Genomic DNA, 65780 nt, shown 5'->3' with positions numbered 1-65780 from the left:
CTGAGGAGCTGGCTTATTACACCCGCTGCAGAGCACCCCACCCTAGGGCTCTGAGCCTCAGCTCCACAGGGTTCCCTGGAAAGCTTCTAGCTCCTACACTCTCCTTTTCCTTTTGTTCCTGAATGCCAGGAATGGTAGTTACTGCCTGTGTTACCCCAGTGTTCCTTTTTTGTCCTTCAGTCATAAAATAGCTGTTTAACCAAATCCCTACATCAAGTTATCTTCAAGTAACTGGTGCAGATTCTGTTTTCTTGGTTGCATCTCGTCTGATACAGCAGATAAGACGATATTCATTTGTTTTCTTTCCTGCTGATGAATATGGTGGGCATGGCAAACCTGCTGCCCTGAAATCTTGGGTAAGTTTGATAATGTGCATGTGTGCTAAATTGCTTTAGTCGTGTCCGACTCTTTGCGACCCCATAGACTGTAGCCCACCAGGCTCCTCTGTTCATGGGATTGTTCAGGCAAGAAAACTGGAGAAGGTTGCCATGCCCTCCTCCAAGGTATCTGCCCAACCCAGGAATCGAATCCGAGTCTCTTTAAGTCTCCTGCACTGGCAGGTAGGTGGATTCTTAACTACTAATGCCACCTGGGATAATGTAGTAAAGAACAAAATGTGGAAGCAGTCAGTGGTGATACAGTGGTTGTCCCAGGCATGTTCTCATGGCCTCTCAGACCTCGGTTAAAAAAAAAAGTAGCGGGCCCATCCTCTGGCTACTTCTGAGCTGCCATGTTCTTCACTTATAAGAGGGTTGCTGAAACTATAAACTTTGGGTGCCCCTATGTGAGAACACAGGCTTTGTGGCCACATATCTTTGACTTTGAGTATATACTTTTTGGGACTTACGTGATTTCTCAAAGACAAACTGAATCAAAAAGTAACATCAGCTGATTCTGAATCATCAGTTTCAACAGTCTTTGTCCCTACATTTGTTTTTGTGGTTTTGCTTAGGCTTTTTACTTTGGGGATATGGACTTATTGGAGAAGGAAACGGCAACCCACTCCAGTACTCTTGCCTAGAAAATTTCATGGATGGAGGAGCCTGGTGGGCTACAGTCCATGGGGTCACAAAGAGTCAGACATGACTGAGCAACTTCATGACTTCACGATACTTATCATTAATATTATTTCACATTATAAATATAGGTTCTCTGATCTTTCTTGGGGATGTCTCCATGTGCCTTTTAAGAAGTCCAACAATGTTTTCTTAGATTCCTATAGCTGACTGGGAAGATCCTGTGCTGGATGGTAATGAGGAATAAAACAAAAGCTACTTTTCCAAGAATCAATTGAGAAGAGGAGACAGAGCGTCATTTTTATCACTCATCATAATAATCAAATATTGAGCAAGTGGAATATGCCTCACACCTCACACTGTGTCATGCATTCAAGCATCTTATTTAACACATATGATGAAAGGTACAGAATATAATGATGGATTAATTTTGCCTTGGGAGACAAGAGAGTTGTCAGCTACCAGGTGGGTAAGTCAATCATGACATTCTAGGCAGAGTTAGCCGGGCCAGCAGAGATGAGGAAGAATGGCATGCTGCAAGCAGAGACCAATATATTGAGGCAGGGGAGGGTAAAAGGAGGAAGAATAAGGAGACATAATGAAAACATATGAGGCCAGAAAGATAGGCCAGGATCAGATCATTGAAGAAAATGAAGTCTGGACTTTATCCTGAAGCTGAAAAGACCCATCAAAGGATTTTAGAGTATCGTGATGAACTACATAGTTTGTTTAAAAAATTACTTTGCACTTTTATATATAGAATGGATAAGCAACAAAATCCTACTGTAAAGCACAGAGAACTATATTCAGTATCCTATAATAAAGCCTAATGGAAAAGAATGTATATATGTATGTAACGGAATCACTTTGCAGTACAGCAGTAATTAACACAACATTGTCAATCAACTATCCTTCAACAAAAAATTATTTTGATAGTGGTTTGGAGGATGGAAAAGAAGGGAAAACCAGGAGACTGTGGGGGAAGAAAGTGCTCTAAGAATGAGGTAGCCGACATGGCAGTGAAGCTGAGAATGAGAACTGACCAGCTGATTTAGTAAGTCAAGTCAGTCAAGTCGCTTCAGTCGTGTCCCACTCTGTGCGACCCCATAGACGGCAGCCCGCCAGGCTCCCCCGTCCCTGGGACTCTCCAGGCAAGAACACTGGAGTGGGTTGCCATTTCCTTCTCCAATGCATGCGAGTGAAAAGTGAAAGTGAAGTCGCTCAGTCGTGTCCGACTCCCAGCAACCCCACGGACGGCAGCCCACCAGGCTCCTCCATCCATGGGATTTTCCAGGCAAGAGTGCTGGAGTGGGCTGCCATTGCCTTCTCCAGATTTAGTAAAGGAGAGCTCAGTGGTGACCTTGACAAGGTGATTAAGTCAGAGGCAAAATCCTGATGGGAAGGAAGGAATTAAGACAGAGAATACAATCATGTAAAAAATTTTCTTGTACAATGGAGCCAAAAAATGAGGCAGGAACTGGAAGGTGATGTCAGATCAAGACAGGGTAGTTTTTTGTTTTGTTTTGTTTTTTAGGGTAGGGGATACAAGATAATTAACCCAATAGACAAAGAAAAATTGATGATGGGGATGAAGAGATAATTTCCAAAGCACTGTCTTGGGGATCTAGTGGACAAAGATGGGGAATGGACTTAGAGAAGAGCATGAACGATCATTGATAGTGAGAGGATAGGAGACGGAATTGATAGGTATGGATGCTGGCAAGTGGACTGATGCTTTGTAGGAGCTTGTGGAAGTCTATTTAGTTGGATAAACAATCCTGGAGTTCCGGGAAGAAGTTTGAGCTAAAGATAGAGGCAGTAGTTAGCAGTTCATAGAGGGAAGTTAAAGGTATGAAGTAGAAAAGGATCTGCTGTAGGGGCTAAATGATAGAATAAGGAATGGAAACTAACACTGTGGCTATTGCCCATGAGTGCATTCAGAGTTCAGAGAAGTGAACAACAACAAAGGCAAGAGGTGAGAAATTTGAGTTGGAGGGGCACGAGTTAGTGAGGAATCAATCCAGGATCAGAGTGGTAGTATATGTATTAAAATGTAAAAAGAAGAATGGTCTTGGCTAAGACCAGGAAAGATAAAATGGGACAGAGTGGGAGAAGGCTCTGACTGTCTGCCTTGATTTGATATACACATGGGAAGAATTTTACTTAATTAAAAGCAAGGGTTAAGGAAAGTTTATGGTTTGCAGGACTGATGGAAGTTTAGGTTATGAGGAGTGAAATCAGAAGGGTTGATGGTGAGCCTGGTAGAGTAACAGCCTGCCACAGAATCAGGATTATGACAATAAAAATGGAGAGCAGGTTTTGTAATGGATATTGGAACTAAAGACCTGGGGAGACCCAGTGAACTCTCAGAGACATTATTCCAGGGGTCCTTCTCTACTTTAAAATTTTGTGACTTACATATTTATTAATAAAAGCATAATTATATTTATTTTAATACAGAACTTTAGATTCTAAATACCTAATGCCATAATAATTTTGAACTGTCATTCAACTTAGGTACTTGAATATTTAAGTTCAAATCTTGTTTAAACAACTTGTATCCATAATCACTTCCTACTCCTCATATATACATGAGGCAAGACATTATTAATCATACTTGGTAACAAACTATCTGAAACATGATTCTATTGACTTCAAAATAATAAAAAGTTGGTACACTTCCTGGAATTAGGGAGTGTGAAGGGAAATTTCTTTGTTTCTTTTTGATTCTATTCAGAAAGTCAGGTCAAGCGAAGCAAGAGGTACAATTTCAACTTGACATGAAAATAAGTTCCTTCTCATTATAAAGCAATTCATCTGTCTTATGTAATTCTAATACTGTCCTTGATTATTTTTTTCTGAAATGAATTTGCACCTGATTGATATTATTATTTCAGGACATAAAGTCACATGGAAACTCAGTAGGGGACCTGGGAAAATGAAGGAATATTCTGATCATGAAAAAAGGTTTTTCCAATTTAAGGGTTTACAATTGTAGAACTGAAGCAACCAAAGAAACAAAAAAGACACAAATATCCAAAACTTGCCAGTTTCCCTACATCAGATGAAGCATAAGGAAAAAGCCTCTTGAAGATTAGATTTTGAGTCATGTATAAGTACATAGGGAAGAGAGCCTCCCTTGAAAAGTGAGCAAATCCTATAAAGATGAATAAATTGTATGCCCCCAAAGCCTAGCTCTTTGGTTTCTGCACATAAACTTTACAGCATTGGCTGGGTTCCAGAGAGGCCCAGAGACTCAGCCAGCTGGGCACTCACCATCACCGACCATATTGTCATCTATCTATGTTTTACACAGTGTTCAGGTAAAGTTCCAATATTTCAGACTATTAGGCAGGCTTTCCAAGAGAAACTGGCAACTGTGGTTTCTGCCGATAGCTTCTTATAGTGCAAACATTTAGGGCCACTGGTCATAAACATTGACTTCAGTCATTAGTATGTATGCAAATGTTCTTTCCTGTTAGTTTGGGAGCTCTAACTGAGGCTTGCCTTAGACTCTGTTTTGTGTCTGTCACAGCTAACTATGGCACCCCACTCCATTACTCTTGCCTGGAAAATCCCATGGATGGAGGAGCCTGGTGGGCTGCAGTCCAGGGGGTCGCTAAGAGTCGGACACGACTGAGCGACTTCACTTTCACTTTTCACTTTCATGCATTGGAGAAGGAAATGGCAACCCACTCCAGTGTTCTTGCCTGGAGAATCCCAGGGACGGGGGACCTGAGGGGCTGCCATTTACGGGGTTGCACAGAGTCGGACACAACTGAAGTGACTTAGCAGCAGCAGCAGCAGCAGCTAACTATGTAAGTTTTCACGAATCGTTGCTGTGATAGTTCCTACTACAATGATTCCACATTGGTCCTATTAACGGAAATATTGAGCCATTTAATAAAATATTTTGATTGAAAAATTTAAATAGTTTAATAAAATATTTTATTAAAAGAAAAGAGTTCAACCCCAAACGTGTTTTGGAAGGGGGTGGACTCATCTGCTTGGCTCATTACTTCCAATTTTAGATCTGGGTGGACCTCTTAACAGTGCCAACAGTAGCATCATGAACTAGAGTCAATCCAATTATGCACTTCTTGCACAGTATCCTTTCTAAATACTGTGCTGTATAATCTATTCCTGAGATAGTATAAATAGTGGTAGCAGATAGGCAGGTCTTTAACATAAAAGCTCTTCCAGTGATACAAAGTACAATAATCTGAGTTTAACAAAGTGCACTAAATTTTATCTATGATTATATCATATTTTCTAAAATATGTGGCCATTTTGGTGCTCTTTGTCCTGAGGGTTGGTGCACTGGATACTTTTCTTGCTGCAGGGTTTGAGCATGCTGTTATATTACCAAACAGAACAGAAACACCTGTGCTAAAAGAAGCTTTGCTCCTGATGAACAAGAATATAGATGTTTTAGAGGAAGCACTTGAACTGGCAGCCAGGCAGGTATTGCCCCTGATACACTGGCTGGGATATTGGAAAGAAAATCTGAAACTTCACAAGAATGTGAGTGTTTCGAATTCAGTAGAAATTTTTTTGCTCCTACTTGTTTTGAGCAGGGCGCACATATCATTGTGACCCCAGAAGATGGAATTTATGGCTGGGTCTTCACAAGGGAGACCATTTATCCCTATCTGGAGGATATCCCAGACCCTGAAGTAAACTGGATTCCATGTAGAGACCCCAGAGGTAAAGTCATTACCTTTTGATCTTTAAACAATAAGTTGTGATATTGTAATATAGCAAATTGAGTAAGCTTGACGAGTATTGTTGCTGACACTCTGTGGCATTGGACTTTGACTTCTCTAACTCTTCGTATTGTGCACCATCTGGCATGTCTCCTGTTTGGTAAATGATTTGTGATGATGTCTGGTTGGTTATTTATGGATGAATAATATGTGTACACACAAGTTTTATAATAGATGTGATTAACTGGTGTTCAACAAAGTGAGAAAGTTGTGAAATCTAGGACTTAGGTTCTCACATGTAAGTAAGGGTCCACCCATGAATACCTGCCTCCTTTGCGGGAATGGTAAAAAGATGAATGTATTTATGTTCGAAAGGGCTTTGATATCGGCATGCAATGTCATCGGTACGGTGAGTGGAAATTGCACAGGGCTTGAACAGGAGGTGTTTTTTCTGAGACTATATCCTACCACCTCTTGGCTGAGTGATGTGGGACAGAAAACCTAAACTCCTGAAGTAAAATAGAGATAATATAATTTCCTTTCCTACTTCACTTTACAGAGTAGTTGTATGTGTTGGGAATTTCCTGGTGGTTCAATGATTAGGACTCTGAGCTTTCACTACCGAGGGCCTGATTGACGCTCTGGGACCCTCCCCAATCACTGATTGGGGAACTAAGATTCCATAAGCCATGCAGCATGGCCAAATCCCACCCCTGACCTCACCCCACCCCCACAAAATGAATGTAAAGTGAAATAATAGAATCTATAGAGTATGGTGCCCTCTTGAGTGTTAATTATTACTTAAAAAAAAAACAATTACTTTTTTTTTAAACAGAGCTGGATCTGAAATTTTGCTTTCTTGTCCTTCAAGAAAGTGTAGCAATTGTTTATAGATGTAGTTTAAGCATAACTTTCTGAAAGAAAATCTGCATAAAATATAAGAAATATTATGAAAATAAATCATTTTAGGTGTACTTACTTTTTAAAATAGATCGTACGTGATGGCAAAATCAATGCATTACAAAGTTATTTAATGTGCTACTTTTTAAATTTACAGGCATCTGCTTAAAGCTATTATCAAGTGCACAAAAAGATAAACCTCTTTAATAATTCTGACCATTTGAAATTAATTGGCAAGTCAGGTCCAATGTTGCAACATAAGAGCTCTTATATATGAGTCAGGTCTCACCCTGGGATTTTCATCTTTGGAAAAATGTTCTCAAAATGTTGCACAGTCTGTGTTTACAGTAACCACGTAATTATGACTCAATGTTTGCTTGCTTATGGGGATTTTCCCAGAGCAAGAAGGATTCATTATTTGCAATAACTCAAGAGGCTTAGACTGAAATACACTTTATTTTCCTGGGCTGACAAAACTGACTTCCCTAGGGGAAAGATGTCCTAAAGCCTGATTAATTAGTCTCTGATGAAGTATTTTAAGAAGGGAAAGTAGGTGACAGATGAAACTTTAAATTATTGAGTCTTTCAGACATTCAAATGGCAAGCTTTCAGCTCTGTGTTGTAGAAAGGAAAAATCTAGTATTTAAGAAAATGCTAATATTGGTAAAGAAAGCCACCATTTCTTCCCTAGTTACACTCATCTCTAAAAGGGATAATTTAAGTCCGTATAGTCATCCTTGTGTATTTAAATACTACTGTTTAGAATACTGACACATCTCATGCTTCCTGGAGCTTTCCCCATGGAGAACTAATAAGAAACATTAAAGTGCCCTAATTATCTAACCAAAAAAAGAAAACCAAAATAAAATATATAATAGTTTTATTAAGGCCTTCCTTAATGAATATGCACGTTGACAGTATTACTCTGTTTTTCCTGAAGGCAAGAGAAAAGAAATGGTCTGATATAATAGTTATAAATCTGTCCTTTCTATTCAAAGATTAGTTCAACATCAATTGTAGGGGAACTGAGAAACCATGAAGAGTCTGAATGGCCTCTACAAGCAATCAAGTCATCAGTGTCCCTGGGCGGTCTTATTGTTACAAAGTCCATAATGGCCATTATTTATTTATTGAGCACCTACTTGGTTCCTGAATCTGCACTTGGTATACTAAGCACATTGTCTCATTCAGTTCAAGTAGCAGGTATAACTATTACCCTTTTATTTATTCATTTTTTAAAAAATATACATTTATTTTTATTATTCTTATTTATTTGGCTGCGCCAAGTCTTACTCGCAGCACACATGATTTGCAATATTCGTTGCAGCATGTGGGATCTTTAGTTGGGACATGTGGGATCTAGTCCCCTGACCAGGGATTGAACTCCTGGGCGCCTGCATCAGCAGCACATAATCTTAGCCACTACACCACCAGGGAAGTATCTCCCACTTTAAATATGAGGAAAAGAAGGGGTCTTAAGATCTCACAATTGGTAATTAGCCTTGCTGGAATTCAAACACTCAATTTCCATTGAGTCATGCTAACAGAACGGATTCTGAGTAAATGGAAGCATCGTCTTCTACTTGAAATCTCCATGACTAGTAAATCCACCTCTTAGCACATTCTAGTTGCAGAAATTTGGATCTTATTTTCCACTGAAATCTCTCATAACTTCCTTTGGTGTCCATACTGCCTCTATAGCACGTTCAAATATGTGACTCATCTTCAAATTAGAGTCTCTTAAGTATCTGAAGCCAGCTGTAGTCTTACCTATTTACTCACCTTAACCCCTTTTTACTTCTAGGATAAACATCCCTAATCTGGAAGGTCTGGGCATTACTTTGAAAAGCAATTTCATAGTGTGCATTTATCCCGGGGTTTCACACAAGGGCCCTCTAACGTAGAAGGGAAGCTATTATGCTACCTTGACATGTAAGGACACAGACAAAAGGCTGAAATCTTTTTCTCCTTTTCTTTTCCTTCCTTTTAAAAAATATTTCTAGTACCTAAAGCTGCATTTCTGGAGGATGATCAGCCTGGGACCAACTATTTACTGCCTCCTAGTACGAACGTGGCTTGCATCATGGAAAGATTCTCTCCATTAGAAAAGCCCTTAATTTGTCTTCCTGGGAGAACCTCATAAGAAAATATGTTGCTTCTCTTCTTTCTCCTCTTCCTTTTCTACCCATTCTGTGCTTTGGTCTTGCACTGCTGTTGTGAATCTGGCAACTAGAATAGGTTAGTTTTCATTAAGAAGAAGATTGTATTGCATGTGTGTGCTCAGTCGATCAGTACTTTCTGACTCTGCAATCCCACGGGCTGTAGCCTGCCAGCTTCCTCAGTCCATGGGATTCTCCAGGTAAGAATACTGGAGTGGATTGCTATTTCCTACTCCAGGGGACTGGTTCCAAATAGGAAAAGGAGTATGTCAAGGCTGTATATTGTCACCCTGCTTATTTAACTTCTATGCAGAGTACATCATGAGAAAAGCTGGGCTGGAAGAAGCACAAGCTGGAATCAAGATTGCCAGGAGAAATATCAATAACCTCAGATATACAGATGGCACCACCCTTATGGCAGAGAGTGAAGAGGAACTAAAAAGCTTCTTGATGAAAGTGAAAGAGGAGAGTGAAAACGTTGGCTTAAAGCCTAACATTCAGAAAACGAAAATCATGGCATCTGGCCCCATCGCTTCATGGGAAATAGATGGGGAAACAGTGTCAGACTTTATTTTGGGGGCTCCAAAATCACTGCAGATGGTGATTGCAGCCATGAAATTAAAAGATGCTTACTCCTTGGAAGGAAAGTTATTTCCAACCTAGATAGCATATTCAAAAGCAGAGACATTACTTTGCCTACTAAGGTCCGTCTAGTCAAGGCTATGGTTTTTCCTGTGGTCATGTATGGATGTGAGAGTTGGACTGTGAAGAAAGCTGAGCACCGAAGAATTGATGCTTTTGAACTGTGGTGTTGGAGAAGACTCTTGAGAGTCGCTTGGACTGCAAAGAGATCCAACCAGTCCATTCTAAAGGAGATCAGTCCTGGCTGTTCATTGGAAAGACTGATGCTAAAGCTGAAACTCCAATACTTTGGCCACCTCATGCAAAGAGTTGACTCATTGGAAAAGACTCTGATGCTGGGCGGGACTGGGGGTAGGAGGAGAAGGGGATGACAGAGGATGAGATGGCTGGATGGCATCACTGACTTGATGGACACAAGTTTGAGTTAACTCTGGGAGTTGGTGATGGACAGGGAGGTCTGGCGTGCTGCGATTCATGGAGTTGCAAAGAGCTGGACAAGACTGAGCGACTGGAATGAACTGAACTGAACTCCAGGGGATATTCTGGATCCAGGGATCCAAGCTGTGTCTCCAGCATTGCAGGCAGATGCTTTATCACTGAGCCACCTGGGAAGCCATTGTATTGCGTATGAGCTTTTAAATCTTTGCTGTTGATTCTTAACCTAGAGTTGTTGTGTGTTATAATGACAGGCAAATAAAGTATCAGTTTGGATGTTCAAAAATCGCTAACACAGTGTAAGTTTAAGGCAATATCTATGGAATTAGGCTTGGCCGTACCTCTGTGCAAAAAAGACTCAGCTGTCTGGCCAAGGACAATTCCATCTACACTTTGCAAATATCAGGGACAAGAATCTGTGTAATGCCAGTGACCCTCAGTGTCCCCCTGATGGTCATTACCAAGACAACACTGATGTGGTGTTTAATTCTGAGGGCAGGCTTATGGCCCACTATCATAAGGTGAGAAATACTTGTGCCTTAGCTGATCTTGACTTATTTTTGTTTGTGTATCTATGTAGACTTGTTTGTTGAATGTTGGTGAGGGGACTGTTATAAACACCTTCCTTAATTATTACATTTAGTTGAAAAGGGGACTTAACTACTTTGACTTTTATTTAAGGGTTCTGAATTTGAATTAGTCATAAAATAGAATCTGGCAGAATATTAAAGCAGGTGTGCTAATAGCCTCATAGGATTTTAATAGTCTCTGAGAAAGGAGAAATTCTGTTTCATCACATGATTTAATACTAGAGTAAGTTTTTTGACCCAATTTGTTAGTGTTTGGTATTAAGCTTTAGTCATTCATTCCATTAGGATCTTTTTTCGATTGAAGTGATAGAAAAACCCCCAAGTGAAATTGATTTGAAACAGTAACAAAAGCAATGGAATGGCCTTGCTCAGGTACCTGAGAAAATATAAATCATAGAAAGGATAGGTCTAGTTTCTGACATGGTCTGTATCTTAAGTCCTAGAAGATGTCAGCCATCCCCACAGCTCTCTCTCTCTCTCTTTTATGGTGTGTTTTTTTATCCTCTGAGGCCATGCCATACTGCCTGCAGGATCTTACTTCTCTGACTAGGGATCGAACCTATGTCCCTTGCATTGGGAGTGTGGACCACTGGACCACCAGGGAAATTCACCCTCTAGCTCTCTTAGTTCCTTGTAAAAAAGTTCCAACTTTTTCTCAGCTGACTATCCTTTCAGAAGCCACATGGCTGCTGGTTACAAAGCGCATATCCTAATAGTGACAAAATCCAGAGGAAGACTGAATTTCTCTTTCCTAGAACCCCCACAAAAACCTTATTATTCCTTCAGTCCGCCTAGGGGCCACATGCCTCACTTGAGTCGATCTCCTGGGAATGAAGGATGGACTGCCACCTGAGCAGAGGACAGAAGAGTTTGGGAACCTCAGTGGTGGGGGTGGGATGGGGTGTGTGCATATCTGAGCACATATGCACACATCAGGCCAAATAAAAACCTGAGCAGAACATAAGGCTGCACTCTTGAGCCCAGGGTAGACAGAATTTGGGAGCAATAATCAAGCTGGAGAAAATTTTCTAATGGCTTACTAATTAACAAGGTTTAGCTATTACATTGTCCAAGTTCCAGTTTACTTCACCTCACTTACATAATCCTAGCCATACCATGGCGAGACATGACAAAGTTTAGTTTATTAACACATGTTAAACTTCACATGGGCGGTGATATTAACTTAAAGAATTGAGTGGAAAACCATCAGAAATTTGTGAGGTTTGAAATTTCAAGTGACTTTAAGACAAATATTCATCTTTTAAATATCATTTGTAGATATGATCTCATTGGTTGATTCATTGGTTGTGAGAAAAATGCAGTCTTTCGGGGGTTTTTTGTTGGTCGGACCAGTGTGGGGTGGGGTAAGACAGGGGCGGGGTTGATGGAGGCGGGGTCGATGGAGGCGGGGTCGAGAGGGGGTGAGATCTCCCAGGGGCAGGGCTGTGGGAGGAGCGAGACCTTCACTAGCAAGGTAGATTGGGGTTGTGGCCTTTAAGGTCATGGGCGGCTCTCAGAATGATGCCTGAGAGTGTGGGCTATGGACCTGGGATATCGATCGAGTCCAGGGGACAAGCTGAAGGGCCTGTAAGAAAACTCACAAGACAGTGGTACACTGGCTATAATTTACACTAATTTATGTGTAATGGTTTTAAATATGCACACTACAATACATGCAAGAAAAGATTTTGTAAATATTAATCACTTTTATTTGCCAGTTTTCTTACGAATCTTCCCCTTCTTTGCTTTTCATTAACAGTTCAATCTTTTTGCACCTGAAGTTCGCTTTGATTTTCCCAAGGATTCAGAACATGTGACTCTCAACACTCCCTTTGGGACGTTGGGCATTTTCACTTGTTTTGACACTTTCTCTCATGACCCGGCTGTGGTGGTGGTGGAAGAGTTTCAGCTTGACAGCATCCTCTACCCAAGGCCTGTACAGTACACTGCCCCTCCTCTCAGTGTGGGCCCTTCCATTCTCCCTTCCATTCAGCATGGGCCCAAGCCCTGAGAGTCAACCTGCTTGCTGCCAGTAACCACAACATCAGGTGCACCTGACCGGTTCCTCCCCTCCAGTCCTGCCCCAGAGGGCAGCCACTGTCTTGGGACACCTTCATTTTCAAGCCATGCATTTCTTTAATGATTCTTTCTTTTCCCCCTAAATTGATTAATTAAATATTTATTTATTTTTCATTGGCCTGGGTCTTCCTTGCTGTGAGCAGGCTTTCTCTAGTTGCCGCAAGCAGGGCTTACTCTTCCTTGGGGTGCACAAGCTTCTCATTGCAGTGGCTTCTCTTGTTGTGGGCCGAGTGGGCTTCAGTCGTTGTGGGACATGTGCTTAGTTGCTCTGAGGCATGTGGAACCTTCCCAGACCAGGGATCAAACCCGTGTCCCCTGCTTTGGCAAGTGGATTCTTACCCACTGTACCACCAGAAAAGTTCTTTAATGATTCTTTTATTAACTTTAATGTCACAAAATTAATAAGACTATGGGTTTCTATACCAACATTATTTAAAGAACGTTAGTCCTGGGAATAAAGAAGGAAGCAAAGAGTATATTGTCAGTTTCACATGAGGGGAAATTGGAGTTAGACAGAATTCAAGTCACATAGAAAAAGCAAAGGCAGAATTAAAGAAAGTTGCAGCCACCATCCATTAGTAATATTGAAATAAATCTTGCTGTTGGGGTGATAAAATAACTTTAGACTTAATCAGGTTTTTAGAGTTTATCCTTTAAAAATCCATGTTTAAGGGAAGGCTCCTCTCTCGATTGTTTTGTTGTTTGTTGATCCAGGTGAAGAATCTCAAACACGAATAAATTAGATAGGTTAGTGGGTACTTAAAATTGCTCTTCATGTCTGAGAAACTTTTTGGTTTATTGTCAAGTTGGCTAAAGAAAGGGGAGCTTAAGTTAAAAAAATTTTTAAAAAGTCATCCAAGCCAAATGACAGTTTCAGTGCAGGCAGACTCTTATGGAGGACACAGATTCAAATTGAACTCTGCTGCTGCTGCTGCTAAGTTACTTCAGTCGTGTCCGACTCTGTGTGACCCCATAGATGGAAGCCCAACTGGCTCCCCCGTCCCTGGGATTCTCCAGGCAAGAACACTGGAGTGGGTTGCCATTTCCTTCTCCAATGCATGAAAGTGAAAAGTAAAAGTGAGGTCGCTCAGTCGTGTCCAACTCTTCTAGACCCCATGGACTGCAGTCCACCAGGCTCCTCCATCCATGGGATTTTCCAGGCAAGAGTACTGGAGTGGGGTGCCATAGCCAAATTGAACTCAGGTCAGTGTAATAGGTATTTCCTTCCTTATCTTGAAAATGCTTATGCTTTCATAACCTTATATTTCATTTCTTATGAAATGATTCTATTAGTTTGTGACCATGCAAAATTTGAAACCAGTATTCGTGTTTCTTCATGTAATTCATAGGTAGTGAAATCTACACACCGGAGGCTGTCAAAGTGTATCACTAGAACATGGAAACAGAGACAGAGAGTGGCCAGCTGATGCTCAGAATCGGAGTCTCGACCTCAACGAGAACCCAGTTACCCTGTAGCTGCTGACTGGAGTGCTTATGCTAGGGGTGTCAAGCCATCCTCATTTGAGCAGTTGAATTTTCCAGGGATGATTTATTTTGATGAGTTCACCTTAACCAAGCTTAAGAGAAACACAGGAAATTACACAGTTTGTCAGAAAGACCTGTGCTGTCACTTAACTTACGAGATGTCTGAGAAACGAACTGATGAAGTGTATGTACTCGGTGCCTTTGACAGACAGCATGCAATAGAAGGCCAATATTACTTACAGGTAGAAACACTCAAGTATGTAAGAATGGCTTTGTTACTAGTTTGTCTTCTAGGTCATCATTGCTTTTCTTTAAGAATTGTTCTGGATTCAGTTAATTGGAATAGTGCTACATTTGTCATTGAACTTTTCTCCCTAGAATACTTTGTTTAGTCTTGGCAAGAACAGAATTAGAGCTGCAAGGTAAAAACATAAAACAGATTGATTAGTTTTCAGCAGACAGAGTTAAAGTTTAAAAAGCTACAATCCCCATAAATTTTCTTTTTCTGTTAGGTTACTTTAGGGCTGTGTTTTGCAAACTGTTTTCAACTAGAGTCCAGAGCAAGAAGTCCATTGCACATCATAACCCAGTGCCATCAAGACGTATTTCAAAGAGATACTTAGTGAAACAAACGTTTTATAAAATAATTCAAACCAAAATTAGACAGGCTATGATTATATACAACACAATCTAATTTTTAAAATTCTAGTCTACTTCATTGGAGAAGGAAATGGCAACCCACTCCAGTACTCTTGCCTGGAAAATCCCATGGACAGAGGAGCCTGGTAGGCTGCAGTCCATGGGGTCGTGAAGAGTCAGGCACGACCAAGCGACTTCACTTTCACTTTTCACTTTCATGCATGGGAGAAGGAAATAGCAACCCACTCCAGTATTCTTGCTTGGAGAATCCCAGGGACAGAGGACCCTGGTGGTCTGCCGTCTATGGGGTCACATCGAGTTGGACATGACTGAAGTGACTTAGCTGCAGTCTACTCCATTTTGCTGCATTGAAAGAAAAGGGCTAATCTTGACTCACTAAATTAATGTTAAGGTTGGCTAATAGATTATGAGCTGCAATTGGGGAAGAAAGCACTTAAGAGGCAAGCTAAAAAGTATTCTTGTATTCTTTGAAATTGTAGTTTTAGCTGTGAAAACATTTCCATGATTTCCAACCACTTCTCTTTTCTTTTCCTACCTAGGTATACACGTTACTGAAATGTCAAACCCCTTACCTGAAAACTTGTGGTGAGCCTATGGGGTCAGCTTTTACCAAGTTTGAAGATTCCCTCAATGGCACATTTGGAACAAGTTACGTTTTCCCACGATTGTTCTCAGTGGGAGTCAGCTTGGCCCTGAAAGACACTTTGAAGTAGAGGATTTTCAGGAGGATAAATTCCTTTGAACAGATGGTTCACCTAATATCAACAACTTATACAAAGGCACCATGATATGAAGACAAGTTGTAGTTCTAGACTGTCTTTAGGTTGTGATGGAGAATTTGGGGTTTTATTTTCTTACGTAAATGTGATTTTTGAGAATCAAAGGAACAGATTATGGAGGAATTAAAATTAAAATATTGTTTGCCAATGATAGCCAGCAGCTAATGTTTTCTTTATTTGCATAGATCTCCAGGGCAGTAGATTTATTTACTGCATGTTCATCCAAAGGCCTTCTGATATTACTACATACGTAGAAACAGGGAGCTTCTGATTCCAAAGTCTGTGGGCTTTTGACTACTTCATGCTGCTTTTAGAGTGACATTGTCAGAGAAGGCCTCTGGACTGGAAACCAAATCTGCACTGAAGTTAATCCTTTGCTTTCCTTGATTAGGTTTCAAGAGACGGATGTCTGCAGAGCCAAGGCAGAGCCCCTTTGCCTATCTTGGTTCTAGCCCTTTATGGAAAAGTGTTTGAGAGGGATCCTCCGTGCTTAGGGCAGGGCCCCAGGTAACTACAGTGATCCCCATTCACTGCCATCCTTTCAGGATTAGCCTGGCAAAGGGGGTGGGGTGGTAAAGAGAGAGCCCAGCCCGTAGTATCTGTTTAGAAGATGTGTCATGACTTTGCTGAAACAGCCAACTTAAGCTGATTTAAAAAGAAATGGATGAGAGCACACACTTTACATCCTCACTCTGGGAGCTGCAGGCATCTTCTCTGTGGGTGCACTTATGTGTCACTATGTCCATGCATGCTGCAACATGTAGCTATGGGAGGAGAGCCACGAAGAGTCCTTGTGTGGTCACTGCTCTAACGTGTGCAAGTACTGTATCTCTCATTTGTAAATGCACAGGGTTAGTGTGGAGAATGTGGAGGGTGTTTGGTCCTAGTCAGTTAGGATACAGAAAGCTAAAAACAATGGTATCTTTTAAAGAACTTTTTAACAGATTGAAATTGTTCCATTATCTCCTCATTCTACTTTTATGGGATATTTGTATGGAAGTTAGATACTTATGAATGGAAATTTTAAAAGAGATAAATGAATAAATGATCTACTTCAGAACATGCACTGTTTCCTTCTGAAATTATTCTCTTAGAATGTACCCAATCCTGGTTAAACCCTCTCATCCTCTGGAATTTGTTGCAGCCTGTGCTAGACAGGATCTTCCCTAGAAAAGGCCACCCTGTCACCTTTTCCCCAGTTACTTTTGGTCCCTCGACCCTGGCATCCTGAGTCCTTTTCTTGGTTGGTTACTTATTAACTCTAGGAAGAGACACACGTATGTGAGAGAAGAGGAGCTCTCTAGGATGAGTGGGAGAGGCTGAGGATCACTCCAAGTTTGGGGACACATTTCCCCTCCCCTAAAAGATATGACAACCGCTTTTCTAGGTTTTTCCCAAGTGTTTATTTTCACTTGATTTAATTCAATCCAGTTTCAGGAAGCTGAAGACATTCTAGGCAGCAGAAAATACCTTTGGCCTCTCTGTTTCCATCATACCTGGAATCTCCCTCCAGGGGCTAGGATGGAACTTGTACTCTGGACTCCTCTGTGCAGGATGTGGTCTTCTTCCCCATGATGGCCTTGTGTTGGTTCTTTCCAGGTTCTCTCTCTTCTAGACAGTTGTTTGGAGCTTGCATTAGTATTTAGTGGCCCCAGCTTCCTCACCACCCCTTACCCCTTGCATCTTATATAGCCAACCTCTGCCCCTTTTCTAGTCCCAGGAACTGCAGAATCACTGCATCCCATGGGTGTTCTCAGCTCTTACAGTGACTAAACAACCTAGTGTCCCTCTTTTTATATTCTATGTTGTTTTGGCCTTTATCTTTTAACACCCCCATGTCTTTTATTTCTTCGAGCTCTATTTTTGTCTCTCCCCCTTCTCCCTAATTCTCATTTTATTTACCATGACTCATTAATAAGGACCTTGTTAGACTCAGCCCTCACAGCTGTGTCTTCCTTATTGAAATTCTTACTTTGGAAAGTGAAGCCACTCTTCTGGCTTCAGCTAGTGTTTCTGAGGCAGCAAAGTATATAATTCATTGGAAGGAAAAAAATTTTTTTGATGAGTCAGTTCAAGTCATATAATAATGATTAGAGACTATATTTTTTTGTAAAAAAAAGGCTTATTAAGTTCTATGGTAAACATATATAGTCTTACAATATAAACAACTTTATCAATTAGATTAATGTCAATGGGAGATAGACAGTGTTCTAGCCATTAAATATTAGTATGTAGGTGCATATACTAAGAGGACTTCCCAGGTGAGGCTAGTGGTAAAGAATCTGTTTGCCAATACAAGAGACACAAGAGATGTGGGTTCAATCCTTGGGCCAGGGAGATCCCCTGGAGAAGGGAATGACAACTAACTCCAGTATTCTTGCTTGCACAATCCCGTGGAGAGAGGAGCCTAGCAGGCTACAGTCCATAGGCTCACAGAGTCCCCGCAACTGAATGATTGAGACCCATAGTAGACTTAGAAACTGTAGAGAAACAGATCTAATCTTTTATCACACACACTAGATTTCTGACTCTAATACTACTTCTGATTACCAGCTATGATTCTGACACCTGATTTTGATGTGTGAATTTCCCCCCCAACACCATCAAGAAATTTTCCAACACCAGCTGGGAGTCCAACAGTTCAAAGCAGTTCTGACCTCATCTAACTGCAGATGGCGTTGGATGCCACAAGACTGCCTTCTCCCCATGTCAGACTCTATTTGTGGACCCAGTCATCTCCTGTCCTTCTGACCAGCTGGCTATAGATTAGAAGTTTCATGGACCTTCTTCTCAGGTTTGATGAGTTTCCCAGAGTGCTCACAGAACTCAGAGGAACAGTTTACTTACTTGATTACCAGTTAATGATGTTACTCAAGAACAGCCTGATAGAGGAGGTGCAAAGGGTAAGGTACGGGAGAGGAGCTCTGAGCTTCTCTGTCCGCTGGAGCATGCGAGTCTTCCCACATGTCTTCCCATTTACAAACCAGAAAGCTCTCTGAACCTCATCATGACATAGGTATGACTGATTAAACTATTGACCATAGGTGACTGAGCGCAATTCTTAGCTCCTCTTCCCTCTCTGGAGGTCAGGGAGAATGGGACTGAAAGTTCCAAGCTTTTAAACACTTGGTTGGTTCTCCTATCAACCAGCTCTCAGCCTTAGGTATTTTCCAAAAGTCACTTTGTTAACAAAACAAAAGACATCTTTATTTTTTTAATCACAAAAAATTCTAAGGATTTCAAACGCTCTGTGGAGGAAAAAGTGTCAAGTGTTAGTCTCTCAGTCGCTTAGTCGCTTTGCAATCCCATGACCTGTAGTCTGCGACGCTCCTCTGTCTACGAGGATAAAGATCAAATATATATTTCTTATTATAAGTCATGATATTGCACATGAAACATGTGTGCATAGGTATACACCCAGGTGTTCTCAGATGCTCATCTTATCTCATCCTCAAGGTTGCCCTGTGAAATCAGCATTTTGTTGACCTCCCTTAAGTTAGCCAATCTGATCACATGGAGCACAGCCTTGTCTAACTCAATGAAACTAAGCCATGTCCGCTGGGCAACCCAAGATGGGCGGGTCATAGTGGAGAGGTCTGACAGAATGTGGTCCACTGGAGAAGGGAATGGCAAACCACTTCAGTATTCTTGCCTTGAGAACCCCATGAACAGCGTGAAAAGACAAAATGACAGGATACTGAAAGGGGAACTCCCCGAGTCGGTAGGTGCCCAATATGCTGCTGGAGACCAGTGGAGAAATAACTCTAGAAAGAACAAAGGGATGGAGCCGAAGCAAACACAATACCCAGCTGTGGATGTGACTGGTGATAGAAGCAAAGTCCGATGCTGTAAAGAGCAATATTGCATAGGAAGCTGGAATGTCAGGTCCATGTATCAACGCAAATTGGAAGTGGTCAAACAGGAGATGGCAAGAGTGAACGTCGACATTCTAGGAATCAGCGAACTAAAATGGACTGGAATGGGTGAGTTTAACTCAGATGATCATTATATCTACTACTGTGGGCAGGAATCCCTTAGAAGAAATAGAGTAGCCATCATGGTCAACAAAAGAACGCAGTACTTGGATGCAATCTCAAAAACGACAGAATGATCTCTGTTCGTTTCCATGGCAAACCATTCAATATCACAGTAATCCAAGCCTATGCCCCAACCAGTAACACTGAAGAAGCTGAAGTTGAACAGTTCTATGAAGCCCTACAAGACCTTTTAGAACTAACACCCCCAAAATATGTCCTTTCCATTATAGGGGACTGGAATGCAAAAGTAGGAAGTCAAGAAACACCTGGAGTAACAGGCAAATTTGGCCTTGGAATACTGAATGAAGCAGGGAAAAGACTAATAGAGTTTTGCCAAGAGAACACACTGGTCATAGCAAACACCCTCTTCCAACAACACAAGAGAAGACTCTACACATGGACATCACCAGATGACCAACACCAAAATCAGACTGATTATATTCTTTGCAGCCAAAGATGGAGAAGCTTTATACAATCAGCAAAAACAAGACCAGGAGCTGACTGTGGCTCAGATCATGAACTCCTTATTGCCAAATTCAGACTTAAATTGAAGAAAGTAGGGAAAGCCACTAGACCATTCAGGTATGACCTAAATCAAATCCTTTATGATTATACAGTGGAAGTGAGAAATAGATTTAAGGGACTAGATCTGATACAGTGCCTGATGAACTATGGACAGAGGTTCATGACATTGTACAGGAGACAGGGATCAAGACCATCTCCATGGAAAAGAAATGCAAAAAAGCAAAATGGCTGTCTGGGGAGGCCTTACAAATAGCTGTAAAAAGAAGAGAAGCAAAAAGCAAAGGAGAAAAGGAAAGATATCTGAAAGGAAAACATCTGAATGCAGAGTTCCAAAGAATAGCAAGGAGAGATAAGAAAGCCTTCCTCAGCAATCAATGAAAGAAATAGAGGAAAACAACAGAATGGGAAAGACTAGAGATCTCTTCAAGAAAATTAGAGATACCAAGGGAACCTTTCAAGCAAAGATGGGCTCGATAAAGGACAGAAATGGTATGATAACAGAAGCAGAAGATATTAAGAAGAGGTGGCGAGAATACACAGAAGAACTATACAAAAAAGAGCTTCATGACCCAGATAATCACGATGGTGTGATAACTCACCTAGAGGCAGACATCCTGGAATGTGAAGTCAAGTGGGCCTTAGGAAGCATCACTATGAACAAAGCTAGTGGAGGTGATGGAATTCCAGTGGAGCTATTTCAAATCCTGAAAGATGATGCTGTGAAAGTGCTGCACTCAATATGCCAGCAAATTTGGAAAACTCAGCAGTGGCCACAGGACTGGAAAGGTCAATTTTCCTTACAATCTCAAAGAAAGGCAATGCCAAAGAATAGTCAAACTACCACACAATTGCACTCATCTCACCCGCTAGTAAAGTAATGCCCCAAATTCTCCAAGCCAGGCTTCAGCAATATGTGAACTGTAAACTCCCTGATGTTCAAGCTGGTTTTAGAAAAGGCAGAGGAACCAGAGATCAAATTGCCAACATCCGCTGGATCATCAAAAAAACAAGAGAGTTCCAAAAATCATCTATTTCTGCTTTATTGACTATGCCAAAGCCTTTGACTGTGTGGATCACAATAAATGTGGAAAATTCTGAAAGAAATGGGAACACCAGACCACCTGACTTGCCTCTTGAGAAACCTGTATGGAGGTCAGGAAGCAACAGATAGAACCGGACATGGAACAAACTGGTTCCAAATAGGAAAAGGAATACGTCAAGGCTGTATATTGTCACCCTGCTTATTTAACTTCTATGCAGAGTACATCATGAGAAACGCTGGGCTGGAAGAAGCACAAGCTGGAATCAAGATTGCTGGGAGAAATATCAATAACCTCAGATATGCAGATGACACCACCCTTATGGCAGACAGTGAAGAGGAACTAAAAAGCCTTTTGATGAAAGTGAAAGAGGAGAGTGAAAAAGTTGGCTTAAAGCTCAACATTCAGAAAACGAAGATCATGGCATCCGGTCCCATCAGTTCACGGGAAATAGATGGGGAAACAGTGGAAATAGTGTCAGACTTTGTTTTGGGGGGCTCCAAAATCACTGCAGATGGTGATTGCAGCCATGAAATTAAAAGACACTTACTCTTTTGAAGGAACATTATGACCTACCTAGATAGCATATGAAAAAGCAGAGGTATTATTTTGCCAACAAAGGTCCATCTAGGCAAGGCTATGGTTTTTCCAGTGGTCATGTATGGATGTGAGAGTTGGACTGTGATGAAAGCTGAGCGCCGAAGAATTAATGCTTTTGAACTGTGGTGTTGGAGAAGACTCAAGAGTCCCTTAGATGGCAAGGAAGTCCAACCAGTCCATCCTAAAGAAGACCAGTCCTGGATGTTCATTGGAAGGACTGATGCTAAAGCTGCAACTCCTATACTTTGGCCACCTCATGCGAAGAGTTGACCCATTGGAAAAGACCCTGATGCTGGGAGGGATTGGGGGCAGGAGGAGAAGGGAACAAGAGGATGAGATGGCTGGATGGCATCACCAACTCAATCGACATGAGTTTGAGTGAACTCTGGGAGTTGGTGATGGATAGGGAGGCCTGGCGTGCTGCGATTCATGGAGTTGCAAAGAGTAGCACATGACTGAGTGACTGAACTGAACTGAACTGAACCTAAATTATCTGGATCAGCTAGATCAACTAGATTAGCTGTATCAACTGAGGAGATGGCTGATAAGGGAAATGAGCTCTCCAAGGTCCCACAGCAAGCTAGTGGCAGTGCTGGGGCAAGAATTAGTCTAATCCCTTAAACTGCCACATTCATTGTTTCCTTTGTGTACCTGTAGACACATAGGATAGGGTGGCCCCCCAGAGGAAGAGAATCAGACATGGCTTTCTTAACATGCTGCTGCTGCTGCTAAGTCACTTCAGTCGTGTCCGACTCTGTGTGACCCTGTAGATGGCAGCCCACTAGGCTCCCCCGTCCCTGGGATTCTCCAGGCAAGATCACTGAAGTGGCTTGCCATTTCCTTCTCCAATGCATGAAAGTGAAAAGTGAAAGTGAAGTCACTCAGTCGTGCCGGACTCTTACATGAAAGAAGCCAATTTAGACCTGAACCATTTTGTGCTCTAAGCCTGGCCACAATGCTTGTCTTTGCAGAATAGGTCTCCATAGAAAATGATTTTAAGGGAACAAGAAAATTAAAGTTTTTTTTTTTTTAAAGGAACCTCTGAGATCAAACCAGGAGATTGGGACTGACATATATGCACTGCAGTGTGGTGCTGCTGTAAAGCACTGGAAGCTCAGTTCAGAGCTCTGAGATGACCTAGGGGTCGGATGGGGATGGGGTGGAAGGAAGGTCCAAGAGGGAGGGGATATATGTATGCATATGGCTACTTCAATTTACTTCATTGTATAGTACAAACTAACACAACATTATAAAATGATTATATTCCAATTAAAAAAATTAAAAAGCAGATAGCTATATAGAGGCCAGAAATATGACTTGACTATGTTGGAGGCAGTATATCAGTTGTAAAGACTCCCAGTTCAATTCTGAAGGTAGATCAGTCTGAAGCACATTCTTGAGCTGTTTTGTAGGATCCAGACATCTGCTGAGGATTCACTCACTCAACCACCAGGCTGACTGGAATCTAAGAAGAGATGATGACCCTCCTGGTGCTAGTGGTAGAGAACCTACCTGCCAATGCAGGAGACAAAGAGATACGGGTTTGATCCCTGGATTGGGAAGATCCCCTGGAGAAGGAAATGGAAACCCACTCCAGTATTCTTGCCTGGAGAATCCCATGGACAGAGGAGCCTGGCAGGCTGCAGTCCAAGGGATCGCAAAGAGTCGGACATGACTGAAGTGACTTAGCACTAGCACTCCTAACTCCAGCCAACTAGAGCCTGGAGTGCCAACTTTGGCCCTAAGTCTATGCTGAATTCTTCTTTGCTCAAGGCCCTTCATGAATACCGATGTACCCTTAGTGTAAAACTTCCCCCATTTCGCAATATCCTCAGTGTTCTTACTAGTTGCAAGTAAAAAAAAAATCCTTCCTTCTGCCCTTTAGGTTGATTATATCTTCTGGCTCAACACACACCAAGAGGCAAACCCAGTTTTTAGGTAACGTTAGGGATCAGAAGATTTAACTGAGGCATCCTGAGAGAGGCTATTGGTGTCACCAGTCACAGTTTAAGCTGATGGATGGAATTCTGTTCCAAGAACAGCAATCATCCACGTAAAGATTTCCCCCAAATGGTATGTGTCACGTAGGCTGGAATTGCCAGCTTGATGTGGCAGGAAATGTGGGGAAGGGGAGGAGTGATGTAGCCCTCTGTCCATTAAATCTATTTATTTTTTGTTGTTCTTGCAATAGAATTCCATCCATCAGCTTAAATAGGGCTATTTAACAGCCCTATTAAATCTCTGTCTTGTAGTAGATTTGTATTCCTGGGCACACTTCACAAGTGTTTCTCAGCTGTTTTCTTTCCTCCTTTAGTTGGGACAGGCAGGTTAAAAAGGATTAGAGATGGGGTTTTACTGTCCCCCAGAAAGGTTCAGTTCAGTTCAGTTTAGTCGCTCAGTCGTGTCTTTGTGACCCCATGGACTGTAGCCTACCACGCTCCTCCGTCCATGGGATTTTCCAGGCAAGAGTACTGGGGTGGGTTGCCATTTCCTTCTCTAAAGGATCTTCCTGACCCAGGGATCGAACCCGGATCTCCCTCATTGTAAGCACACGCTTTACCGCCTGAGCCACCAGGGAAGTCCTTCCTTTGAAGACAAGTTTGGTCAAGAGAACAGAATGCTCTGTATTTCAAAGTAGGTGCATTTTTCCTCCTCCTATAAGAAGCAGCACAGGATGTTTTACTTCCTCATTATTCTCTCAGAGAACCTGGTTGGGCTTCTGGAGTAAAAGTGATAAAAATGTGAGGACCCTCCTAATACCGAAACCTCCTCCACACCCTGCCCCCCACCCTGTGTTTATCTTACAAGCCTGTCCAGTAATTTGGCAAACACAGCTGGAGTGATCATACCAGGACTGGCTGCCTCAGTGGACTCCTACTCCAGGCAAGCCTGTCTCTCTAACTTTGGGGGTTATGTGCTGACTTCAGTTCTCGACGTATCTAAAAAAGTTGCTGCTTTTCAGTTGTTCAGCTGTGGGGTTTTTTTTTTTTTTTTTGGTTGAGAAAATGAGAAAGAGGACTTTGAAGTTCTAGTTATATCAGACTGCAAACACAGTGGGAGACTTTTATTTAAATTTTAATTTGAATAAGATCAAAGCAGTATATTTTTTTAAATCTCTAGGTGACTCATTCCACTTTTAACTTTTCTTTCAGAGCTTCCGTTATAAATTCTTATGGAATGATTACAATCTCCTTGTAAGAAACAAATGGATAAATGGAAACCTCTATTAAAGAAAGTTGGGAGACCAGAAGGGGAAGTGCTTATGCCCCGTGACAACAGCAGAGCCATATTCAGGAAGAAGACCACTCTCTCCATTCCTGGCAAGGACTGTTTGTGGCAAGAAATCAGCCAAGGAAAAACCAGGGACTCTTTGTTAACTCTAGTCCTCTCAACTTCCTTTTTCTCTCTATAAAAACATTCTCTTTCTCTTGCCCTGCGCACCATGCTGGCAGATCCCAAATTGCGATTCTCTGCTGATCCTGAATAAACCTGTCTTTGCTGGAGAAATATCCCATAGTCTGTTTCGGGTCAACACCCTTGTGAAGTACTGAAGTACGTGTGTTTCTACCCACCTGGGAAGGGAAAGCCCAAAGGAGATCGGCAAGCAGAGGGAGCTTGTGTTTGCTACAGACTTAAGAGGACCTGGTCAACACAACCTCTTGGCTGCTTAGACAGTCACAGAATAAAGTTACGATAGTCCTGAAGTTTAAAAAAATAAAAATATATACTTTTCTGCAACCTGAACAATAAAAACACCATCCAAAGTGAAATCTAAAACTAAAATAATCATAAGCACTAATTCTGTAAACATAAAGAAAAGTTTTCTTCAATTCACAACTAAAATTTGCCTTCTAATTTCATATCAAAATTTCTAAGCTTTTTTCTATTTTATATTATTTTCCCCTCTTCTCTCTCCCTCTATCACCTTCTTATTCTCCCTCTCATTCTTTATACTCACTCTCTACAACTTGTGTGGTTTGCAGTCTTTAAGATGGTCCACAGTAATCTGTGCCTCATATATGCCCTTGGGTAAGCAAGCCCCTCCCAACAAGTATACTGACTGGGTGGTTTTTTTTTTACATTTCTTTTTAATTAGAGGATAATTGCTTTGCAATATTGTGATGGTATTTGCCATATATCAACATGAATTGACCATAGGTATACATGTGTCCCCTCCCTCTTGAATCCCCTTCCCATCTCCTACTCCATCCCACCCACCTAGCTTGTCACAGAGCACCAGCTTTGGGTTCCCTGCATCGTACTTTTAACCAATATAATACAACAAAATTGATGGGCTGTCACGTTCTAGATGACATTACTAAAGACTGCGGCTTCTATCTTGGATGGTGGGTTTTCTTGTTACCTGGGTTTGAGGGAAGCTAGTTGCCAGCATGTGAGTTTCCTTTTAGTGCGACTAGGGGCCTTCACAGCAAGAAACATGTTGGACCATAGCCAATGTGGAGCTGAGGCCTGCTTGGAGCTGTGTGAGCCTAGAACTCAGAACTGACTCTTTTCCCAGTCAAGCTTTGGTAATTGTGGGACAGAGGCACCCAGCCAAGCTGCCCTAGGTTTCCTGACCCACAGAAAATGTGAGATCATACAAGCTTGCTCTTAGAAGTCATTATTTTTGGGGGGTGATTTGTCATATAGACAATGAATATTCCGCTTTGTCCTGAGTCTTCACCATTTTGAGGAAATGAAAGTGAACAAAATATGAAATTCAAATATTCACAAGGTGATAATAACTCACAATTGAAAAGCTGTTTATTCTTCAAATTATTTACATAAACTACTAGGTGTTGAAGAAGTTCTAAGATGTATGAACTCCAGAAATTCATATGTTTAAGTGCTAACTCTCTGCACCTCAGCATGTGAGTTTATTTGGAAATATGATCATTTCAGATGTAATCAGTTAAGATGATGTCATACTGGAGTAGGATGGGCACTAAACCCATTGACTGGTGGCCTTGTAAAAAAAGGAAAAGTTTGGGGGACTCAGACGTGCCCACAGAGAGAATATCGGGTGAAGACATACAGGGAGGAGACAGCTAAATACAAGGAAAGAGGCATGAACAAGTCTGTCCCTCACAGCCCTCAGGAGGAGCCAATTTTGCTAACCCCTTCCTCTGAAACTTCTATCCCCCAGAACCGCAAGACAATACATTTCTGTTGTTTAAACCACCTAGTGCGTGGTACTTTGTTATGACAACCCTAGCAGGTGGAAAGTACACGCATTTTCTTATTTGATCCTCACAGAGCCCTGTAAGAAGGGAAGGTCATTTGTCATGTAAGATCTGTTCACATCTATATCTGCGGGGAAAAACCACAAGGCTTTCTTGAAGCTAGCTTTGTCATTTATTTTAAAGTACTAAGTTCTGGGAGCCACGTGATTCACTGTGTTCTCTCTATAAATAACAGCGCTTACTCTGCTTTTCAGCAGTCGCTGGACTTCAGCATGATTATGTCTCAGTTGCTGAACTATGTGGCCGTTTTGTTTTTCTGTGTCTCCAGAGCCAGCTCACTGGATACCTTTATTGCAGCTGTTTATGAGCACGCAGTCATATTGCCTAATGCCACCCTTGTGCCAGTGTCTCCTGAAGAGGCCTTGGCAGCAATGAACCGGAATTTGGATCTTCTGGAGGGAGCAGTGACGTCAGCATCGAAGCAGGTACCATTTCTCAAGTGTGCTTCTGGCTCCTATGTAGAGAAAGGGTGGCATCCTAGTAGACAGAATCGCTGTCAGGGTCAATTACACTTTTGAATGACATATGTCTCAGGGTAGCCAAGACCTTGTTTTGCAATCAAAGTCCTCCCTGCTCCTAGTTTTTAGGGCAAAGACACTATTACATGCTTCCCTAACAGTGAGAGCAACATTTGGAAAACACAACTTGGTTATTATTCAGTTCAGTTCAGTTCAGTTGCTCAGTCGTAAGTGACAACAAATCTTAGAGGAACTTGCTAAAATTCAACTATTTTGTTGATTTTGTTGCTCTTTTCTGTTACAGGTGGAGGGTTGGAGGATAAATGGGTCAGGAATCAATAGCTATTCTTAGAGTACTGGTGTGCTTTTGTGCTCTTAAGAGTTTGTAGGTTAGTTTGTAACACCAAAACAAACTTAAATTGCAAATTACTTACCAGTGTGTATTATACACTTCATACTAATTACGAAAGTACCTATGTTAGTGCTTAGTAAGTTCTTGAATTGAATGAAGGGTTAAGGTTGCATGTGTGGTTTGAATGAATGTGGTTGAAATAAGCTATGTGTAGAGCAGGTAAAGACAAGGGATATATAAAGTCTGATGAGAGTCATGAATGTATACATATAGCATGTATTTATCAGCATACATTCTTGTACATACAAAGATTTAAAATGTTATTAAGAATTCTGAGGGTTTTTTTTTCACCTTTAGTTCAACTGCTTCCTTAAAGGCCACACACATAGCAGCTTCCAGGGTGACTCTTCCACCAGAGTTGCCCAGGTGAGCTCAGGTTGTACCTCTAGGCCTGGCACCATTCAGATAACCATGTCAGAGCTCCTTTCTGAGAAATGGGGATTGCATTTGTAGGGTATGAGGTGGGGAAGGCTGGAGCAGAAGAGTGAGTGATAAGTATCCTGACATACTCAGGCAAGATAACTAGCCAAAGGTCAGGGAAGGGGTTTATTCAGGGAAGAGTTAGGTTTATAGTTAACAACTGCAGCAGCTGGCAAGCCTGTGAGTAGCCTGGAAAAATATTAACAGCTATGAAACGATGAAGGGATTAGGAAATGAAAGTGGTTGTGCAAAGAAAATAAATTATAAATATACAAAAAAACAGAAGAATAAGATGAAAAAAAAAAAGCAAATTTTGTTTCTCAGCCACTCAGGTCCTCTTGTAGGCTGCCTCTTTTATTGTTCACTTATTTGAACAATATATTGATTCTGCTTCATTTGTTAACAGGGTGCACATATCATTGTGACCCCAGAAGATGGCATTTATGGTTTTAACTTCACCAGGGAATCTATCTACCCATACTTGGAGGATATCCCAGACCCTCAAGTAAACTGGATCCCTTGTAATAATCCTGACAGGTAAAGAAATGTATTATGGAGAATTTAACCATGAACATGAACTTAATCTGAGAAAACTTTGTAGATCATTGTATAAGCTTCACTATCAGCTGTAGGTTTCAGGATACTTTTATAATTTTTCATCTCCTACAAAAATGTGTCTTAGGAAAGTGAATATAAAGTTAGTGCTATAAGATGACATCAGAATCTAATTCCAATGTGAATTTCCACTGCGGGAATGAATCTGGAGAGATGATAGAATAACTTACTTAAGGTCACAGGGTGTTTGGTTATAAGAAGAACCATATCCAAACTCTACTCTTCTGACTCCTTACCAGTGAGCAGAAAATTGCTTTCCTGTGTAGGTCTGTACTTTTAAAACAGTGTGAGAAAATAGTGAAACAGAGTCACATGTCAACTTAATATTAAAATTTTCCCTTTCTCATCAATAAGATAGTTGGATGACATGAATGTATATGAAATTCTTAAAGCTTAAGATGAGGACCTAGGAGGTAGATAGAGCAGAATTGTGTCAGTGGTTATTTTATTTTTTAAATTTATACGGCTATGCTGGAGCTTAGTTGCTGTATGCAGGATCAAGTTCCCTGACCAGGGATTGAACCTGGGCCCCTTGCACTGGGACCCCGGAGTCTTAACCACTGGACCACTAGGGAAGTCCCATATAAGTGGTTTAAATCAAATCTAGAATAAGAAATATGAAGTCTGATAAAAGTACACTATTACTTATGCTATGCTATGCTATGCTATGCTAAGTCACTTCAGTCATGTCCGACTCTGTGCGACCCCATAGACGGCACCCCACCAGGCTCCCCCGTCCCTGGGATTCTCCAGGCAAGAACACTGGAGTGGGTTGCCATTGCCTTCTCCAATGCATGAAAGTGAAAAATGAAAGTGAAGTCGTTCAGTCCTGTCCGACTCTTAGCGACCCCATGGACTGCAGCCTACCAGGCTCCTCTATACATTTAAGAGAATCATGTCAGTTGACTCACATTTCCAAATGCACTGTTGCTAAAATTGTAGGAATTCCTTTTTTGGAAAAGCTCTCAAAACTACACAAACTAACAACTGTGTCTGCATATAGGGAAACCTTGATTTTTGACAAAGTTCAATATTATTTACCTTAATATTAACAAACTATTTAAATTGCATTTCATCGCATCACAATTATTTCTTATTTAACCATGTCCTATGCTCAAGGTCCAGTTCTAAATGACAAGCCGTCTGTTCTCACTTCCATTAGGAATTGCCTTTCTTTTTTTCTGAATGACCTTTCCCTAGAACCAAATTTCCTAGGGCCTTCTGAGAATTCCCACCAGGGTGTTGCTTTTGTTCCATTTCAAGAAGTTTGGTAGTCTTCCTTTTTTCCCATCAACCAATGACATCTCTGTCCTTGCTTTTATTTAACACAGTTTTGGAATACCTATTATGTTCAAGCACAGTTCTGGACAGTGGAGTGAACAAAAAGAACTAAAAATCTTTGTCCTTTGGAGCTTATATTCAAGTGTGAAAAGAGCCCATTGAAAATTTTTAAAAAAGATATTTGTTTAGTTATCTATCACCTGTCAACCTATCTACACAGTATGGGGTAGAAATAAATATTATAGGAAAAAATAAAACAGGAAAGATGACTATGGTGGAAAGAATGAGGTTTAAATTTTTATATTACCAGAGGGCTTCATGGTGGTGTCTAAGCAAGACTTAAAGAAAATGAGGGAGGAAGTCATATGGGTATCTGAGAAAAGAACCTTCCAGGCCAAGGGAATTCTAAATACCAATGTTCCATGGTCAGAGGGCATGTCTGGCATATTAGGAACAGCAACAAAGTTAGTGAAATGATGTGAAGCGGGAGAAAAGTAGGAGATGGAGGCAGAAAGGCAGACAGATTGGAGGGCCCTGATGGTATAGGGTTCATGGGCCATACTAATGACTTTGGTACTTAGGTGAGAAAGTAGCCATTGGTGAGTTTTGAGCAGAGAAGTGACATGCTCTGACTTCAGTTTTATAAGGATCATTTCTGTGTCCTCATGGAGACAAGACTCCAGAAAGATCAGTAAAAATGCAGGAGATAGTTTAAAAGCTATGATGGTAAGCTAGGCAAAGAGATGCTGGTGTTTGGATGAAGATGGTAGAAGTTTGAAGAGGATTTTGAAGTGCACCAGCCCTGCTCTACCCTGTGTCTCCCACCCTGTGCATGTGGACGGCTCTGTGTAGAATGCCTTTTCCCCAGATGCCCACATATCTAGCACGGTGTTTCCTGTAGTGGTGCATGCCTCTGCATGCATCTTAAGTCACTTCAGTCATGTTCAGCTCTGTGCGACCCTATGGATTATAGTCTGCCATGCTCCTCTGTCCTTGGTATTCTCCAGGCAAGAATACTGGAGTCGGTTACCATGCCCTCCTCCAGGGGATCTTCCCAACCCAGGGATCAAACCCGTGTCTTCTGTGGCTCCCACATTGCAGGCAGAATCTTTCCAATTAGCCACTAGGGAAGCCTTTGTGTAGTGGTAGGACCCAACAAATATTTGCTGAATATTTCATCTGCACTTTTTAAAAGTTAGTAAAAGTTTTCTTCCATAACGGACAGTTTTTATTATATTTTGAGACTGAATGCTTTGTCTTAGGAAATACACTTTAATTCTTCCATTTCACCTCCCTTTCTGTTCCCAGTAGACATAGGACAGAGCTCTGCATTTATTCAGTTCATTTCAGTTGCTCAGTTGTGTAGGACTCTGCAGCCCCATGAACCGCAGCACGCCAGGCCTCCCTGTCCATCACCAACTCCTGGAGTTTATCCAAACCCATGTCCATTGAGTCGGTGATGCCATCCACCCATCTCATCCTCTGTCATCCCCTTCTCCTCCTGCCCTCAATCTTTCCCAACATCAGGGTCTTTTCAAATGAGTCAGCTCTTCGCATGAGTTGGCCAAAGTATTGGAGTTGCAACTTCAAAATCAGTCCTGCCAATGAATGCCCAGGACTGATCTCCTTTAGGATGGACTGGTTGTATCTCCTTGCAGTCCAAGGGACTCGCAAGAATCTTCTCCAGCACCACAGTTCAAAAGCATCAATTCTTCGGTGCTCAGCTTTCTTTACAATCCAACTCTCACATCCATACATGGCCATTGGAAAAACCATAGCCTTAACTAGATGGACCTTTGTTGACAAAGTAATGTCTCTGCTTTTTAATATGCTGTCTAGATTGGTCATAACTTTCCTTCCAAGGAGTAAGTGTCTTTTTATTTCATGGCTGCAATCACCATCTGCAGCGATTTTGGAGCCCCTAAAAATAAAATCTGACACTGTTTCCACTGTTTCCCCATCTGTTTCCCATGAAGTGATGGGACGGGATGCCATGATCTTCATTTTCTGAATGTTGAGCTTTAAGCCAACTTTTTCACTCTCCTCTTTCACTTTCATCAAGAGGACCTTTAGTTCTTCTTCACTTTCTGCCATAAGGATGGTGTCATCTGCATATCTGAGATTATTGATGTTTCTCCCAGCAATCTTGATTCCAGCTTGTGTTTCTTCCAGTCCAGCATTTCTCATGATGTACTCTGCACAGAAGTTAAATAAGAAGGGTGACAAAATACAGCCTTGATGTTCTCCTTTTCCTATTTGGAACCAGTCTGTGTTCCATGTCCAGTTCTAGCTGTTGCTTCCTGACCTGCATATAGGTTTCTCAAGAGGCAGGTCAGGTGGTCTGCTATGCCCATATCTTTCAGAATTGTCCACAGTTTATTGTGATCTACACATTCAAAGGCTTTGGCATAGTCAATAAAGCAGAAATAGATGTTTTTCTAGAATTCTCTTGCTTTATCGATGATCCAGCGGATGTTGGCAATTTGATCTCTGATTCCTCTGCCTTTTCTAAAACCAGCTTGAACATCTGGAAGTTCATGGTTCATGTATTACTGAAGCCTGGCTTGGAGAATTTTGAGCATTACTTTACTAGCATGTGAGATGAGTGCAATTGTGTGGTAGTTTGAACATTCTTTGGCATTGCCTTTCTTTGGATTTAGAACGAAAACTGACCTTTTCCAGTCCTGTGGCCACTGCTGAGTTTTCCAAATTTGCTGGCATATTGAGTGCAGCACTTTCACAGCGTCATCTTTCAGGATTTGAAATAGCTTAACTGGAATTCCATCACCTCCACTAGCTTTGTTCATAGTGATGCTTCCTAAGGCCCACTTGACTTCACATTCCAGGATGTCTGCCTCTAGGTGTGTGATCACACCATCGTGATTATCTGGGTCATGAATCTCTTTTTTGTACAGTCCTTCTGTGTATTCTTGCCACCTCTTCTTAATATCTTCTGCTTCTGTTAGGTCCCTACCATTTCTGTCCTTTATTGAGCCCATCTTTGCATGAAATATTCCCTTGGTATCTCTGATTTTCTTGAAGAGATCTCTAGTCTTTCCCATTCTGTTGTTTTCCTCTATTTCTTTGCATTGATCACTGAATAAGGCTTTCTTATCTCCTTGCTATTCCTTGCAACTCTGCATTCAAATGGGTATATTAAGGGCTCAGAAAATATTATGGATTAAGTGAGAAGCAGATTCAGGCTAACAGAAGCAAAAGGCATTTTTAAACTCCAAATCAAAACCTGTGGTCTAACAAAGAATTTTGGAGCCTTTCTGGGTATAGTAAAGAGTCTGAACAATTAGTCTAAATGGAAATAGGTTAGAATATATGCTACCATTTCAAAATTAATATAGACAAGAGGAAAATATGCAGTCACGGCTGTTAAAGAAATCCAGAACAGTAGGCTTCTATTTCATGTGCCTATTCTACCACTTAGAGTATTTGAAAAGATTTGAGATAAATATGTTTCGAATAGTTTAATGTCTCATATTTATATCTGTGCATTTCAGATATTAATTTAAGCAAGTGAAGGGAAATATTATTAAATGGTCATTTTATATAGATGCATTAACATAATAATTTTTAAAAGATGTTTCCTATCCTTGTTGGTTTTTTCAAGGATATGTTTTGTGGGTCATTGCTATGGTTTTGATTATATTGCCAGCAGATGGCACCAAATTTTCATTCTTCCAACAGTTAATCACAGCTTTCTCAGGTATTCTTCAATTACCTTCTATTAGCCATTTATTATTTCAGTGTTATGCCAATAAAGAATAAATATTGTTATATGTCTGAGGTCTTACTGTTCAAAATTGTGTTCTAATTGCTTTACTGGGACAACTACTGGTAACATGATAAGGAATAAAGAAATCAAGCATTAACAAGTATTTCAATATTTCTGGCTTTCCATATAGGCTGGCACTGTTCTAGTCCAACCCTTATTGCTTCTAAACTGAGCTACGATAACAGCTTCCTAATGATTCCCCATATTTATACTCTGATATTCTAGTACACTCTATGCTCCGATGCCCTAGTAATCTCGAAGAAAATTCATATCATGTGACTTCTGTTCTCAAAACATTTAATAGTACCTCTTTGTTACATTTGGAAACGATTTAACCTCTTGTGCAGAGCTCTTCTCCTATGACCCAAAATGCATCTCTAAAATTCCCTTTTTTCCCCCGAAAGATGCTGTTGCTCCAGAGAGAGTGGCTAGTTTCCCGAACAAGATTTCCCTTTTCTACTGCCAAGGCTTTTTTCCCACTTAAAAAAAAAGTGAGGTAAAATACACATTACATAAAATTTACCATCTTAGCCATCCTTAAATGTAGTCAGTGGTATTAAGTGCATACACGTTGTTGTGCAGCCATCATGTCCTCCTTCTCCAGAGCTCTTTTCATCAAGCAAAACTCAAACTCCATACCCATTAAACAGGCAGGCACTCTTCTTGTGCAACACATACGCTGAAACTGGAGCAAGACAGAGAAGATTAGCATTGCCCCCCGTCCAGGGATGGCATGAAAATCCCTGAAGTGTTCCATATTTTTGGAAATGGAAGGGGGGACTTTATAACCGATACCACAGAAATACAAGGGATCATAAGAACAATTATATGTAACAAACTGGACAACTTGGAAGAAACGGATGAAGTCCTAGAATTAGGTAGAAAGATAGGATTTCCAGTGCCTTCTTCCCATAATCATCTTACTTCCAAGATGTTGTTCTTTCATTCAGAATACTTTTTAGTGCCATTTTTCTTTCAGGCATGGGTTCAGCAAACAGGAGGTATGGGTCTTTGTCCCATAATATCTATGAGATGTGATATACATTATGAAGTGAAAGTCATTCAGTCGTGTCTGACTCTTTGCGACACTATGGACTGTAGTCCGCCAGGCTTCTCTGTCCATAGACTTCTCCTGGCAAGAACACTGGAGTGGCTAGCCATTCACTTCTTCAGGGGATCTTCCCAACCCAGCTCCCCAGCATTGCAGGTGCATTCTTTACCAGCTGTGTGACCAGGGAAGCCTAAGAGGAGCATATAAATAAATATATTAATTATAGATGATGATAAATGCTATGAAAAAAATGCATAGCCCAGAATCTCATCATAGAATAGTTTTCTACAAATTGCCACAAACATGTACTTCCTCTGAAGTTTCTTGTTTGAATCTTTCCCTTCTATCTATGCTATTTAGAATTTATTTTTGTGTTTACATATTATTCAAGAAACTATCATTCTGAATTTTATTAAAAGCTAAGCTTTATGTTTTTTTCCTCTTCTAATGAATATATAACAGATTTGGTCGCACCCCAGTGCAACAAAGACTCAGCTGTCTGGCCAAGGACAACTCCATCTACATTGTGGCAAATATCGGGGACAAGAAGTCATGCAATGCCAGTGACCCTCAGTGTCCCCCTGACGGTCGTTACCAATACAATACTGATGTGGTGTTTGATTCTAAGGGAAAACTGGTGGCACGCTACCATAAGGTAGAATTTATTTGCAAATAATTCAATTACTGAATGCTCAACAAAATAAAGTGAACAAGAAGGGAAACAATCATTATTGCTGATAATAAGCTTATTTTAAAAACAGTATAAACAAAGTATAGAAAGTAATGATTATTTGTGATAAGGTCTTAGAAAAAGGATATTTCCTGTACATTTAGGAACACAGGAGTGTGTCATTAGAAGTGTGTGGGAGTCAGTAGGAGTGACCTGCCTTGAAATAAAATGTTGCCTTTTGGACTTTGTCTTTTTTTTTAATGATGGATGGTCATTTTCCTTTTCTAAAAAACATTCAATTATTCATTTTTGACTGCACTGGGTCTTCGTTGCTGCATGTGGGGTTTTTCTAGTTATGGTGAGCGGAGGTTTCTCCTTGTTGCAGTGTGCAGGCTTCTGATTGCAGTGGCTTCTGTTGCAGAGCATGGGCTTTAGAGCACTGGCTCTGTAGCTGTGGTGCATGGACTTGGTTGCCCTGTGGCATGTGGAATCTTCCTGGACCAGGGATTGAAACAATAGAGAAGCCCCGCATTTTGTACTTTTAATGACATGACCTGGAAAAGGGTAAAACTAGAATGAAAAACTTACCAGTCTTGTTTTCAAAGAGAAAAGGAGCAAAGCTCTTTGTCTGCAGAAAATTGTTGTGTTCTTGGCAAATAGAAGCTATCTATCATTTCTCTTTTATGTCTTGTATAATAATATTCAAGAAGTTGTTAATAGATAAGGATTTCCTTATACATATCTATCAAATGTGGAACCTGAGCCAAAGGCTCCTATCAGCATAGACATCTCTAATTCTCTAACGTTCTTTCCCTATGGAGACAGTGGTCATAGAGGAGGTTGGCACAGTTTAATAAATGTGAGCTTGAACTTTTTTAGATGCCGTGACATCTGGGTCAACTTCTTTAAAGAGATTTCCCCCCATCATCTTCTGTTTATTTCAGCAAAATCTTTTCTTGAATGAAGATCAATTCAATGCACCCAAGGAACCCGAGATTGTGACTTTCAACACCACCTTTGGAAAGTTTGGCATTTTCACGTGCTTTGATATTCTCTTCCATGATCCTGCTGTGACCCTGGTGAGAGATTCCAGTGTGGACACCGTACTCTTCCCAACAGCTTGGATGAATGTTTTGCCACATTTGTCAGCTATTGAATTCCACTCAGCTTGGGCTATGGGCATGAGAGTCAACTTCCTAGCATCCAATCTACATTACCCCTTGAAGAAAATGACAGGTAATGTGTAGTCTTTAAGATTTTGATGTAATTGAAAAGGAAAAAAAAAATATGTTTTCTAGCTAACGTGTACTCCTTAACAAAATTCCTCCAACTGTTAATGTTTGCATATCTAGCTGGTGACATGCTGTACAATCAATCTCAACCCAAACTGTTTCATAAACTGGTTTAATTTTATTTAACTTAAATATACACTCTTTCTTTTTTTCAAAATTCACCACTTCTTACATGAAATTCTCTTCTTGGCTTCTTCATATCATACTTTACTGGATTTCACCTCATCTGTCTGACTTCATCAGCATATTTTCCTGAAATTAATGAAAGATACAGCTTAGAAGAAGTAAAATGTTCATGTGAGTTTAGCATATAGCACCCATGCAACTCCTTTTGGTTTTACTGTTTTAAATGCCATTTCCAGGGAGTGGCATCTATGCACCTGCTTCTCCACGAGCATTTCATTATGATATGAAGACAGAGGAGGGAAAACTTCTCCTTGCACAACTGGACTCCCACCCACACCCCACACCGGTGGTGAATTGGACTTCCTATGCCAGTGGTGTAGAAGCCCACTCAATGGGAAACCAGGAATTTACAGGCACCATCTTTTTTGATAAATTCACCTTCTTGGAGCTCAAAGCAATTGGAGGAAATTACACAGTTTGTCAGAGAGATCTCTGCTGTCATCTAAGTTACAAGATGTCTGAGAAAAGATCAGATGAAGTTTATGCCCTGGGAGCATTTGATGGACTACATACTGTTGAAGGAAGATATTATTTACAGGTAATGATTGTTTCGGTGGCAAGGGAATTACTGGATAAAACACAGGACACCCAGTTAAGTATGAATTTCAAAAAACAATGGATTACTTTTATTATGAGTATGTCCTACTTTGGTGTTTATGTGTATACTAAAAAATTTGGCTGTTTACTTTAAAGTTCCCTTTAGTTGGGTATCCTTAATTTTTATTTGCTAAAACTTTCGATCTTAGATGTCAATCCAATGCTTGCTCATTTTGTCAAGCATTTCTTGAATGCCCAACACATACCGGATATATATTCAGCACTAATGAGATGAAGATGAGTAAGTATGGACTCTCCTCTTTAGGAATTTAGTAGCAGAGTGAGAGAGATGACCATAGTTTCAGTATAGGTTGGCATGTGATTGAACAAAGAAGGCACATTTTGCTGTAAGAATACTAAAGAGCTACATTTAGTCTAATTTGGAGATCCAGGAAAGTTTCTGAAGACATGATGCTTGAGTTTATGCTATTTTATCCAGGTGAAAAAAAGTGGGAGGGAATTCAAGATAGGGTGAAGAGCCTGAGCAAGGCGGTGGATGTGTCAAAAAGCAGAGTATACAGAAATGAGCAAACAGTTGAGTCACTAAAGTGTTAGCATAAGAAGCAAGGATGGATGGAAGATGAGCATAGAGCCAGGATCACACCCTGCAGGACCTTACCTGTCATTCCTAAGATGTGGACTTTGTTCTATCAGTGATGGTTTCTGCCAGAAGGTGTTCAGCAAGGGAATGATGCTGTCACGACTGTTTATGAGTACATCGTTTTGGTTGCACTGTGGGTCATGAAACGCAGGGCAAAACGACTAGTTGTATTATTAAAATAGTCCTACTAGGCTTCAACCAAGGTTATGTTCATATGAATAAAATCAGGATGTGGAGTCAAGAAATATTTAGAAAACTAATCTTAGGAGCTGATTTGAGATGGAACAGGAAAACAGAATGAAGGGTCTAGAATGTACCAGGTTTCTGGCAAGAATGGCTGGATGAATGGGATGCTTTGATGGATCAGGATTTGAGAGGAGGAGTAAATTGGATGGTAGTGGGAGAGATGGTAAATTCAGCTTTGGATGTGTGGGCTTTTCATTACTTTGGGGACATTCAGTTGTATCCAATAAGTTATTGAATGTAATATGACACTTAAGGGAGATATTAGATTTAGAAATAGTTTTGAGAATTAGCAGGAAAAAAGTTGTGATAAACCCACAAGAAAGAGTGAATTGCAAAAACTGACTAATGGTAAAGAATAGTGAGCTAAAGGTGAAATCTTTTGAAGCTCCTGTGTTTGGGCAGGAAATAAACAGAAGAACAGGAACTTGCAATTACGATTGAGAAATAAAGGAGCATTTAAAGAGAACTCTTATCACAGGTAAGGTAAGTAGGGACTCTCAGAAGGAGGAAATTGAAGTATATTTGTGCAATAGGTTTACCATTATTGCCTGAATAATATATAATTTTGTTGGAATCTCCTGGGCTCAGAATGATAGAGTGAAAGACAGATTATAGTGAGTTGAAAAGTGAGAGGTAAGTGAGGATATTCAAAGAATGAGTGAATATTTTCTTCTTCAAAAAGTGTATCTGATTCAGGAAGAAAGGAAACAAGATAGGAGCTAGACAAAGCCTCATGGTAATGCTGTTTCTGTTTTTCCAATAGATGAAAGAAACTTGATTATCTTTATAGACCTAAGAGAAAGAGCAACAAAAAAGGAAAGGATGAAAATATGGGAGGATCAATATTCCTTCTCAGAGCTCTGAGGTGCTAGAAGAAAGGGGGAAAAATGCTATCAAGAACACAGGTAGAAAAAGTCCAATGATTGGAAACTAGTTTAAAAAATTATGTTGTAGAAGAGTATCTATTGCCACATGAATATTACCATATATTCCATGGCATATTGACATATATTGCATTATATTCTTGGTACATATGTATGGTATCTTATTGTCATATTGCTTTTTAAAATAAAAAATTGATATATTATTTTTTATTATTTGTGATCTATTTTTAAGTTTAAAGAAATGATTATAAAACAAGATAGCATTCTTTCGATTCTTCCTCTCTTTTCCCTGCTTCCCTCTCAGTCTTATCGGCCTCTCTGCCTGCCCCAGAGTCTTGACTCCACTTGAGGGGATCAGCCATAGGTCTCTTCTTAGTGTTGGGAGGTTGCTTAGTGCTCCAAGTAAAACCAAGAAGTTCTGTGTTATTATTGCTGAACAGTGATCCTTCAGCTAAGCCACTGGTGCCAGACAGGTTTTTAAATTTAAAATTCTAAATTTAGAAAATTTCTTCACATGTATGATGACTTTTTTTTCTTTCTTTCTTTTTAACTGAAACTGTTTGAAAACTTTGAGCATGTGGTTGATACTTGCCAACTTTAAGCTTCATGGGGGGGACAGTCTAGCTGGGCTTTTTACTAGAAGAATCCCTGAAGCAAGTGTCTTTAGAGACTTCCTTTGGGGATGATTCAGTTTCCCATATTTCAAAATTTTCCTAATCCTTTACTGAACAAGTTTGCTTAATTTAGCAAATAAAAATACAGGGTGCCCCAATAAATTCAAAATTCAGATAAACACAGATTAAAAAAAATATGTCCAGGTAATAGTTGGGGACATATTTATACTAAGAACTGGTTTTGGTATTTTTAGTTTACCTAAACTTCAGATTTAACTGGGACTCCTGTCCTGTAATTTACTAGGAAACCCTATCCCTGAAGGAAAAAATGCCTTTTTAACAGAATGTAGAGAGTCAGGAGCTGACTCATTGTAAAAGTCCCTGAAGCTGGGAAAGATTGAGGGCAGAAGGAGAGGAAGGTGTCAGAGGATGAGATGGCTAGATGGCATCACCAATGCAATGGACCTGAACTTGGGCAAACTTCAGAAGATGGGGAGGGACAGAGAGATCTGCCATGCTGCAGCCCATGGGGTCACAAAGAGTTGAGAATGAGTGGGTGACTGAACAAGAAGAGAATCAAGTTGGGGAAAAGCAGGGTAGAAGGGCATGGTATCACTATTCAGCATGACTCATTCAAAACATCCCCTTACTAAGTCTTCCAAAGTCTCCATCTAAACATTGTCTGCTTTACCCTCTCTGGTAATAAAGGTTCCATCTTTTACTGGAACTGGAGAAGGGTAGTTGCCCATCCATGTCTGGAGACTCATCATTGAGGCACTCTTAACAACTTCCTACAAGTTTTCCTTTCATTAAGCACCCCAACATACTCTCAGGTACTGAGGTACCTACTGCTCCCGGGGATGGAATCTTTTGAGTATTCTGCAGTGTGAAAGCAAAAATGAAAGTCACTCAGTCACATCCAACTCTTTGTGACCTCATGGGTTGTAGCCCACCAGGCTTCTCTGTCCATGGAATTATCCAGGCAAGAATACTGGAGTGGGTAACTATTCCCTTCTCCAAGGCATCTTCCTGACCCAGGGATCCAACTGTACTGCAGGCAGACTCTTTACTATCTGAGCCACCAGGAAGCCTATTCTGCAATGTAGACAGGTTGCTTCTAGGCTTTCTTCATGCTAATCAGGAGACTCCATTTCGATACCTAGGTTGGGAAGATCCCCTGGAGAAGGGTATGGCAACCCACTCCAATATTCTTGCCTGGGAAATCCCATGCACAGAAGAGACTGGCAGGCTACAGTCCATGGGATTGCAGAAGAGTTGGACACAACTTAGTGACAAACCTTCCAAATATTCCTTTGTATATATATACCACATCTTTTTATCCAATAGTCTATTAATAGGCATGTGAGTTGCTTCCTCAGTTACCATTTTGTGTCAATACCTAAACTTCTAAACTTTTGTTATAGTCTGTCTTCCTCCTGTTCTCCTAATCTTATGGGTCCATGTCCTCCACAATAATAATAATAACAATGTTTGTTTTAGTAGGATTGCAAGGGAACAAAATAGAAGTATATATTCACCTTTATGTGAAAGTTATTTGTATCCCATCTTGACCCATTTGCTCAAAAACACTTGCTCTCCAACTTCAAATATGGAAGGAGGAAGACCAGTTAAGGGCCATTGCTTTAATCAGGCAATAAATGAAGGTAGCTTGGAGTAAAATTTTGAAGATGCAGTATAGATGGAGATAAATGAAGAAGGTTCTTCCTTTTTGGGGCTTTGCACCCACATGGTGAGATGATTCACACACTTAGATTTACATGCAGATAGCTTTATAATATAGTGCAGTATAGTGTAACTAAGTAGGATAACGAAAGCGCTTTCAGCCCTTGCTCAGGTGTAGGGTATGTGATTCCTCCAGCTCATGAATTGTCTCTAGATCAACTCTAGGGTTCTCTACAACTTTAAAGTTCCTTCATTGTTAGAAATAGGTGATAAGATAGAAATTAAACTAATGTCTAAATTTTTTCAAAATAATTGAACACTCTTGATTACTAAAAGTGTGGCTAACTTGAAAACAATAAGGCATAATTGTTCATGGCTATAAACCAAAGACCTATTATTTCTTTATGTGGTTTAATCTTTTTACAGTGAATTGCAGAAATAGATGTAAGAGATGCAGGTTTGATCCCTGGGTTAGGAAGATCCCCTGGAGGAGGGCACAGCAATCCACTCCAGTATTCTTGCCTGAAAAATCCCATGGACAGAGGAGCCTGGTGGGCTTATGGTCCATAGGGTCACAAAGAGTTGGACACAACTGAAGTGACTTGCCATGTACACAGAAAGCACTAGGGCCTGAAGTCCTTTTTTTTTTTTTTTTTTTGCTAATTGCAGTAGTATCCAGCAACGAAGCAGATTAGTCTAATGAGGAAGCAATATTATAACAAACATTATAAACAAAAGGACATAGGCATTTTTTTCTAGATCAAGAGAGTGTTTCAGTTGGCTTTCCTAAGACTTAACTGCTTTTAAACTTACTATTCTCTTATTCTGTTCCTAGATTTGTACTCTGCTGAAGTGTAAAACAACAGACTTACACACTTGTGGTGACTCAGTTGAGACTGCTTCCACCAGGTTTGAAATGTTCTCCCTCAGTGGCACGTTCGGAACACAGTATGTCTTCCCAGAGGTGTTGCTGAGTGAAATTCAGCTTGCACCTGGAGAATTTCAGGTACAAATCTTTGCTTAATATTGATTAATCATTTTATGTAAGAAGAGGCATCTTTTGAAAAGAAAACCTGCCCAAGTGCTTGCTAATATCATGAAAATCTTCATTTGGAGAGAGTAAAATTGGACTTAGGGCTCATCAAGGACATGGAGCTCATGGAATCTCTTGTCTAAAGAACATTTAGAGCAGCAGTCCCTAGTCTTTTTGGCACCAGGGACTGGTTGGAGAAGACTCTTGAGAGTCCCTTGGACTGCAAGGAGATCCAACCAGTCTATCCTAAAGGAAATCAGTCCTGACTATTCATTGGAAGGACTGATGTTGAAGCTGAAACTCCAATACTTTGGCCACCTGATGCGAAGAGCTGACTCATTTGAAAAGACCCTGATGCTGGGAAAGATTGAGGGCAGGAGGAGAAGGGGACCACAGAGGATGAGATGGTTGGATGGCATAACTGACTCGATGGACATGGGTTTGGGTGGACTCCGGGAGTTGGTTATGGAGAGGGAGGCCTGGCGTGTTGCGATTCATGGGGTCGCAAGGAGTCGGACATGACTGAGTGAGTGAACTGAACCTAACTGAACTGGTTTCATGGAAAACAATTTTTCCACAGACCATCGGGGGAGTAGGGAGAATGGTTTTGGGATGCGACTGAACAACAACAAAAAAGCACAAGACACTTACTATGCACTTTATTTCTTTTATTATGACATCATTTCCACGTCAGGTCATCAGGCATTAGATCCTGGAGGTTGGGGACCCCTATTTTAGAGAACAACTAGTGTAAAGAAATATATTTTGCTGTGGGGACTTCAGGGAGTGGGCTGGACGGTTTAAGGTCTGTCGAGTAGAAAGAAGACTAGAGAAGAGTGGCAGGACCAGTCGTACCAGAGGAAGCCTCCTTGTTTAGGGGAGGGATGGCCTAGGACAGTTGAAAAGAATTCTTTTCATGGTGTGTTCGAAGGCCCTGGGTGACCATCCAGAAAAGGAAAGAAAGAAAAGCTGAAAGAGAATTGGATAGTGGCCGAACTGGCAAGAAGCAAGCCTTTTAAAAAGCATATGCCAGAAATAATTTCTTCCTGCACAAGTGTTCTGTTCAGCCACATTCTCCCACTGACTTTACCTGCAGGTGCCACTCTTACTGCCCTTTCTTGGTCCAAACAGTTACCATGGGGAGTTGAGGACAGTGAGCAGATAGGGAGGCTGTGATGAGTGAGTATGAGGGATGATAGAAGCTCAGCTCAACGCCCCCTTAGTCAAGCCCTCCTGATCCTTTGAAGGAGTCTTTCTTGCCTGAGAGAACAAGAGTTCTCTCATATATTCTCAAATCAATTGTTTTGTGTTTATTAACTCATGGGATGCTTTCTCAGATGAGTAAATTATAAGATGTAGAATACAGACATTTCAGTAAGTACCAATTCGATAGCTCCAGTTTTTCTCTATACCCTTTCAAGTATTTCAGATGGAGTAGAATATGGCCATTATTTTCAATGTTTCTTCATCCAGTTGTACCGAATTTTAAGAGTGTGTTGTGAGGTTGTACAACTGAAAGTTATTCTCGGTCAGCTTCCCTGTGTTTTAATTAGGTATCAAGTGACGGACGCTTGTTCAGCCTGAAGCCAACATCTGGACCTGTTTTGACAGTGACTCTCTTTGGAAGGTTATATGAGAAAGATAGTGCGCCAAATGCTTTATCAGACCTCACGACACAAGCGTTAAGGGTAATGTTCATAGGTATAATACCTATTGTGTACTCATTAGATTGCTAGAATATTTAAACTTTCTATTTTTACTTTGGATAATTTTAAAAATAACGAATATGAAAAGAAGAATGCACCTGGGATTTTGATAATGGTGCTCATGATCATTCATATCAATGAATTGCTAATACATTTTTTTCTCTGGTTTAGAAACACAAACACACACACACATGCCAGACAATATAAAGTAGATAAAGTGATAAAATCTTGAAAAAGAACAACAGTTATACCCATCTGTTAGGTTTTTTTTTTTTTTTTTTTTTTTAGCGAGAATTAAATAAGTTACTACAGTTAAAGTGCTTAGACAACTTCTCAGCTCATGGTAAGTATTGTATATATGTTAACTTTTACAATGATATGGGACTATCACAGGAAAACCAATTGTGATGTATTTATTACTAAACTCCTATCATCCCTGATTGTTTAAAGTGCATATATTCTCTAATAGTTCAACTACTCTGTATATTTTGATTAGAAGGTCAGTAAACTCAAAAGCCAATTGGATATGGCTTGATAACTAGCACTAATGTATCCCAGAGAGCAGCTGAGCTTACATCTAGAAATCTACTTGAGAGCCTGAAAATTTCTTATGTGCTTTTCAGTGGTGATTGACTGCCTATTTAGAGCTTTGCCTGTCTTGTCAACCTGTAAGCAAATCAAAGGGTGACTATAAAGTAGATGTTTATCAAATCTGGCTTCTTAATGGCCTGTGAACTAAGAAAGGTTTTCAGGTTTATGAAGATTTGAAAAAGAAAATTAAAAGAAGACTAACATTTTGTGACACATGAAAATCATTTGAAATTCAAATTTCAGTCTCCATACCTAAAGTGTTATTGAAGAAAGCCATGTTCATTTGTTCAGTACTGTTGGTGCTTTTCATGCTGCAGTTGTGGAATTGAGTAGTTGTGATGGAGACTGTTTAGACTACATGGCCAAAGTAACTGAAAGTATTTACTACCTTTACAGAGAAACATTGCTATCTCCTGCTCTAAAGTATTAAAGAACAATGCATCTTAATATTGAAAACAGTAAGGGCAAATTATCCTTGAGTCTCTTTCTTATTCTTCCACCCAAAGAGAAATAAAGTATTTTCATTTGCTTTCTGTTATATTAACATCACAAAAAGATTACCTTGATTAACTTATGACCAAATATGTCTAATAGGCTAATACCCCAAACAAGTGAATATAATTTTATAAACATGATTAATATTCAATCATTCTAAGATACCACATCACAGTCTTTTGTTGCATTTGTTATTTACTGACATTTCTGAAAGAAATAATATTTTTTATTTTATTTTTTATTAAACAATTTTAACGAAAGTATAGTTTTTAGTTTCTAGTTATTAAATTTTCCTGGAGATCATTTAAGAACTGCTCATATTAATATACCGTCTGATATTTTTTCCTGTGACAAATTTGTTACATTGTCTTAAAATGATTTTATTTTTAATTAAACATTGCAGCAGTGAATTTACTCTAAAAAATAGCATTTACTACATTCATACTCAGCTCTGGGTATTTTCACTCTGGATTTCTTTAATGCATGTAGATTTTTTAAATGATAGTTTTGATGTGCTTTTTAACTGTAATTTTTATTTCTTTTGCTTAAAGTATTTGTGATGCTCACTTGATACCAACAGTTCAATCCAAAGACAGAAGCATGAAAAGTAAATAAGGTCTAACGTGAAACAATGCTGAATGGGAAGGAGGAAAGAAAAAAGCAGAGGAGGAAAACCCCGAGGATTCTCCATAATTTAATAAAAATATGGCACTTTCCTTAAAAACTAAAAATGAAGGCTCTTAAAATGGATGATAATGCAAAAGACACGTGTTCATTCATACATTTGCATGCACACACACACAGATATACCCCAATGACTATACACAGAGGCCCTAGCACTTATGAAGGGGCACCTAGTTGGACACAGGTGCAGATTAAAATGTGAGTCGGTGTTGTTTGTGCTTCTAGAAAAGTGCTTATGGGAGAAAGGTTTGTTTGGGTATGGTGATCTCAAATGGGAAACACTATGTGTCTCTTCAAAAGCCAACAATCAAAAATGCTATCCTACAGGAAAATAAGCCTGCTTACACTTGGAGGTCTGAGTTCTCCTGCTCCACGGTCTCACGTTCCTTCAGCCTCCAGGCACGGCAGGAGCACTTGGCTGCTGTATGTACTTTCTAGTCATAGTTCAGAACTTGGTAAATTTCAATGACCAGGGTTAGAGACTTCGTGAGCTTTCCTAACAATGGACTGTGGTTTTGGCTTAATCTTAGAAAACTTAGATTTCCTACAGTCAAACATTTCCTGCGCATGGATGCTGGAGAAAGCAAGGGCTCCTTGACCTGGTTCATACCCCGTGGGGACATGAATGGTGTTAGGGCCAATGGGACTCCGTGTCTGGTGGTGTGCTGACAACAGTTGACCCAGTCTGATGGGATTCTTCATGCAGGTTTGAGACAGGATGCTGGGTGAATAGACCCAGATGCCAGGACCAGGATCTGGGCCAGTTAAGCAGCTAGCTATAGCTCTGGATGTGAAAGCTATGATCATGAAGACACATATTAACTGCTGTAGAACACTGACTGGAGGAGCCAATGGACTGTCACTCTCTTCATCCAACTGTTTGTCTTTTTCTTTATTCCTTACTAAATATGTCTTTGTGATTCAATGGCTTCAACCTGCTTCAGTGGCTTATTTAATAGAGACTTAATGAAGCCAGTGGAGTTGGGAGAGAGTGATTACTCTGGGCTTAAGGTAGGGACATTTTCTCCACCTCAATTCATTTTTTTTTTTTTCATAAAAAATCCCCCAAACTGTCAAAATGTGCCATAGTAATTTCTTTCTTCCTTTTCTAAAAGTATTCACTTTCAAGTTGGTGGAGAAGATACTGGAGGGAAAAAGTTCCTTAGATCTAGGAATATATCTGTATAAAATTAAAAGAAATAAAAACATAAACAAAACAGAACTTCTAGATTGCAAGAGTAGTCAGTCCTTGGAGAGGGTTCAAAATACCTGTGGTCTGCTCACTGTGATAAGAATATTCCCACGTTGTCTTGATCTCTGGTCTCCCAAAAAATTCAAAGTTGCAAAAAGGGAAAAAATAAACAAATGCAAAATAAAAGTGCCCCAGCAAGAATGCATGGCCCCTCACCCTTATTTTCTGGAGCCAGGGAATATCCCACCCCTCACACTCTCAAAGGATAGTCACTATATTCCAGCCCTTATCAGCTCTTTAGCATCCATCCCATTGGGACATCCATGTGTAGTAGAATCTACAAGAGCTGTGTTTATTTTTAAAATATTTCAACTGTATTTTATTATTGCTGAGGATGGAACAACGACGACAATAATAATGAACGTTTTCAAGCATGAACTGTTAAAAGATAAACTGAGGCATGTTAAACATTCTAAGAGTTAATTTGAGCAAAAATGAGTTTGAATAGGGCAGCACCAAACCAAAAATGGTTAGGAGAGGTCCTCTGATGGGAGTTAGGGACAAGACTTTTATAGCAAAGATGGAGATCCAAAGCAATAAATTATTTGATTGGCAATAGCTTAAGTAACTGGCTTATTTGGGAAACCCTAGTGGACTGTTTGTAATTGGTTGAGGTGGCCGAGAGGAGCAACCCCACGTCCAAGGGGCAGTGGCTACATGGGCGCAGGAGGGCTGAGTGGAGCTACTCCATGTCCAAGATCAGGAGGGGTGGCCATGAGGAGATACCCCTCATCCAAGGTAAGGAGCAGCACCTGCGCTTTTGCTGGAGCAGCTGTGAAGAGATACCCCAGGTCCAAGGTAAGAGAAACCGAAGTAAGACGGTGGGTGTTACGAGAGGGCATCAGAGAGCAGACACACTGAAACCATAATCACAGAAAACTAGCCAATCTGATCACATGGACCACAGCCTTGTCTAACTCAATGAAACTAAGCCATGCCATGTGGGGCCACCCAAGATGGGAGGGTCATGGTGGAGAGGTCTGACAGAATGTGGTCCACTGGAGAAGGGAATGGTAAACCACTTCAGTATTCTTGCCTTGAGAACCCCATGAACAGTATGAAAAGGCAAAAAAAAAAATGGGATACTGAAAGGGGAACTCCCCGGGTCGGTAGGTGCCCAATATGCTACAGATCAGTGGGGAAATAACTCCAGAAAGAATGAAGGGATGGAGCCAAAGCAAAAACAACACCCAGTTGTGGATGTGACTGGTGATAGAAGCAAGGTCTGATGTTGTAAAGAGCAATAATGCATAGGAACCTGGAATGTTAGGTCCATCAATCAAGGCAAATTGGGAGTGGTCAAACAGGAGATGGCAAGAGTGACTGTCGACATTCTAGGAATCAGCAAACTAAAATGGACTGGAATGGGTGAGTTTAACTCAGATGACCATTATATCTACTGCTGTGGGCAGGAATCCCTTAGAAGAAATGGAGTAGCCATCATGGTCAACAAATGAGTCCAAAATGCAGTACTTGGATGCAATCTCAAAAATGACACAATGGTCTCTGTTCATTTCCAAGGCAAGCCATTCAATAGCACGGTAACCAAGCCTATGCCCCAACCAGTAGTGCTGAAGAAGCTGAGGTTGAACGGTTCTATGAAGACCTATAAGACCTTTTAGAACTAACACCTAAAAAAGGTGTCCTTTTCATTATAGGGGACTGGAATGCAAAAGTAGGAAGTCAAGACACACCTGGAGTAACTGACAAATTTCGCCTTGGAGTACAGAATGAAGCAGGGCAAAGGCTAATAGAGTCTTGCCAAGAGAATGCACTGGTCATAGCAAACACTCTCTTCCAACAACACAAGAGAAGACTCTACACAAGGACATCACCAGATGGTCAACACCAAAATCAAATTGATTATGTTCTTTGCAGACAAAGATGGAAAAGCTCTATATAGTCAGCAGAAACAAGACCCGGAGCTGACTGTGGCTCAGATCATGAGCTCCTTATTCCTAAATTCAGACTTAAATTGAAGAAAGTAGGGAAAACCACTAGACTATTCAGGTATGACCTAAATCAAATCCCTTATGATTATACAGTGGAAGTGAGAAATAGATTTAAGGGACTAGATCTGATAGACAGAGTGCCTGATGAACTATGGATGGAGGTTTGTGACATTGTACAGGAGACAGGGATCAAGACCATCCCCATGGAAAAGAAATGCAAAAAAGAAAAATGACTGCCTGAGGAGACCTTACAAATAGCTGTGAAGAGAAAAGAAGCAAAAAGCAAAGGAGAAAAGGAAAGATATGAGCTTCGGAATGCAGAGTTCCAAAGAATAGCAAGGAGAGATAAAAAAGCTCCTCAGCAATCAATGCAAAGAAATAGAGGAAAACAATAGAATGGGAAAGATTAGAGACCTCTTCAAGAAAATTAGAGATACCAAGGGAACATTGCCTGCAAAGATGGGCTCAATAAAGGACAGAAATGGTATGGACCTAACAGAAGCAAAAGATATTAAGAAGAGGTGGCAAGAATACACAGAAGAACCATACAAAAAAGAGCTTCATGACCCAGATAATCATGATGGTGTGATCACTCACCTAAAGCCAGACATCCTGGACTGTGAAGTCAAGTGGGCCTTAGAAAGCATCACTATGAACAAAGTTACTGGAGGTGATGAAATTCCAGTTGAGCTGTTTCAAATCCTGAAAGATGATGCTGTGAAAGTGCTGCACTCAATATGCCAGCAAATTTGGAAAACTCAGCAGTGGCCACAGGACTGGAAAAGGTCAGTTTTCATTACAATCCCAAAGAAAGGCATTGACAAACAATGTTCAAACTGCCGCACAATTGCACTCATCTCACACACTGTACTCTTGCCTGGAAACTCCCATGGATGGAGGAACCTGGTGGGCTGCAGTCCTTGGGGTCGCTAAGAGTTGGACACAACTGAGCAACTTCCTTTTCACTTTAAACTTTCATGCATGGGAGAAGGAAATGGCAACCACTCCAGAGTTCTTGCCTGGAGAATCCCAGGGACGAAGGAGCCTGATGGGCTGCTGTCTATGGGGTCGCACAGAGTTGGACACGACTGAAGCGTCTTAGCAGCAGCAGCAGCAGCACACACTAGTAACGTAATGCTCAAAATTCTCCAAGTCAGGCTTCAGCAATACATGAACCGTGAACTTCCAGATGTTCAAGCTGGTTTTAGAAAAGGCAGAGGAATCAGAGATCTAATTGCCACATCTGCTGGATCATCAAAAAAGCAAGAGAGTTTCCGGAAAAGATCTATTTCTGCTTTATTGACTATGCCAAAGCCTTTGACTGTGTGGATCACAATAAACTGTGGAAGATTCTGAAAGAGATGGGAATACCAGACCACCTGACCTGTCTCTTGAGAAACATATATGCAGGTTAGGAAGCAACAGTTAGAACTGGACATGGAACAATATACTAGTTCCAAATAGGAAAAGGAGTACGTCAAGGCTGTATATTGTCACCCTGCTTATTTAATTTTTCTGCAGAGTACATCACGAGAAATGCTGAGCTGGAAGAAGCACAAGCTGGAATCAAGATTGCCGGGAGAAATATCAATAACCTTATATATACAGATGACACCACCTTATGGCAGAAAGTGAAGAAGAACTTAAAAGCCTCTTGATGAAAGTGAAAGTGAAGAGCGAAAAAGTTGGCTTGAAGCTCAACATTCAGAAAACAAAGATCATGGCATTTGGTCCCATCAGTTCATGGCAAATAGATGGGGAAACAGTGGAAACAGTGTCAGACTTTATTTTTTGGGGCTCCAAAATCACTGCAGATGGTGATTGCAGCCATGAAATTAAAAGACACTTAACTTTCCTTGGAAAGAAAGTTATGACCAACCTAGATAGCATATTGAAAAGCAGAGATATTACTTTGCCAACCAAGGTCCGTCTAGTCAAGGCTATGGTTTTTCCAGTGATCATGTATGGATGTGAGAGTTGGACTGTGATGAAAGCTAGCGCGGAGGAATTGATGTTTTGAACTGTGGTGTTGGAGAAAATCTTGAGAGTCCCTTGGACTGCAAGGAGATCCAACCAGTGCATCCTAAAGAAGATCAGTCCTGGGTGTTCATTGGAAGGACTGATGTTGAAGCTGAAACTCCAATACTTTGGCCACCTCATGCGAATAGTTGACTCATTGGAAAAAACTGTGATGCCGGGAGGGATTGGGGGCAGGAAGAGAAGGGGAAGACAAAGGTTGAGATGGCCAGATGGCATCACCAACTCGATGGACATGAGTTTGGGTATACTCTGGGAGTTGATGATGGACAGGGTGGCCTGGCGTGCTGCGATCATGGGGTCGCAAAGAGTCAGACACGACTGAGTGACTGAACTGAACTGAACTGAACTGTACTTAGGTTTTGATTTCTTAACTTTTGAGGCATTTACAGGCTTAGGTTCTGATTTGCTCACATAGGTTTATAAGGTATTAGAACCACCTAAATCTAATGGTTTCCCTCTTTAAATTAACTTACTACTAAAAACAGGCACTTTCTCACATGAAACAATCCTTTAAATAAGCATTATTGCCTTCATTCTTCAAAGTAACATTGAGTCTTGGAGAGGATAAATAGTCAAAGTCAATCACAAATAAGTAGTTAAGATAATCTAAAACATCTAGCTCCTTTTGCCTCAAATATATGTAAAGTTGGTCCTTCATATCTGTGGTTAGTGTACCCACAGACTCAACCAACTGCAGATTGAAATTATTTGGAAAAAAATTTCAGAAAGTTCAGAATTTCAGAATATTCTATGTGCTGGCAGCTGTTTACGTAACATTTACATTCTGTGTGTGTCTTAAGTTACTTCAGTTGTTTCCAACTCTTTGCAACCCTATGGCTACTCTATCCTTGAGCTTCTCTAAGCAATAATACTGGAGTGGGTTGTCATTCCCTTCTCCAGGGGATCTTCCCGACCCAGGGATCGAACCTGACTCTCCTGCATCTCCCTCATTGGCAGGAGGGTTCTTTACCACTAGCACCACCTGGGAAGCCCACTTACATTGTATTAGGTATTATAAGCTATTTACAGATGATTTAAAGTGCACTAGAGGATGTGCATAGGTTATATTCAAAGACTCTACCATTTTGTGTAAGGGGTTTGGACATTTGAGAAGTTTAGTATCCACTGGAGGTCCTGAAATCAATCCCCCTTGGATACCAGGGAGGGGTTTACTCTTTCATGGTCCTATACTTTCTCTCTCTTTAGAATGTATTTTAGTCAGGAAAGACTAGGGAATGGTACAGTAATAAATAATATAAAAAGCACTCTGGCTCATTAAAGCAAAAGTTTATGTCTACTTCATTCAGAGTCTATCCTAGGGAAGCTAGTCTTCACCAGAGCTGCTAGTTCAGTTCAGTTCAGTCACTCAGTCTTTTCGAACTCTTTGAAACCCCATGGATTGCAGTATGTCAGGCTTCCTTGTCCATAACCAACTCCTGGAACTTTCTCTAACTCATGTCCATCAAGTTGGTGAGGCCATCCAACCATCTTATTCTCTGTCATCCCCTTCTCTTCCTGCCTTCAATCTTTCCCAGCATCAGGGTGTTTTCCAATGAGTCAGTTCTTTGCATCAGGTGGCCAAAGTATTGAGTTTCAGCTTCAGCATCAGTCCTTCCAATGAATATTCAAGACTGATTTCCTTTAGGATTGACTGGTTTCATCTTCTTGCAGGTCAGGGGACTCTCAAGAGTCTTTTCCAATACCACAGTTCAAAAGCATCAATTCTTCAGTGCTCAGCTTTCTTTGTAGTCCAGCTCTCACTTCTATACATGACTACTGGAAAAACCACAGCTTTGACTAAGATAGGCCTTTGTTGGCAAAGTAAGCAGTGTCTCTGCTTTTTAATATGCTATCTAGGTTGGTCATAGCTTTTCTTCCAAGGAGCAAGTGTCTTTTAATTTCATGGCTGAAGTCAACATCTGCAGTGATTTTGGAGCCCAAGGAAATAAAGTCTGTCACTGTTTCCATTGTTTCCCCATCTATTTGCCATGAAGCCATGATCTTCATTTTTGAACGTTGAGTTTTTAACCCTTCCTTTATTCTCTAATCTATAGTTACACTATACTTCTTGCCTCTTGCTCCATTACTTTGTTGTCAATCCCATGTATATGCTAACTGCAAGTCAATACCAACAGTTGCTCAAACTTTCCGTTGATCTAAAGGCAATTTTACCTGTACTTGCCAGGTGTATGTAAAAGCCATCATAGATGTTTTGTGTACAGCATTTTGTAATTTAAAAAGCATTTTAATGCACATTTTCTTTTATTTCACAAAGTGTTGGGGGCGGTCCAAGTTGGCAGAGGAATAGGACAGGGAGACCACTCTCTCCCCCCACAAATTCATCAAAAGATCATTTGAACGCTGAGCAAATACCATAAAACAACTTCTGAACGCTGGCGGAGGACACCAGGCACCCAGAAAGGCAGCCCATTGTCTTCAAAAGGAAGTAAGACAAAATATAAAAGATAAACAGAGAGACAAAAGAGTTACAGGTAGGGAGTCATAAAAGAGGAGAAGTTTCCAAACACCAGGAAACCCTCTCACCAGTGGGTCTGTGGGGAATCTCAGAGGGCAACATAACTGGGAGAAAAATATAAATTAATAAAACCCACAGATTATGTGCCTAACTGCAACTCCCAGCAGAGAAGCAGCCCAGACACTCACATCAGCCACCAGCAAGCAGGGGCTGAACAGGGAGGCACGGGCTGCATTGCTTAGGGTAAAGACTGGGCCTAAATGCCCTGGGGACAATCTGAGGGAGCTAAGGTGATATAGCAACCCAAACCATGGGATAGCCAGAGAGAGAGAGAGAGAGAAAGGAGAGAGAGAGAGGGAGAGAGAGAGAACTTTCCTGTGAAAAGCTCTAACCTAAGGAGCTGCTGGGCCTGCTCACAGAACAAAGGACTGAGCAAATACCAGAGGAGAGCTAGCTGGCAGCAGATCCGCCCATCCCCTGCTGGAGGCAGGGAGGCAGGCCAATGGCAGCCAGAGCCAGAAGGCAAGGGGCATCCTCTACCAAACTGTGAGCAGGCTCCCAGTTGCTAACCAAGGCTTCATAGGATCCTGGACTGTTGACATCCCCAGGAGAGTCGCAGCCAGAGGTAAGCTCCCCAAAGGAGACACACAGTACACCTGAGAAGGTGCTTCCACTGTGCACCCAGGAAACTGAGCAGCTGGGATGGGGTGGCGAGGGGAGGGAGGTGATAAGACACACTGCCCACCTGGGGAGAGTGCGCTTGCCAAGCACCTGATCACCTGAGCTGCTCAGACCTGGGAAGGGCACAAAACACAGGCCCAATTGAGTCTGTGCCTTTGTGAAGTACCCGAGAACCTGAACCTGAGCAGCTTAGACCTGGGAAGTGCACGCAACCCAGGGCCTGCTTTAGAGAGTTCCCATGCAGAGCAACCTGGAGCCTGAGCAGTATAGATGGGAAAACACACGCCATGAGCAAACCCAGTGTGGCCCAGACACTGCGAGCACTCCCCACACACGCCAGTGATATATGTTTCCCTCCTGCAGCACAAGTGGACAAGTGAGCCTAAATAAATGACCACCTTTGCCCCCTTGTGTCAGGGTGGAAGTTAGATACTGAAGAGACTTGCAAACAGAGGAAGCCAAAATAAACAAAGAAGGAACCGCTTTGGAAGTGACAAGTGCAACAGATTAAAACCTTGCAGTTAGCACTGGCTGCTTTGGAAAGGACATATGGACCTTGAGAAGTATAAGCTGGAACAAGGAACTGAAACTGAACTGATTCCATACTGCCCTCAACAGCTCCAGAGAAATTCCTAGATATATTTTACTATTATCATTTTTTAATTAAACAAATTTATTTTTAAGTTCTTTAGTACTCCTTTAATTTTCATTTTTAAAACCAACTATTAGCTTGCCAAAAAATAGACCCTGTTTTTAAGTTATATATATATATATATATATATATATATATATATATATTTTTTATGACTTGCGATTCTGTTTTGTTTTTTTAATATTGTATTTTTGAGAGTCTAACCTCTATGCTAGATTTTTAATCTTTGCTTTTTGGTATTTGTTATCAATTCTGTACTTTTAAGAATCCAACCTTCAGTACCCATTTTTACTTAGGAGTGTGATTACTGGCTTGATTGCTCTCTCCCCTTTTGACTCTCCTTTTTCTTCCCCAGGTCATCTCTATCTCCTCCCTCCCCCTTCTCTTCTCTACTTAACTCTGTGAATTTCTTGGGTGTTCTGGTCTGTGGAGAACACTGAAGCTCTCTGAGTGCTCTCCAGACTGTGGAGAGCAAATAGAGAATTGATTACTGGCTAGATTGCACTCTCCCTTTTTGATTCCCCCTCTTCTCCTCCTGGTCACCTCTATCTCCCTTCTCCCTCTTCTCTTCTCCATGTAACTCTGTGAACCTCTCTGGGTGTCCCCCACTGTGGAGAATCTTTTCACCATTAACATAGATGTTTTATCATTCATGCCATATGCATGGAGATATCTTGAGGCTACTGTAAGAATAAGACTGAAAGCCAGAGGCAGGAGGCTTAAATCCAAAACTTGAGAACACCAGAAAACTCCTGACTCCAGGGAACATTAATCGACAAGAACTCATCCAAAAGCCTCCATACCTACACTGACATCAAGCTCCACCCAAGAGCCAACAAGTGGGTGTATCAGATTCTCAAAAAATGAATCTTTGAGCTTCATGTCCAATGTATTCTTTAGCTTTCTAGGTTATCAGTGTTTTCTTAGATAGCCATGCTAGACTGCAGCTTCCTGAGGGAATCACTATTAATCTTGTTTGTGTTGGGTACTGATGTTTTGCTTAATGATTATTAAAGCTAGATTTTAATTGCATTTTTAAGAGTCCACCTGCAGTGCAGGAGACCCAGGTTCGACTCCTGGTTTGGGAAGATGCCCTGGAGAAGGGAGAATGGCAATCCACTCCAGTGTTATTGCCTGGAGAATTCCATGGACAGGGGAGCCTCGTGGGCTACAGTCCATGTGGTCACAAAGATTCGGACATGACTGAGTGATTAACACCTTTACACTTTCACTACCTTTGTAAGAGCAACACACTACATTCCTCATAGTCAATCTTGTAGTTATAATAGCCACAGAGTTTGGTAGATTGCAGGGTGATAGGTAGAGGGCTAAGGTGAAAGTACACAATTAATATTAAATATATATACACACCCTGAAGAAAGATTGAACTCAGTTGATCATATCTGTTAACATGACATAGAGAATATACATTTTCCTTGAGACACTGAGAGAGGACTGTCAACATTAAGAGTGGAAATTTTTTGGACTTGGGAGGTAAATTTAGAAGGATCAGTGACAATGTGTTCATTGTGTTCCCTTATGTGTATTAAGAGTGAGCTCTTTTAATCTTTCTGTTTTGAAATCAGCTCCGTATGGTTGTCTGGTTGCAGAAATATAGCAAGTGCTCTTATCAGTGTGAATAGCTATTTAGCCATCGATATATTCTGGAAACTTTGAACTCCTGCCAAAGCAAAGAAAAGCCATCTGTCAGCATAGTGGTAGATTATCTGATAGTTAATATTGGGGCAATATGCTTTGTAGACAGGATGAACTTTGAGTTATGAAAACATTAGTATCAAAAATACTGTTTTAATGGATTATGATGTTGATTTAGCTGAAATTATGAACCAGCTGATTTATTTTTTCCCATCTATGATAAAATTTCATCTTGCTCTGTCAAAGACAAGTCAGGATTTGTTTGCCATAGCAGTATGAGTGGAAAAAAAAAATGGAAACGCCTGACATTGTGTGTACTTAGTACTAGGAAACTAGTTGTTGTAGAGATCAATTATAAAATCATTATAGCAAGAAAATAAAACTATTAGCCTAAAAATATTTATGATTTAATTTTACCTGAAATATGTGAAAGTTACCTATAGAGACTGATGAGAAAAATATAATAATTTTAGTGACAAAAACAATTACAAAAAGTATTTTGAAAATGTTTTGAAATTATTATTATTGTTACTGTACTATTATTATTGTTCAGTTGCTCAGTCGTGTGTCTGACTCTGTCACCCCATGGACTTCACTATCTTCAGGAGTTTGCGCAAACTCATCCATTGATTTGGTGATGCCATCCAACCATCTCATCCTCTGTCACCCCTTCTCCTCCTGCCCTCAGTCTTTTCCAGCATCAGGGTCTTTTCCAATGAGTTGGTTCTTAACATCAGCTGGCCAAAGTACTGGAACTTCAGTTTCAACATCAGTCCTTCCAATGAATATTCAGGGTTGATTTCCTGTAGGATTGACTGATTCTCCAGGCAAGAATACTGGAGTGGGTTGAAGATCTCCAGGGGATCTTCCCAACCCAGGGATCAAACTCCCGTGTCACACATTGCAGGCAGATTCTTTACCGTCTGAGCCACCAGGGAAGCCCCCAAATTACTGTTAGTATGTTATTATCTCACCTGCCTTCTTTTTTAAATGAAGATCATTTTAAAAGTCTTAATTGAACTTGTTGCAACATTACCTCTCCTAACTTGTAAATAACATGATTCTCTTGCCCACTTATTCATAACACTTATGAATGTTAAGCAAAGTTCTCAATAGGGTGGTTATCTCAGTTTTTGCTATCTGGCTGTTTGAAGGGGCTGAGGGAGAAATCAGCTATAGAAAAGAAAACTCTTCACTCAAACTTTTTTCCCTCAAATTCTTCATCGTGGTTAGGAGCTGAAACTCTGGAGTCAGACAAATCTGGAATCAAAATCCACTGCTGCCCCTTAGTATAAATTAAAGTATCAAATTCTCATTACCTTCCTTTGTGAAGCAATTATAAAGATAGTATCTATTACTGTAGAGGTGTTATGGAAATAAACTAGAGCTTTCTCATAAGGCTCTTCGCTTATTGACTGGTACTGTTTCAGGAAATGTTTCTCCTCCACTTTCTTTCTTCTCTCTCTCCTGTTACTCTTTTTTTCCTCCTCCTCTTCCACTCACGTTTTCTCCTCTTCCTTCTTCATCTCTGTTCTTGCCCCTCCTCTTCTTCCGTATTATTTCCCTTTTATTATTATTATTATTGAGAGTGACCAAGCTTAGGCTGTGCCCCAGGAGCAGTGTATTTATGGTTTGTCTTCCATAGGTCCTAAGATGCAAGGGGAAGTCCAGAGTAGCACACTGTGGGAAATCCACTATTATGTTGGAAATCCACAGGGCCCTAGTTTATTCCTCCTCCCCTCTCCTCTGAGGGGAAAAAATGAGAAGGTTGAAGTGTTTCATACTGGGTCACTATATTCTAGGGTCCTTGGGAGGCAAGAGGAAGCATTCAGTATAAAAACCTATATCCTACAAAAATTTGCAAAAGGCTGCCCTCTATAGGTCCATGTGAATATAATATCTGGGTTAGAGATTCAAGTTTAGTAAGAAATTAGCACTCAAGATGTGGTGTCTTAAGATCAGTTAAGAAAGAAAAACTATCCTTTCTAAAGTGTATAAGCCATGCACCCCGTTACATTTTCATTCTTCTATTTGTGGTAGCCAAAGAATATATATACAAACAACCCATCCAAAGATCCTTCCTACAATGTTTATGAAGATATTTAGAGCTAGCTGCATCAGGATGATTTTATTAATGAGTCAATCTATTGTCTGAATGGCGTTTTAAGAGATTTATGAAACCTGCTAACATTTGGTCTATCCTCAAGGCTCTGAACTGATCTCAGTATTTGAAGTACCACTTTGTTTCTCAGCCTTCACACTATTTGTGCATGTGTGTATGATGAACAGACTTTATTTTTTCACTTTTGTTGAGATATAATTGACACACAGTGCTGTACAAATTTAAGATGTACAACATAGTTATATGACTGACATAAATTATGAAATGTTTTTCTCTATAAATTTTGTACATATTCATCATCTCATATAGATACAAAATTAAAGAAATAGAAATTTTTTTTTTCTTGAGCTGAGAACTCTTAGGATTTTCTCAGTTTTCATATACAACATACATGCATGCCTGCTCAGTCATGTCCAACTCTTTGCAATCCCATGGATGTAGCCCACCAAGCTCCTCTGTCAGTGGGATTCCCGAGTCAAGAATACTGTAGTGGGGTGCCATTTCCTCCTCCAGGGGATCTTCCTGACTCAGGGATTGAACCTGCACCACCTGTGTCTTGGGCACTGGCAGGCGGATTTTTTACTGGCAGGCGGAGCCATATGACATACAGCAGTGTTAATTATATTTATCATGTTGTACATTATATCCCAAGAACTTATTTACTTTATAACTGTTTTTTAGTTTTGACTACTTTCCTCCAATTCCTCTCCCCCAACTCTGGTAACCCCGAATCTGTTGAGGGACTAAGCAGAATCAAAAAGCTAACCTTTATCAAGTAAGAGAGAATTCCTCCTGCCTGGCTGGTTTTGAACTAGCACAGTGGCTTTTTTCTGCCTTTGGATTCAAACTGCGGTATTGACCCTTTTGGGGTCTCAAGCCTGTCACCCTTCGGTCTAGAACTACACTACTGACTCTCCTTGGTCTCCAAATTTCCAACTCACCCTGCAGATCTGGAAGCTTGTCAGCATCCATAATTACAGGAGTGAATGCCGTCTAATCCCCTGGAGAAGGAAATGGCAACCCACTCTGGCATTCTTGCCTAGAGAATCCCCATGGACAGAGGAACCTGGCGGGCTGCAGTACATGGGGTCGCGAAGAGTTGGACATGACTGAGCGACTAAGCACACACATGCTGTGTAATAAGTCTGTCTGTATATGTATATACAACCTACTCGTTCAGTTTTTCTGAGAACCCTGACTAATACATACCTGTTCTCAAGATAAACAATAACAGTCCTCAAGGAAAAGGATTGAAAGCATCATTTGCCATACAGTTTATTCAGATTCACGTGGTAGTTGGGGTGACCATCTGTGCTAAATACCTGGCTTTATCCAGAGGAAATATAAACTCTTTTTTATGACAAAAGATAGCTTCCATCTGTGGAGTGAAGTGTTCATTGAGGTTAGGCTCCTAACAGTCCACAGAAACTAAGGGCTGGTGGCATCATCTTCCTGAATTATGTTCCAAAGAGTGAGTCCCAGGTCCTTGGGCAAGACACTCCTGTGTCATAAAGCTGGCAAGAGTCAGCTTATTTTGCTTTTTAAAAAATTTACATATATTTCATAGAGATAGAGAAAGAACTTAAACATTTTCTAAAGTAAGTGCTCTAAGATAAGGGAGAGAATGGAGCCTCTTCCCTGATTTTCAAAAAGGAGAATTGTCTTTTATTTTGAATTTGTAGTTGCCCTTATACTTCCCTGAACTTCTCATCTCTTCAAAATAATATTCTATTTCATCTTCTTTTCACTGTCATATGTCTCAAAAAAATTTAACCCAGCTACTTCTATTTTTTCACTATGCACTATCTTTCTTGGGCTTCCCTAGTAGCGCAGACGGTAAAGCATCCGACTGCAATGCAGGAGACCCAGGTTCGATCCCTGGGTTGGGAAGATGCCCTGGAGAAGGAAATGGCATCCCACTCCAGTATCCTTGCCTGGAAAATCCCATGGACAGAAGAGCCTGGCGGGCTGTACAGTCCATGGGGTCACAAAAGAGTCGGACACGACTGAGCGACTAACATACACAATCTTTCTAGTCTCATGAATCTAGCTTTCCTTTGACCTCCTCCCTCTAGTCCACAATAATCCACTGGTAATTGCTTCAAAATCACTAATGGGCATCTGCTCTAACCTATCACCTTACTTTCAGCTCATTTCCTCCCTCTTCCTCTCTGTCTCTCCTTTTAATCCTCTACCACAGATTCAGCTTCAGCTATTACCACTAGGTTGCTGCCTTCCAAATCAGTACCACATGCTATGACTTTTCTTGTGCCATCAATGTGAATATTCATCTAATCTGCTAGAAATCTCAGACAGTCAACTGATCAGTAGTTACTGAGCACCTACTATGTGCTGGGTCCTAAGAATAAAGCAGTGAAAAAAAGCATATATGTTCCCTGTCTTCATGGAGCTCATGAATTCTATAGGAGTGCCCCACTCGAAAGATCAGCAGATAGCCTGCGTGGCCAGAGACTTGGATCATGTCTTCACTGTGAGCCATTCAGTGGTGGAACTGAAATCAACCAATCCTTCATTTTATAATTAGGAAGCTGATATTCACAGAACAAATGTGCTTTGGGTATTTACGGTGTGAAGGCACTATTTTAGATGATGGAGAGACAGTAATGAACAAAGCAGATAAGATCTTTAATTTCCTGGAAATTAATAAATTCCAATACAAGAGACATTGTGCTTTCTCACTCATTCACAAAATGACAAGTATATATGTCAGTTAGGCACACATTGGCCCTAGTTTTGGAACTATGAATAATATTTTCTAGGTATACTGTTAATAAGAAATAAACTTGGGTGTTACATCTTAACCTTTAATATACAGGAATTTCTGAAGATGGAGTTACATTTACTTAGTAAAAGGTCATCTTCATCTAGTAAAGGGTAATTTTCATTTTACACTTTCTTTCTTTGTATGGTTGCGGCTTTTGTTAATGGCTGTTTAGATCATAGGTGGCCCATCGTGCGGTGTCAGTACTTCTCTGGTGTCAACGTTTCTCCAAGGAAGAGAATGGGTAATAGATCTCAGTAGCTTCTTTCAGAAATACAGCTTAACTCAGTTAGTTATTCCTATGAAAATGCTGTGTAAAAAAAAAAAAAAAAAAAAAAAAAAAAAAACAACCAAACTCAGTAGCTTAAAATAATAGCCACTTAAGTGCATGAATCAGTAGGGTCAGCAAGGATGGTTCTGCAAATGCTGGTAGCTACATGTCCCAGTTTGCTCTACATGCCCCTCAACCACCTTGGACAAGTGGACTTTGCTGGGGTGTGTTCTCCTCATGGGGATGACACAGAGGACATTAATAAACAGGTGAGTCCCCTTAATGACTAGGCTTGGAACTGGCACCCTTTTATTTCTGTCTACATTCTTTTGGCCAAAACAAGCTAAATGGCAAAGTTCAAGTTCAAAGGACAAGGAAGTGGGGCCTTCCACTCCCAGTGAAGCAAAGACAAAGGTGGAGATGCTAGAAGAATGAGAATTGGAACCAGTAATCAAGCTGTCATAATGATTCTATGATTTCCTATGGCAGAATAACATATTGATAGAAATAGATGAGAAACTATACTTGTTCACCGATTTATTTTGCCATGTTGAAGGCACTGGCTCCTTGTTTTGAAAGAAGGTCATTTTGGAAGTTCTATATATAGGAATTTAAAAATTGGTGGGCTAAATATGTATCATCTCTAAAGCGGTTTTCTTAAAATTGTGATTAGTAACATTATTGAGGTACAAACCCCACTCAGCTAAAAAAGTGAAATCGAATAAAATAGAATATTAGAGTGAATTGAATGAGGTAAAGGGTATTTTTAATGACAGCATTGCTTCTGTTATGAATGCATACTTATATATGTATTGAGTCATGAGCTAAAATGCATTTTTCCTACCATGATTTAAAAATCAAATTATTTTCTAGTTATGTTATTAGGTTTAAAAACAGTCTAATCTTTAAAAACAGCCCTTTATCAAATACAAGTCATCTATTTTGAAAGTGAGGAGTTTTGTTTTTGCTTTTTAGTGCTAGTTATCTCCTTTGTACAGATGCCTAATACAGGAGTATTTTTCTTTCAAATCAATCAACAATTAAGGTAGTCTTAATGGACATTTGTTTTCGTTTATATGCTGTGGTTCCTGGTGGCTTATGCTTGAGATAATTTTTAAAGTAACAGTGATATTTACCTTCTCTATTTAATTTGCTCACTGCTAGCTTCCTGGTGCTCATTTAGAATAAACACACCTCCCACCTATTTTTCTCGATAGTATACTGTTACCTGTTTCAGAAAGATTTATCATCAGCTTATCTTTTCCAGATGTTAATATTTGCGTCATTCTGTCTGCATTAACTGCAGTCTATCATTGATCAGCATTGGCTCAAGCCAGCAGCAGGTGTACAGGACACGAGTGAGGATGGCCTCCTCTCAAAGGTAGCGTTTCTGCTTATCCACTTGCTCTGTGACCCTTTCCTGAGAAGGTAGGTCTGAACACGATGAGCAGCCTTGCAAACCACAGAGATTAGCCGGGAGGCCCGGGTGATCTTTTACAGGGAGAATGCTCAAGGGAGTAAGAGTTATCAATGGTTTGGTACTTACAAATATTATTAACATTTAGGGTTATTTGATGGGAAGATTCTCTACTGTCATTTTAGTAGGAGAGGATAAAAATAGTTACATATATTTTAAATAGTTTACTTTATATGAGCTTTTCAAAATATTTCACCTTGATTAAAAATTCACCTGTGGGTGGCTAGAAAATTAGAAAAAGGATTTTTTAAAAATGTTCTTTCCTTGTAAAATGAAGGAAATTCCATGTTGTGTTTGGCTAGTTTTAATGTAATAATGGAATATTCATGAACAATTTTCAAGTTTACAAATTAAATTGTATCTTATTGTTACTATATATGAAACTGCAGAACTAAAATCTTATTTGTGGCAAATACTGTTTGGTGGGGAAATGCTGGTGCATTTCTGAATTATGTTGTGCTTTAATATGTGTGCCTCTGTGTGTGTGTTTATATGTGCCATGTATTAGATACATTAACTTAAGAATCTCCTAGTTTTGATGACCTAAATCTGATGTACTGTTATCTTTTGTGTAAGACAGCAGAGATGCTCTCAGGTATAGGGTATTTACTTTATCATAATATTGTGGAGATTGTTTTCTGTCTTATCTATTGGTCTATGGTGATGCCTAAGCAAACAAGTGAATTTTGCCATGTTTCCTGTTACTTAAAGATGGAAACAATTTGCTTCCAGGGATGTTCCACCTCGACACCCCATGAGTTATGACTTAAATATTTGGAAATCCTGTCCTTCATCTCTTTCTCTCTTTTAAAATAAATATTTTTCAAAAAATACTTCCATTATTTTAAAAAACACTAGATAAATTACAGAGCTGCAAACATATTTGTGAATAACATTATTATCAAGTCCATTTCTAATTTTGATTCCAAATTTTGTATAACAGAACAAAAGCAGCATATGGGTTAGTTAAGAAATTTAGCAAAAGTGTGATTTTTAATAATAAATTCTTTACTCAGGTGAAGAATTATACAAACACATGAAGCACAAATAATATAATTTTTTAATAATCATTTATCAATAGCTTTTTGAAAGTTTCATTTAAAGTTTCATTTGAAACAATTCACAATCTACTTAATTTTATTAAATATTTTTTCAGAAAATGAAAATGAAGCATTTTCATAGTAGGAAACTTGGAAAATGTAAAAATTATAGAGAAGAAAGGAAAACTAGTCCATTATTTCATCTAGGAAAAATTAATGTTAAATTTCATATTTTTCCCTTTTTGTTATTTATTTATTTAATGAATTTCAAACTTACCATCTTTGAGCAGTTGGAGCTATTATTGCACACCCATTCTTCATGCTTTTATACATATGTGTGTGTTCAAGTGCATGCTACTTTAAAACACTCTGCATATTTTTCTTTACTTGACAAGATCTCATGGACATCTCTCTATGTCTTATTATAAAAAAAGTCAACTCCTCCAATGTGACATCTTTTTGAACACATATCTACTGAGGTTTATGTGTCTAATATAAGTTTAGACAATTTTACTTTTTACTTTTGTTGCTGTTATGAAAACTATCACACTGAACATTTGCTGAGTAAAGCAATTTGGAATTTTAAAATTTAAAACATGCAGCTGGATAAATTTTCCAAAATTTAATCATTAATTTTGCATCTTAGGATCCAGGCATGAAGTGTCTTGCCAGCTACTCACTAAGTCTGATTACAATTAGAAATTATTGAAATAGCTGAAAATTTAAATTTCAATATTCAGTGTTTTCTTGAAATTTACTTTTTTCTATTTAAAAAAATTTTTAGAAAGCATTGTATTGTGTCATATTGTCATAATTTTTTTGACATAAACTAAATCTTTATTTAGATAATATTATTCACTATGTTTGCTTTTATTCTTGGTGATGGTGGTTTGGTTGCTAAAGTTGTGTCTGACTCTTGTGACTCCGTGGACTGGAGAGTGCCAGGCGAGTCTGTTCATGGAATTTTCCTTCTTCAGAAGATCTTCCTGACCCAGAGATTGAACCCAAGTTTCCTGCACTGCAGGTAGATTCTTTACCAACTGAGCCAACAGGAAAGCCCAAATTTTAGCACTGTCTACCACTACCCTTCTAAATCAAATCCCTTATGATTATGCAGTGGAAGTGGCAAATAGATTTAAGGGACTAGATCTGATAGACAGAGTGCCTGATGAACTAT

General features: G+C 40.2%; 1 protein-coding gene and 2 pseudogenes across 5 annotated transcripts; all 3 read left to right on the top strand.

The window, feature by feature from the left end:
* Window positions 1-5245: 5245 nt before the first annotated feature.
* On the top strand, window positions 5246-16317 carry LOC120863044 (annotated as a pseudogene).
* A 10777-nt stretch (window positions 16318-27094) lies between these two features.
* VNN1 (vanin 1) lies at window positions 27095-47904 on the top strand. 5 transcript variants are annotated; one of them, XM_040239248.1, is made up of 8 exons: window positions 27095-27321; window positions 28593-28723; window positions 35383-35575; window positions 36535-36826; window positions 37245-37606; window positions 42529-42699; window positions 44280-44414; window positions 46070-46126. In XM_040239248.1, exons 1-8 carry the CDS (start codon window positions 27109-27111, stop codon window positions 46076-46078), a joined length of 1506 nt encoding a protein of 501 aa, XP_040095182.1. In that variant the 5' UTR covers window positions 27095-27108; the 3' UTR covers window positions 46079-46126. The 5 variants fall into 5 exon arrangements, with proteins under 5 accessions (XP_040095182.1, XP_040095181.1, XP_040095183.1 ...); XM_040239247.1 differs by having other exon boundaries at window positions 27100-27321; window positions 46099-47904; XM_040239251.1 differs by lacking the exon at window positions 35383-35575 and having other exon boundaries at window positions 27109-27321; window positions 46099-47899.
* Window positions 34535-34632, top strand: LOC120863142 (annotated as a pseudogene).
* Window positions 47905-65780: the final 17876 nt, after the last annotated feature.

The sequence above is a fragment of the Oryx dammah genome, unplaced genomic scaffold, assembly GCF_014754425.2.
Source record: "Oryx dammah isolate SB20612 unplaced genomic scaffold, SCBI_Odam_1.1 HiC_scaffold_4, whole genome shotgun sequence".
Taxonomy (NCBI): Eukaryota; Metazoa; Chordata; class Mammalia; order Artiodactyla; family Bovidae; genus Oryx; species Oryx dammah.
The sequence above is the reverse complement of the archived record's forward strand: the minus strand, read 5'-3'. Positions and strand labels throughout refer to the sequence as shown.

Excerpts from the sequence above, each read along its gene's own strand:
- VNN1 (XM_040239247.1), top strand. The coding sequence starts at position 27,109 with ATGATTATGTCTCAGTTGCTGAACTATGTGGCCGTTTTGTTTTTCTGT. Across the intron at positions 37,607-42,528 it reads AAGGAAGATATTATTTACAG|ATTTGTACTCTGCTGAAGTG; the intron begins GTAATGATTGTT and ends TTCTGTTCCTAG. Across the intron at positions 44,415-46,098 it reads TCACGACACAAGCGTTAAGG|TTCAATCCAAAGACAGAAGC; the intron begins GTAATGTTCATA and ends TGATACCAACAG.